This window comes from Nicotiana attenuata, unplaced genomic scaffold (assembly GCF_001879085.1).
Source record: "Nicotiana attenuata strain UT unplaced genomic scaffold, NIATTr2, whole genome shotgun sequence".
NCBI classification, from domain to species: Eukaryota; Viridiplantae; Streptophyta; class Magnoliopsida; order Solanales; family Solanaceae; genus Nicotiana; species Nicotiana attenuata.
The window spans coordinates 67115-134437 of NW_017670349.1; the positions used below are offsets into that span (position 1 = coordinate 67115).

The following is a 67323-nucleotide window of genomic DNA, read 5'->3' on the forward strand; positions in this document are numbered from 1 at the left end:
GAAGCACCCCACGGCGAAACACTAGGTCGAATAAACCCCTTATCAAGGAGTTCCTGATGCTAATCCTTCAACTCTACTGGTGCCATACGATACGGCGGAATTTAAATGGGCTGAGTTCCCGACACCAGATCAATACCAAAATGGATATCCATGTCCGGTGGCATGCCTGGCAAGTCTGCAGGAAACACATCGGGAAAATCCCTCACAACTAGAACAGAATCAATGCTGGGAGTCTCTGCACTGACATCCCTCACAAATGCTAAGTACGAAAGACAACCTTTCCCAACCATACGCTGGGCCTTCAAAAATGAAATTACCCTGCTGGGGACATAATCAGATAAACCTTGCCACTCAATCCGTGGTACACCCGGCATAGCTAACGTCACTATCTTGGCGTGACAATCCAAAATAGCCCGGCATGGGGACAACCAATCCATGCCCAATATCACATCGAAGTCCACCATGCAAAGTAACAGAACATCCACTCGGGTCTCAAGACCCCCAGTAGACACAACGCACGACCGATAAACACGGTCTACCACAACAGTATCACCCACCAGAGTAGAGACATGAATAGAAGAAATGAGGGACACGCAACTATCCAAATAATGGTCAAAATATGATGACACATAAGAGAAGGTAGAAGCAGGATCAAATAACACAGAGACATCCCTGTGGCAGACTGAGACAATACCTGTAATCACCGCATCTGAAGCAATGGCATTAGGTCTAGCTGGGAGTGCATAGAAACTGGCTTGACCACCACCTGATCAACCTCCTCCTCTTAGGCGACCCCTAGATGACTATCCTCCACCCCTAGATGGCTGGGTGGGTGGTGAAGTAATTGGTGCTGAAGTCGATGGCTGACTCCTCTGCTGAGATGAACCCCCAAAGCGACGAGGACACTACCTCCACATATGACCTAACTCCCCACTCATAACAACTCCCTGGTGCCGAAGACGGGGGCTGAAGGGGACCTCTAGCACCAGAATGACTAGCAGATGCACATGGCATAGAAGAGTCCTGAACTGATGGAGCACGGGACGAACCCCGGGCTGGAAGGGCATTGAGTGAGGAACGACCCTACTGCGAACTTGAGAGCCATGGCCCGATGATGCCCCACGATAACCTGGTCGAGCTGACTGAGCATGCCTGAATGGGCGGCCTCTGCCGTGCTAAAACTGACCTCTCGAAGGAGCACCCCCAAAACTACCAGATCCTCGAGGCCTCTTGGCCTCCCACTCCTCTCGCTCCTGGTGACGAACTGACTCAATCTCACGATCGATATCTACAACCTCGTCAAAAGTAGCTCCTAACACCCTCTCCCTGGTCATGAGAATCCGAAGCTGATATGTAAGGCCAACAACGAACCTCCTGATCCTCTCTCTATCCGTAGAAACCAACCAGATAGCATGACGAGCTAACTCTGAGAACCTCATCTCATACTATGTCATAGTCATATCTCCCTGTCGCATTTGCTCGAACTGCCTGCGCAGCTCCTCCCAATGGGACTATGGCACATACTTCTCCAAAAAGAGAGCGGAGAACTACTGCCAGGTAAGGGGCGCCGTACCAATAGGCCTACGCCTCTCATAAGCCTACCACCAAGTGAAGGCAGCTCTCGTAAACTGAAAAGTAGTGAATGCAACCCCGCTGGTCTCCAGAATACCCACGGTGTGAAGAATGCTCTGACACCTGTCCAAGAAACCCTGGGCATTATCGCCCTCTGCACCACTGAAAGTCGGAGGCTAGTGTTTACCCAACCTCTCCAATCTGCGCTGCTCGTCCTCTGGCATAACCAGAGCTATATAACCCTGAGCAGCTGCCACCGGCTGAGCTAGTGGCACCTCCGGTGTCTACAATCCCTGAATAACCTGATCGGGTGTCCGAGCAACGGGAGTCAGAAGTGGCTGCGGTAGTAGAAACTGTGACCGCCTGAGCAAGACTAGTACACACGGTCAAGATCTGAGCCAAGGTCTTCTGAAGACCCGGAATGACAATAGGCACAGCCGGTGCCTGAGCTGGTGCTGCTCGAGCATCCACAACTGGGACCTAATCCTGAATTGGGGCAGCTGGTGAATCTGCAAGTGCTGCCCTAGCTGCTGTGCGGGCTACACCCCTGCACCTACGATGGCCTCAACCGCATACTCGACCTCTCGTGGTCCCAATTGGTTGTACTGGTGGTCATCCATCTTGACCAGTACCGCGTGTCCTCACCATCTGTGAGAGAATAGAATAAACAGAAGTTTAGTAGTAGCATCAATAGATTCGCACGACAGGAATTTAAGAATGAGAAGTTTCCTAAAGGTTCTGTAGCCTCCCGAGGATAAATACAGACATCTCTGTACAGATCTGCGAGACTCTACTAAACCTGCTCATGACTCGTGAGACCTATGTTACCTAGGCTCTAATACCAACTTGTCACGACCCTAAATCGGACCCGGTCGTGATGGCTCCTATCGTGAAACAAGGCCAGCCGACACAAACCCCTAATCCAATTAGATAGTTATAATAATTCATATTTAAGTCATTAATAAGTGATAAATCCCAAAATAAAGAGTGAAATAGAACAATTGCGGAAAACAACACAGCCAAACATCGGGGTGTCACTAGTCATGAGCATCTAAAATCCGTCTAAAAGTATGAAAAGACAATATAGTCTAATACAAAGCTAGAACAAGTGAAATAAATATATGAAGGAGAAGCACTAGGCTGCGGACGTCGAGCAGCTACCTAGTCAACTCCGAACAAGCCTGCTGGAAAGCAAATCAGCCCTCGCTAGCGTGACCTGAGACTCCTGAATCTGCACACAGGGTGCAAGGAGTAATGTGAGTACGCCAACTTAGTAAGTAATAAAAGTAAAGGCAGCTGAGCGATAAGAAAACACGTAAAACACAGCATAATGCTACAGCAAAGCAGTATAAACCAAAACAATGCAATAAAATAGTAGAAACTCATAAAAACACCTTAGTTCAATGAAAACGTCTTTAAAACATCTTTCAGTATTTCAAACGAGTGAAATATGTAACACTGGAGTAATTAGATTGATCCACTGCTAACTTCATCGTTTATGTAACACTACCGCTAGGGCTCGCGTCTCATCGGGGAATCTGGAGTGATTAGATTGATCCACCTAGGGGTGATAATATACTTCCATAACCATACTTTATAGCATCCCAATGTGACTCGCCTTATATGGGTATTTTAGTCCCTTAAAATTCATGAAATCCTCTTCATGTCACTACTCAATTGAAGGCCCAAACGTCTTCACAGGGGTTAGGAGATAAAGGCCCAAACGTCTTCAAAGTGCTGTTGTGGGGGCAGTGCAGTTTGTTCTTCGCGTTCGCGAAGGTGGAGATGCGATCGCATAAGGTGGTGGAGTTGTTTATCGCGAACGCGTAGTGAGGGTCGCGTTCGCGTAGATTTAAGTGGACAGGGGTTTTGGCTTGGAGTTTGTTCTTTGCGAACGCGGTAGCCAGTCCACGATCGTGTAGGGTAAGATGCCTGAGCATCACGTTCGCGTGGGATTTTACGCATTCGCATAGGGTTAATTTTGGGAGCTGAGAATTTGTGCTTCGCGATCGCGAAGGATGTCCCGCGATCGCGATGAAGGAATTTAGGCCTGGGCAGAAGTTTTAAAAGGTCGTCTTGTCCGCGAATGTGGGGTTTATTTCTTCCATTGTTGGTCGTTTTTGGAGCTTTTTGAAGGAGATCAAAGAGGGATTCAAGGGGAATCACTTGGAGGTAAGAAGTTTGGACCTAAAACTCGATTTTATTATGAAGTCTACCTAGTAAATCATGGAATCTAGGCCTAAAATAGAAGAATTAGGGCTTGAGTTTAAGAGACTTTAAAATGAGAATTTGAGGGGCCATTTGGACTCCAATTTCAGTGTTCTTTGTATGTATGGACTCATTGAAAGATAAGGATTTCGTTGATGTGATTTTTATCGAGTTTCGAGACGTGAGCCTGAAGGGCGTTTTGGTCATTTTAACTAATTTCGCGTATTAGCTTAGAATTCAATTGTAGAATCAGTTACTTGAAGTGTTATTTACAATGTGCAATTTAATTGAATTGATTTGGGCCATTTGGAGTCGAGTACTCGTGGCAAAGACGTGGTTTCGGGTTGATTTTGAGCTGGTTCGAGGTAAGTGGCTTGTCTAACCTTGTGTGGGGGAAACTCTCCTTAGGGTTTGGTATTATTGATATTTGAAATGCCTTGTACGTGAGGTGACGAGTGCGTACTTGTGCTAATTGTTGAAAATCCGGTTTTCTTTAAGTAATTTTAATTGTGTTTCTTTTTCCTGTTTATACTACTTGCAATTTAAGCCTGTTGTTAGCTTAGGGATGCATGTCTAATTGACTTAACTGCTTTACTTGCCCAAACTGCCTTATTTGGATTATGTGCAACATGCTAGGCTAGGAGCACCTGTTTTACCTTAGTATGGAATTTGAATTGAATTGTGTATTTTCTTCGTGTTGTTGCTGTATGTTTACTTTGGGACTACAGGACGGTATCCCGGTAGATCCCCCTGCATATTTACTTTGGGACTACGGATCTGTATTCCGGTAGATCCCCCTGCATATTTATTTTGGGACTACGGATTTGTATTCCGGTAGATCCCCCTGCACATTTACTTTGGAACTATGGAACTGCACCCGGTAGATTCCCCCTGTACTGGATATTTACATTTGGGACTACGGATCGGATTTCCGATAGATCCCCGCGCATTATGAGTTGGACTACGGGACTGCACCGGGAGATCCACTGGATATTTATATGGGGACTACAGGACGGTATCCTAGGAGATCCCCGGTTGTTATCTTTGTGTTGAGTTGTACTCCTTTCCGTGATTATTTATCTCTGTTATAGTTGCCGTTGTTCTTTCTATTCTATGCTGTTCCTTACTGCTGCACTCATTTATATTGCTCTGTTTTACACTATCGAACTTATATTATATTTAATCTCAGTAGGGCCCTGACCTTCCTCGTCACTACCCGACCGAGGTTAGGCTTGGCACTTACTGAGTACTGCTGTGGTGTACTCATGCCCTTCCTGTGCATGTTTTTTCATGTGCAGATCCAGGTACCTCTACTCAGACTTACCATCCTTGAGGCGAGGCGATCTTTCGGAGACTTCGAGGTATATCTGCCGCGTCTGCAGACCGAAGAGTCTCTCTCTATTCTCTCTTGTAGTATTAGCCCTTCTGTATTTCTGTTCTTTGTTAGACATTCTGGAGTTAGTGCCATGAAGTATCCTTAGCTTGTGATTCGTGGGTTTTCGGGTCTTGGATATATGTATCAGTTTTGAGAGTTAAGTACTGTGTATGCCGAGCGGCACTTTGAAACGCTGTTTATTACTTTAATTCTGCTTTAAATTGTTTTACTTCGCAAATTTGGTTTTCCTTCCGCAATTTAGGCTTACCTAGTCGTACAGACTAGGTGCCGTCACGATGGTTCACGGAGGGCGAACTTGGATCGTGACATGTTGGTATCAGAGCTCTAGGTTCATAGGAGTCATGAATCACAAGCCAGTTTGTTAGAGTCTCGCTGATCGGTACGGAGACGTTTGTGCTTATCTACGAGAGGCTATGTAACAGTTAGGAAAATTCCACTTCATTGATTTCCCTGTCGTGTGAGATTTTTGACATCACAATCCTAAACCTCCGTCATCCATTCTCTCACTGATGGTGAGGACACGTGCTACCAGAGATGATCAGACACCCGCTCCCCCTGCGAGAACCATTAGAGGTCAGGGCCGGGGTAGAGGCCGAGGACGTGCACGCGGTGCAGCCAGAGCACCCGCGCGAGCTGCCACCGAGGAGCCACCACCAGTTCCAGCCAGAGCCCAAGCACCGGATACGCCTACTGCTGCCACTACTCCAGCACTTCAAGAGACATTAACATAGTTTCTGAGCATGTTTGGTACATTAGTTCAGGCGGGGTTGATTCAGGTTGTCCCAACTACTTCACAGATCAGGGGAGGGACCCAGACTCCTCCGCCCCCACTCCAGAGCAGCGAGTTTCCATTGGTCAGGTTCCAGGTATCATAGCGACACAGCCTGTAGCCCCAATTCAGCGGGTGGTGAGGACCTCTCGCCGAGTAGAGGACAGGTGGGTCCAGGAGAGAGAGGATAGACGAGGTCAGGAGAGAGAGTATAGGGAAGTGAGGAGACCTCGTAGACGGGAGAGACCCACTGGTCCTTATTTTGGAGGAAGAGTACGACATAGTAGAGGTTTTGTGGGTCAGCCAGCTCAGTTTGCGTCTCAGATTTCACATAGTGTTTTAGGTGTTCAGGGGTCTTGGAGTACCCGTACCGTATAATTCCCACTGCCACGTCGTCCCAGAGCTTGTTTTGAGTGTGGTGACACACGCCATGTGGTGAGAGATTGCCCTAGACTTGTGAGGAGTGCACCTCCATAGACTTCTCAGCCACAGCGCGCTCCGCAGAGTTCTCAGGCTATGATCGCAGCATCAGTTGCTACCCCACCTGCTCAGTCAGCTAGAGGGGAAGGACAAGCCAGATATTATGCCCTTCCTGCCCATACCGAGGCTGTTGCCTCCGATTCTGTCATCTCAGGTACTGTACTGGTTTGTCACAGGGGTGTATTGGTTCTATTCGATCCAAGCTCTACTTATTCTTATGTGTCTTCTTATTTTGCTCTGCATTTGGGTGTATCTCGGGATTCTTTGAGTTTCCCTGTTTATGTTTCTACTTCTGTGGGAGATTCTCATGTTGTGGATCGCGTTTATCGGTCGTGTTTGGTTGCTCTTAGTGGTTTTGAGACCAGAGCCGATTTATTGTTGCTCAGCATGGTTGATTTTGATATTATCTTGGGCATGGACTGGTTGTCGCCCCATTATTCTATTCTTGATTGTCACGCCAAGACCGTGACACTGGCTATACCAGGTGTACCGCGTGTTGAGTGGAGGGCTGCGTTAGGTCGCACTCCCAGTAGAGTTATTTCTTTCCTTAAGGCTAGCGTATGGTTGAGAAAGGTTGTGATGCGTATCTAGCTTATGTGAGATGTTAGTATGGATACTCCTTCTGTTGATTCAGTCCCAGTAGAACGGGAATTCTCTGAGATGTTTCCAGCTAATCTTCCGGGCATGCCGCCCGATGGAGACATTGATTTGGCATTGATCTGTTGTCGGGCACTCAGCCCATTTCTATTCCTCCATACCGTATGGCTCCTCTTGAGTTGAAGGAGTTGAAGGAGCAGTTGTAGGAATTACTTGATAAGGGTTTCATTCGGCCAGTGTATCACCTTGGGGTGGTCCTGTCTTATTTGTGAAGAAGAAGGATGGTTCTATGCGTATGTTCATTGATATTGCCAGTTGAACAAAGTTACAGTGAAGAACCGCTATCCTTTGCCTTGTATTTAGGATCTGTTTGACCAGTTACAGGGTGCACGAGTGTTTTCTAAGATTGACTTGCGCTCACGTTACCATCAGTTGTAGATTCGGGAGCCAGATATCCCAAAGACTGCTTTCAGGACTTGGTATAGTCATTACGAGTCCGTTGTTATGTCATTTGGGCTGACAATGCCCCAACAGCCATTATGCATTTGATGCATAGTGTGTTCCGGCCATATCTTCACTCGTTCGTCATTGTCTTTATTGATGATATTCTGGTGTATTCTCGGAGCTGGGAAGATCATGAGCAGCACCTGAGGACAGTGCTTCAGACCTTAAGAGAAAAGAGTTATATGCTAAGTTCTCGAAATGTGAGTTTTGGTTGGATTCTGTGGCATTCTTAGGCCACGTGGTGTCGAGTGAGGGTGTTCAGGTGGATCCGAAGAAGGTAGAGACAGTGCAGAGTTGGTCCAGACAGTTGAAGATACATGAGAAAAAATATCCTGTCCATGATCTTGAGTTAGCTGCCATTGTTCACGCCTTTAAGATCTGGCGTCATTATTTGTACGGCGTGCCTTGTGAGATATATACTGATCACGGGAGTTTGCAGCATCTTTTCAAACAGAAGGACCTTAATTTGCATCAGAGGAGATGGCTAGAGCTGCTGAAGGATTATGATATCACTATCTTGTATCACCCGGGTAAGGCTAATGTGGTGGCCGATGCTTTGAGCTGCCGAGCAGAGAGTGTGGGGAGTTCGGCTTATTTACCAGCAGCGGAGAGGCCTATGGCGATTGATGTTCATGCCTTAGCCAGCCAGTTTGTGAGATTGGATCTTTCGGAGCCCAGTCGGGTTCTAGCCTGTGTGGTCTCTCGGTCTTCCTTATTTGATCGTATCTGGGAGCGGCAGTTTGATGACCCTTATCTGCTTGTCCTCAAGGACAAAGTGTTGCATTGTGATGCTTGAGATGTGACTATTGGTGATGACGAAGTATTGAGGATGCAGGGTCTTTTTTGTGTACCCAATGTTGATGGGCTTCAGGAATTGATTCTAGAAGAGGCCCATAGTTCGCGGTATTCCATTCATCCGGGTGCCGCGAAGATGTATCAGGATTTGAGGCAGCGCTACTGGTGGAGGCGGATGAAGAATGATATAGTAGGGTTTGTACCTTGGTGCCTTAATTGTCAGCAGGTGAAGTATGAGCACCAGAGAGCAGGTGGATTGCTTCAGCAGATAGAGATTCCGGAGTGGAAATGGGAGCGGATCACCATGGACTTTGTATCTGGGCTCCCACGGACTTTGAGGAAGTTTGATGCCATTTGGGTTATTGTGGATCGACTGACCAAGTCTGCGCATTTCATCCCTGTGTGTACTACTATTCTTCGGAGCGATTGGCGGAGATTTATATCCGGGAGATTGTCCGTCTGCATGGTATTCAAATTTCCATCATTTCAGACAGAGGTACTCAGTTCACATCGTGATTCTGGAGGGCCATACAGCAGGAGCTGGGTACTCGGGTGGAGTTGAGCACAGCCTTTCACCCTCAGACGGACGGACAGTCTGAGCGCACTATTCAGATTCTTGAGGATATGCTCCGTGCGTGTGTGATCGAGTTTGGGGGGTCATGGGATCAGTTCTTGCCATTGGGGAAGTTTGCATACAACAACAGTTACCAGTCCAACATTCAGATGGCGCTATGTGAGGCTTTACATGGTAGGCGGAGTAGATCTCCGGTCGGTTGGTTTGAGCCGGGTGAGGCTGGATTTCTGGGCACAGACTTGGTTTAGGATGCTTTGGAGAAGGTTAAGGTGATTCAGGATAGACTCCGTACAGCCCAGTCGAGACAGAAGTGTTACGCGGACCGGAAGGTTCGTGATGTTTCCTATATGGTTGGAGAGCGGATTCTGCTTCGGATTTTGCCTATGAAGGGTGTTATGAGATTTGGGGAGAAGGAAAAGTTGAGTCCGAGGTTTATTGGGCCTTTTGAGATATTGAGGCGTGTTGGGGAGGTTTCTTATGAGCTTGCCTTACCTCCCAGCTTGGCAGGAGTTCATCCGGTATTTCATGTTTCGATGCTCCGGAGGTATCACGGTGATCCGTCGCACGTGTTGGATTTCAGTTTTGTGCAGTTGGACAAGGATCTATCTTATGTTGAGGAGCCAGTGGCAATATTGGACAGGCAGGTTAGGAAACTGAGGTCAAAGAACATTGCCTCAGTGAAGATTCATTGGCGGGGTCAGCCGGTCGAGGAGGCGACCTGGGAGACCGAGCAGGATATGCGCAGCCGTTACCCTCATCTTTTCACTACTTCAGGTATGTCACTATGCTCGTTCGAGGCGAATGAATGTTAAGTGTAGAGATGCGACGCCGGTCGTCGTACNAAAAAGTACTTTAAAAATTTAAGAAAAAAATAGTCAAAAGTTCTTTGGGCATACTTATATATAGCATGTACATGCTAGTTTTTGAGTAANAGTTTTTGAGTAGTAAAAAATATATAGGGAAAAATTGGGTATCAACAGGGACAAAGTGGTAGGGGCCGTCCTAGAGGTAGAGGCCAGACAGGGAGAGGTCAGCCAGCTACTGCTCAGTCGGGTGGAGGCCATCCAGCCGGCGCTCCAGCCAGATTCTATGCTCTTCCGGCCAGACCAGATGCATTAGCCTTAGATGCCGTTATCAAAGGTATTATTTCCGTCTGCGACAGAGATGCTTCGGTATTATTTGACCCAGGGTCCACCTATTCATATGTGTCATCTCTGTTTGCTCGTTTTCTGGTTATTGCTCCTGAGCCCTTGGGCACTCCTGTTCATGTGTCCACTCCTGTGGGCGATTCTATGGTTATGGATCGGATCTACCGGTCCTGTATGGTTACTCTCCGTGGTTTCGAGACTAGAGCCGATCTCCTGTTGCTTGATATGATTGATTTTGAGGTCATTCTAGGCATGGATTGGTTATCCCCATACCACGCCGTCCTTGATTGCCATGCCAAGACTGTTTAGCGATGCCAGGGTTGCCAGGGTTGGAGTGGAAGGGTTCCACAGTTGATACATCTAGTCGGGTTATCTCTTTCCTGAAGGCTCGGCATATGGTCGAGAAGGGGTGTTTGGCTTATCTAGCTTATGTTCGGAACACCACCGCAGAGTCTCCGACGACTGATTCGGTTCCAGTAGTCCGGGAGTTCGCCGATGTGTTTCCTTCTGATCTTCCTGGCATGCCACCGAATTGCGATATTGATTTCTGTGTTGATTTGGCTCCAGGCACCCAGCCTATATCTATTCCATCGTACCGTATGGCACCGAAAGAGCTGAAGGAGTTGAAGGAGCAGCTTGAGGAGTTGCTAGCAAAGGGGTTTGTTAGGCCCAGTGTATCACCTTGGGGTGCGCCAGTGTTATTTGTGAAGAAGAAGGATGGGACAATGCCGATGTGCATTGACTACCGCCAGTTGAACAAGGTTACCATCAAGAATAAGTACCCGTTGCCGCGCATTGATGATTTTTTCGACCAGTTGCAGGGTGATAGGGTGTTCTCTAAGATCGACTTGAGGTCATGGTACCATCAGTTGAAGATTCAGGACTCGGATGTTCCGAAGACTGCATTTCGGACGAGATATGGCCATTATGAGTTTCTGGTGATGTCCTTTGGCTTGACTAATGCCCCAGCAGCATTCATGGACTTGATGTACAGAGTGTTCTGGCCCTATATTGATTCCTTTGTCATCGTCTTCATTGACGACATCTTGATATACTCCCGTAGCCTGGGGGAGCACGAGCAGCATTTAAGAGTAGTGCTCCAAACCTTGCGAGAGCAGCTATATGCTAAGTTCTCCAAGTGTGAGTTCTGGTTAGAGTCAGTGGCATTCATGGGCCATATTGTGTCAGGAGAGGGTATTAAGGTGGATCCCAAGAAGATAGAGGCAGTTCAGAGTTGGTCACGTCCTACTTCAGTGACCGAGATCGGGAGTTTCCTGGGGTTAGCAGGTTATTACAGGCGATTCGTGCAGGGCTTTTCATCTATTGCATCACCTCTAACCAGATTGACCTAGAAGGGTACTCCTTTTCGTTGGTCCGATGATTGTGAGGCGAGCTTTCAGAAGCTCAAGACAGCTTTGACTACCGCACCAGTTCTTGTGTTGCCTTCCAGTTCAGGGATGTATACGGTATATTGCGACGCTTCACGCGTTGGCTTGGGTTGTGTATTGATGCAGGAGGGGCAAGTTATTGCCTATGCCTCCCGTCAGCTGAAGATTCATGAGAAAAGTTATCCTGTGCACGATCTGGAGTTGGCGGAGAATGTCCATGCTCATAAGATATGGAGGCATTATCTGTATGGGGCGTCATGTGAGGTTTATACTGATCATCGCAGCTTGCAGCATCTGTTCAAGCAGAGGGATCTCAATTTCAGGCAGCGTAGATGGCTTGAGTTACTTAAGGATTATGACATTACCATTGTTTATCATCAGGGCAAGGCAAATGTGGTCGCGGATGCCTTAAGCAGGAAAGCAGAGAGTATGGGTAGCTTGGCTTTCATTCCAGCGGCGGAGAGGCCACTAGCTTTGGACGTCCAGTCCTTGGCTAACCGACTTGTGAGGTAGGATATTTCAGAGCCCAGCCGTGTCCTTGCGTGTGTTATTGCCCAGTCTTCATTATTGGGGGAGATCAAGGCCCGGCAGTTCGATGATCCGCATTTGGCAGCTCTCAGAGAGAGGGTGCTATAGGGTAGTACCAAGGAGGTTTCTATTGGTGAGGATGGTGTCCTGCAACTCCAGGGTCGCCTATGTGTTCCTAATGTCGATGGCTTGAGGGAGAGGATTCTAGCGGAGGCTCATAGTTCGCGGTATTCTATACACCCAGGCGCTACGAAGATGTATCGTGACCTGAGGCAGCATTATTGGTGGCGATGGATGAAGAAGGACATAGTGGAGTATGTGGCAAAGTGTTTGAATTGCCAGCAAGTCAAGTATGAGCACCAGAGGCCAGGCGGCCTACTTCAGCAGATGCCCATTCCTGAGTGGAACTGGGAGCGCATCACAATGGACTTCGTAGTGGGATTGCCCCGGACCTTGCGGAAGTTTGATGCAGTGTGGGTCATTGTTAACAGGTTGACCAAGTCGGCACACTTTATTCCGATTGTGACTACTTACTCTTCAGAGAGGTTGGCTCAGATTTACATTCGGGAGATAGTCCGGTTGCACGGTGTACCTATTTCCATCATATCAGATAGGGGCCCTCAATTCACTTCCCATTTCTGTAGAGCCGTTCAGAGTGAGTTGGGGACCCGCGTGGAGCTCAGTACAACATTTCACCCTCAAACCGACGGGCAGTTAGAGAGGACAGTTCAGATTCTGGAGGACATGCTTAGGGCATGTGTGATTGACTTTGGAAGACAGTGCGATCAGTTCCTGCCTTTGGCCGAATTTGCTTACAACAATAGCTATCAGTCCAGCATTGAGATGGCCCCAAATGAGGCTTTATATGGTCGGCAAAGTCGTTCTCCGGTCGGGTGGTTTGAGCCCGGAGAGGCTAAGTTGTATGGTACAAATCTGGTTAAAGATACCCTGGAGAAGGTGAAGCTAATTCAGGAAAGACTTCGCACGGCACAGTCGAGACAGAAGAGTTACGCGGATCAGAAGGCGCGTGATCTATCATTCATGGTCAGCGAGAAGGTTCTCTTGAAAGTCTCGCCGATGAAGGGTGTCATGAGGTTCGGGATGAAGGGCAAGTTGAGCCCAAGGTTTATCGGCCTATTTGAGGTGTTGAAGCGAGTTGGGGAGGTGGCATATGAGCATGCTTTACCTCCCAGCTTATCGGGAGTCCATCCAGTTTTCCACGTGTCTATGCTTTGGAGGTATCATGCCGACTTGTCCCATGTGTTGGACTTCAGTACTATTTAGCTGGATGAGAGTTTGGGTTATGAAGAGGAGCCAGTTGCCATTGTTGATAGACAGGATCGCCAGTTAAGATCCAAGAAGATTTCACGGTGAAGGTCCAGTGGAGGGGCCAACCAGTCGAGGAGGCGACCTGGGAGTCCGAGGAGGACATGCGGAGCAAATATCCACAATTATTTGGCACCTCAGGTACTTTTCTATGTCCGTTCGAGGACGAACGTTTGTTTAAGAGGTGGAGAATGTAACGACCCGACCGGTCGTTTTATTTTTTTAGAACCCCGTTCCCCTAAATAAAACTTCTCGCTCTTGCTTTAGCTAATTTACGACTTGCGGGGGTGGTTGGTTCGGGATTTGGAAGGGTTTGGGTTGATATAAGCCCACTTGAATCCTTAAGATTTTTTTAAAAGGCCAAGTTTGACTTTGGTCAACATTTCTAGCAAACGGACCCGGATCTGTGTTTTGACGGTCCCGGAGGGTCCGTAGGAAAATATGGGACCTGGGCGTATGCCCGGAATCGAGTTCCGAGGTCCCTAGCCCGAGAAATAAATTTTTATTAGAAATTGTTAAAACTCAAATTTCAAGGATTTAAAGAAACTAAATAATGATTGATCACATTGGTATCGGGCTCGTATGTTGGTTTCGGAGCCCAGTACAGGTCCAATATAACATTTAAGACCTTCCCTCAAAATTTGGTGTCAATCCGAGCAGTCTAAGTATATTTCGGCTCGTTGGAAGTGAATTAAGAACTTGAAGTTCATAAGTTTAATTAAATTGGTTTTAGGGGGTGATTCTTAGATTTAGCGTTGTTTCGGGTGATTCGAAGGTTCGAGCAAGTCCGTTTCACGATTTCAGACTTGTCGGTATGCTCGAGCGGGACCCAGAAGCCCCGAGCGTCAATCGGACGAGGCTCGAGTGAAGTTGCAAAAATTGAGAAGTGCTGAAGCTTCAGTTGCTGTCATAAGCGCACCTGCGGTTGGTCAGCCGCAGGTGCGAGACCGCAGGTGCGGTCAACTCATCACAGAAACGGCCCAAGGCTGGCCAGGCCAAACCGCAGAAGCGGCTTCAAGACCACAGAAGCGGTCCCAGCCTGCTTGGCCAATTCCACTGATGCAACCTCCCTATCGCAGAAGCGGGACCGCAGATGCGGTCCCCTGACCGCAGATGCGGAAATCGCTGAAGCAGTGAGCTTCATTTAATACGGGCTCCAGCCATTTTCAACCATTTGGCACTCGTGTACTGAGTGATTTTGGAGCTCTTGAGGGGGGATTTCCACATTGCATCTTGAGGTAAGTTCATCCCCTTATTTCTAAGTTTTATACTCGAGTTTTGGGTAGATTAACACCTAAAGATTAGGAGAAATCAAGGGGTTAGAGCAAAACCTAGGGTTTTGATAAAACTTAGATTTTACCACGAAATTGGTTATGAAACGAAGTAACAACTTTCTTTGAAAAATGTCGGAATCCGGGCACGTGGGCTCGGGGTTGGATTTTAGGAAACTTGTGTCTAAGGTTGGGGAATTATTTTAATAGTTAAAATGCGATCTTGTGAGCTTGTATTGACTAGTTCCTACTTCATTTAACTAGTTTTGGATCGTTCAGCTCCAAATTGAGAGTTCGGGCTCGTTCTTGGTATTGGAAGTGCACTTTGGAGCGAGGTGAGTCTCCTATCTAACCTTGTAAGAGGGAATTATCCCCATAGGTATAATAGTTGAATAATTTGTCATTAAATGCGGGGGCTACGTACGCGCTTGGTGACGAGTGTCCGTGCGTAGCTACTATTATGCTTAAGTCCGGGTAGTTTAGGACCCTAAAAGCATGTTTTATGTGATGTTCTTGTTACTCTATGATTAATTCGAGACTTCCTAAATCTTGTTGAATATGTAAACGAATCTAATAAGTGGAACACTATATTTCTTGCCCTTTTAAGGGAGAGGTTGTCATGTTGTGAGTACTTACTCTCCTGGTGCCTGTCTTGTCTACTTGTTGATGTGTTTAAATACATTTGACCACGTCGCATGTATGATTCGCGAGCGGGGTAATAAATGCATCTATGGTTCGCGCCGTTCGACCCTCCGGCAGTGCACACTTTATTTTTATGTTGGATCGGGCCGTACGACCTCGGCACTACTTGCGTATGCTTGATGACTGGTATATTGCTGTGGATGGAACCTTGTTATATGCCTTGAAATGAAATTGGCTAACTATGATATCACCTAGTTAAGGACTTGTTGCTTCATGCTATAAATTGTTATTTATTGTGCTATCCATGTCTAGTGTATCACCTATCATGTTATTTGACCCTAGTAAGTGTCATGTCAACCTCTCGTCTCTACTTCTTCGAGATTAGTCGGGATACTTACTGGGTACATATTGTTTATGTACTCATACTACGCTTCTGTACTTAATTGTACAGGATCTGAGGCAGGTACATCTGACTACCAGGCTGGTGCATATCCGTGACCGCTCGAGATTCCACGGTGAGATGCTCCCTTCCTATGCTGCTCAGCAGCCCGATGGATTCTTTTCTTTACTTTTAGCTGTCTATTCTATTTCAGACAGTAGGGTAGTATTATTCTTTTGTATATTCTACTAGCTGCCCATGCACTTGTGACACCAGGTCTTGGCACACACATTAGTAGACTACTCTTTTGGGATGTATAACTATTTCTGAATGTTGATTACTATCGCATGCTTTAATTTCTGATTAAGAAAATGTCGTAACCGTTTTAGTAAGTAAAAATGAGAATTTATTAATGTTTCCGCGTTGGCTTTCAGAGACAACGGTGTTGGGCGCTATCACGACTTGAGGTGAAATTGGGTCGTGACATTTGATCTTCATTTCTTACCATACTCGACCCTTTTTTGGTACTGGCTATTCTCCTATAGTGCTTGCCTAAATAGGGCAAGTAGATCTCTTCAAAATCGGACCAAAACGGTTCAAATCTCTTATTTTTGAATGTTAATCCGTCTATATTCGTCCTATGCTACTGTGAGTCCGATTTGTTTATATTCTGTTGATATTTACTTTCCCTAAAATTAGGGTTTACATATCTCTTCAAAATCGAACCAAAATTGGTTCAAATCTCTGATTTTTGAGTGTTAATTTGTCTATATTCGTCATATTCTATTGTGAGTCCGATTTTTATTTATATTCTATTGATATTTACTTTCCCTTAAAAACTAGGGTTTACTAATCTCTTAAATTGATTTTTTAGACCTGTTTGTATATTATTTTCCTTGTTTGTTGCTTAAATTGCTCTGTTACCATTTGATTCTTACTAATATATAAACCCCTCCCCCATTCCCTTCTGGACAGGACTTCAATCGTTAATTTTTCACTGAAAAAAATTAAGGCTTTACTTTGTGTTCATCTGTTCTCTTGTTCTATTTTTTGCTCTTGGCCGGCTAAAAGCCAAGGCCATCGGATTTCCTACTTTACGATCTTCTTTGGGTGTGATCACTGCCCTGGGTTCTTTGAAACCCTTGGGAACTTGACGCATCTAGGATTCTGGGTCATATTGCTGTTCTTTTTCTTGTTTGCTGAGCAATAACTGGTTAGTTCTCAACCTTCACAATGTTTATTCCATTATGTGCTAATTAGCATTCCTATGTTCTCTGAAATTGCATGACTTAATATAATTCCTTAACTTTCTTCATGTGTAATTCTGCCTATAGCATGAACTTCTCCAGCATTGTTTCACGCCTAAACTGTTGGTCCTAAAAATGTGTTTGTACTTAACTTAGTTAATTTGGATAGTTCGAAGCATGCTTGGCTTAATGTATTGATAATTTGAGTGTTTGCATTGGCTATATGGCCTCATCCTGTTTCCTGCCTTGTTCTGAATTTCTATAGTGATTAATTTATGTCCTAATCTATATTGAGACCCTCACTCTAGTTATAATTTGTTCCTATGACTATGTTTATCACCTAGCATGGTCTTACCCTGCCAATTCTTTACCTCTAACAACTGGTCTTTCTTGACTGATGCCCTTTGTGACATTTGATTCTGTTTGCTTCATCAAGTACAAGTCACACTGTTTAACCCCTGTGTTTAGCAATTTGATCCTTTAGGTTTTAAATTTGTTGCATTAGTGACAACTATTTGTCTTACTAGCCTAATGCTCCTTGCCTATTAACTTGGTAATCCCATAAGCTTCATGCTCCTTGTTTCTTATCAATATGTCACCCTGCCCCACTGTGTTAAGTGAGAATTTGCAGTATCAATTTGTTTTTCATGAATTCATGCACCCTCTGTGTTGATATGTTCACTATGTGATCATTTTGTAGTATTTGCAAATGCTTTTCCAAACCTTATTACTTTACTACTATTTTCATTGGTTGTTTCTTGTTCTGAGTCTCTAATTCTTAGCCGGCTGAAAGCCAAGGCCCCCTCTAAAGCTTCCCTATTAACCTCCCTAGTGTGAGCACTTCTCGGGATCCACTCTGAGACCCCTGTGAACTCTAACACACTAGGTCCTAAGGTTCTTTGGCCACCTTGTCCTAATTACTCAGTTTTGTCCCCCTCTATGCCTACTGAATAAGCCAATTGGCTTGTGTAAATGGCTGTTTTCTGGATCCTTTGATCAACTATGGATATTGGGTTTGGTTCGAGTGCTCTTGAGGAATCTGGGTTGTGGTGAAACCTGTATGGATACGAAATTGAAGGCCTGGCTGGGCTGGGTATACTTGGGGCCTGTCTTAGGCCCACTATAGTTATTTCTATCACTTTGTAATTTATTTCATTACTGGGCCTGTAATAATTCTGTAATAACAATTGGGGTATTAGTAAAATTGGGAAAATGGGTCTATTATAATGTTTGCATAAAAATGGTAGAAATTCTGCGTATAGGATCTGAATGTTTAATTTGTTCAACATGCTATGCTTCTACGTGTTTTATTATATGACATGTTTATAGGATACAAATAACCTCACCTGTGTAGATGTTCATTTTCACACATTGTTAACTACCTACTAGACTATAATACAGTAATTATTTGTTCAAATTGCTCCATGTTAGATATCATTCCTATAGGATTACATTGAGTAACAAATACCTGCTCTTCACAATATTCGCGTAGATATCATGCCTATAGGACATAATCAAATTAGTTGCTATTTCGGTTATTCCCATCATACTGCCCGCCTAGAAAGCATGCCTATAGGAATAAAAAGATAAAGAACCAGTTTCAAGCTCTAATTATTAGAAATCCTGCCTATAGGACTCTATTGCTAGCCCAGAAAGTATGCTTACTAAACACTAGTAATTTTGAATTACCAAGTGTTTTACTGCCTTATTTCGCAAATGAATTAGAAAGCATGCCTATAGGGTTTGTAGTACTCGCAATCTGCCAAATTCATTGTTCCTAAAAGCAGCACTGCCTGCATGTTTAAAATTCAGAATCACATAGAAGTCATGCCTATAAGATTTAAGGACCCCATTTCGTATTAATTCTGGAACTTATCACCTGCTTAATATGTAAAACCTGACTGCGTGCATTTGTTGCTTATATGTGGAGGCCAACTTGAGCCATTTACTGCCCTTTTGTGTAGTCCTACATGTTTTTGAATGTCGATCGTTTTTTAGCAACCTAAGTTAAGTCTAGAACCACCCAAAATAGAGGTCCAAATGCCTCCTAGGCCATAGTCATGGGACGGGTAGTGCACGCATAGGGAACAGTTTAGAATCAACTAGTGCGCTTAGGTAAAAACTGAAAGATAGTAATCGGGTAGCAGGACTTGATAGTCTGTGCCTGCTGAATAATACGAGTAACTCTCCATCTGGAGAGAGTTACGAAGTATTATTTATATTACACGGGGTGATCCTTTATGCTAAAAAACTTAGGACCCCCCCCCCCCCCATCTTCTCTTTAGATCAATTATATGTATTTATTAAAAGTCTTTCAATAATGAATTTTCCCACACTTCTTGATTTCTTTGTCTTTGTTTGTCTGACTAATTCATATAATTGGAGTTCGGCCGGGACCCACAGTTGTGGACCTCGAGGAGTGCCTAACACCTTCTCTTCGAGGTAATTTGAGCCCTTACCCGATCTTTGGTGACGCAAATCGGTTAAACCAGAGTTATTTGCAAATACGTGCCCTAACGCACCTCAAACCCATTAGGTGGCGACTCTCTCTTTTAACACCTCCTTAAAAGAGTTGTCACATGTCGAAACCCGATTTCGCGAGAAAAAGGGGCGCGACAAATATCATAACAATAAACATAATATGTTGCGGCGCACAACCCGATCCCGCTATATAATATCAATTCACGTTTATTCCTCCTCAATATATCACCCTTATTCCTCTTGTTGCGGCGTGCAATCCGATTCCACCGTATATAATTTAAATCAACAACAACAAATCAACAACTCAATTACACGAATCTCTACCACCAAGAGTTAGAATCATGTAAAAATCAAAGGAATACAACAACCTTTACAAAAAAAATTAAGACATGTAAGGCACGTGATAACTACACAAGCAACCACAATAATTTGGACATGTAGCATATATGCACAAAGTCATAGAGGAACTCACAATTAAGAATTAACAAAACAATAAGGAAGGCAATCACTTCAATTAAGACAAATAAGGGCCAAATAACAAGTAAGAGGTAAAGAAGTGCTAACAACATCATATAGAGCATGTAGAGGTGAAACTAGCAAATAGGAAACTCGATCATATAAGAACAACTTCCTACTTAGTGAATATAAGGACCTAAGAACCCTAAAAGGCCAATTTTTCACAAATAAGTCCGAGCACGCACTCGTCACCTCGCGTACACAGGCTACAATTAGCATAGAAGACTCAAACCCTAAGGTAAAATCCCCCACACAAGGTTAGGCAAGATACTAACCTCAAAGAAGACAGACCAGTACTCTAAAATGAACTTCTCAGGTGAAATGACCTCCGGACGGCTCAAATCTAACCAATATAACTTCAAAGCACAAATAAAACTCATAAGAAACTATTCCGGATCATAAAGCCTCAATCTTTATCAAATTCTAAAAATTGATCCAAAAGTCGACCCCCGGGCCCGCACCTAGGAACTCAACAAATTTCACAAAATCCGAACTCCCATTCCAATATGGGTTCAACCATACAAAAATTATCAAATTCCGATACCATTTTGTCCCTCAAATCATGATTTTTTATTTTGAAAGTTTTCTTAAAAATCCCCATTTTTCCTCAACCTAAAACACTAATTAAATGATAAAAATAAAGACAAAATCATGGAATATAATAAATTCTAGGTGAGGAACACTTACCCAATCGTTTTGCTCGAAAAACCCACAAAGAATCGCCCGAAACCGAGCTCTAGAACTCCAAAAATGGTGAAAATGGCAAACCCTTGGAATAGATTACTATTTATTCTGCCCAGATCTTTAAGCATCGCGAACGCGTAAGGATGCACGCGTTCGCGAAGAAGAAAAATTAAAGCCGCCAGGATGACCCTATGCGAACGCGAGCAAAGGACCGCGAACGCGAAGAATATGAAGCAGGAACCTAAGCGAACGCGGAAAGAAGGACGCGAAGGCGAAGAGTAAACGACCACCAATGCCCAGTGCCTGGTTCCTACTATGAAAACGCGAGAAGGAAACTGCAAACGCGAAGAATAGAAATGCAAAAGTACGCGATCGCGGAACGAAGCTCGCGAACGTGAAGAACAAATGATTCCTCCTCCAAAATAACCCTACGCGAACGCAGAGGAAGTGACGCGAACACGATTAAGGAAACCGATGGCAGAAACCAGCAGTTCAAAAATAGAAGGAAATGGCCTGTGGCCCATCCGAAACACACCCAAGGCCCCCAGGACCCCGTCTAAACATACCAATAAGTTCTATAACCTAACACGGACTTGATCGAGGTCTCAATTTACATCAAACAACGCCGAAACGATGAATCGCACCAAGAATCGAACTTATGAACTTTCCAATCTTCCAACTTTTAAAACTCGTGCCGAATCCTATCAAACCAACCCGGAATGACGCCAAATTTTGCAGACAAGTCCCAAATGACAAGACGGAGCTGTTCCAACTCTCGAAATTGAATTCCGACCCCGATATCGCAAAAGTCAACTATGGGTCAAACTTCTCCATTTTCCAAAACTTCAAATTTCCAATTTTCGCCAAAATGCTTCAAATTACCCTACGGACCTCCAAATCCAATTCAGGACTTATGCCTAAGTCCAAATCACCACTCGAGCCTATCGGAACCATCAAAACCCCAATCTGAGGTCAAATACTCAAAAGTCAATTCTTGGTCAATTCTTTAACCTTCAAGCTTCTTAGATATCACTTCTAAAAATCCTTTCCTACCTTCTCAAAAACCTGAACCGATGATGCACGCAAGTCATAATACACTGTGTGAAGCTACTCGTGACCTCAAACTGCCGAACCAGATGCAATTGCTCAAAACGACCAGTCGGGTCGTTACATCCTCCCCCACTTAAACATACGTTCGTCCTCGAACGTGCTCGGAGTCGTTCCAAAGCCATCAAACCACTGCATAAGCTCACCGTACATACACCTGCTGGTGATTTCCCCATCACCCAAACCTATGTAGGACTAACAATTCAATTTAACTGAAGATCTCACTTCATCCTTAGTCGATAACCTTAAGACCGAACCCAAATCTCAACATCTGAAATTCATCATAGGAGTCGAATCTCACATCATCACACCGCATAAACCTGAACAAGCTGAATCGAGCCATAATTCCAACCCAGGGTACAATCACATGATGTTCCACACAACTCAAATGCCCGTAGTAATAACTTCTGACCACCATGACTGCCCAAATAACATTCTGGATGTCGGCAATACTTTTCACATTGAATAGAACCTTGTTCCAGACCTCCACAACGCTGCCCATGACAAAAAAACATGCGGGAACTCTTAACCGCCTATGAAGTCAACATGTCAAGAAGCTCTCTTGTCCGTCAAGGGGCATTGCCCAAATCTTAGCAGAAACAACCTCATACTTCCAAACACTCCTCACCTGTTACACCCCGTGTTATCGTATGTAAGAGTACGTCATAAGTCAATTAATGTAAGCTCAGAAATGGAATCATCTTTGAAAAGTTTACAAAGTTAGTTCATCATGTTAACGTGGAGATTACAAATATTTAAGATCATTAATACCAAGTAGCAAGAGGGTTTGAAGGCTTAGAAGCTAAATGAATTGAAGAAAATAAGTTTCGTCGAAAGTCGACAAGTTGGAATATTTTACCATGTACTTTTGGGGTGATACTAGGGTTATTAACATTATAACGAGATTATATTATGAGTTATTTTAGTCGTACGATAGTTGGTGTTATGTTTTGAAGTCAAGCGAGTTCTGGAACAAAAGTTGGAAAAGGTCATCACAAGTTCCATTTATAATTTGCTGACATTTAGGTCAAATGTAGATGCACTTTTCTCCCAATATACTTGGAATCAATGGATGATCTACATATCAAATTGAAGATCTACGAGTCTAGTTTCCAATGCATTAAACCGTTCTTCGATACGACATCAGGGTAGAGAGATATTTGCAGTTTTGCAAGACTGCACAGACTGTATAGTTGGCAAGTAGGTGTGTCACTAAAGCTTTTTGAGCAATACATTTCGTGTGTTATATGAGGTCTTTTTGGGACATATTATATATCAAATTGAAGGTCTTGGAATCTAGTTTCCAACACTCTTAACCGTTCGTTCATACGATATCCGGATAAAAAGATATAGGTATTTGAAAAAGGGCCAATGAGATGGTGCCAAGTAGCACCTTTTGACTTTTCAACCAAAATGGATATTTATCTTCCTATGTCGTCTCTTTCTTCATAATTCCAGAGAGCTCGACCAAATAAGACCCCTAACCTCACCCTTAAGCTGTCCACAAGGTTATCCAACAAGATTATCATCCGAGGCACAAAATCACGAAGCAATAACACTAGAACGATCCCCACGACGTGAGTATCGCTATATTGCCTCTCTTTTTCTTTGTAGTTGGAGTTTCGGAAGGTATTTAATAGTTAAGAAAATGCCTTATTTCTGTATTTAAGCTTTTAAATATGAAGGAATGTTGATAAATTCATTTCCTAATAGCTAGAACTCACGGGACGGTGATTGGAAGCCGTGAGTTCGAATTATTCGACTTGTTGTGCGCTGTTTTTGGGCTGTTTCGTGTTGGTATTGGGTTGTATCTTTTACTAATGTTTTGTGGAGTTTTGGAGGAGGAAGGATGTGGAAAAACACCATATAGATGTAGGGTTGTGGACTGGTAGTTCTTCGTAACATTTCCGGATCGTTTGACACGACTACGGTGGCCGTCGTATGTATGAAGTGATTAGGTTGTGCGTGGACTGTTTTGGGAGGCTCAATATGATTATTATTGATGTTGTTTGGGCTGTTTGGTGATTGTTGGAATTGTGTGAAGTCATATATATAGGGAGGTGCTGTCCGTTTCATCGTAAAATAGGTTGTGGTCGATACATAATAGTTATGACGCTTGAATGATAACTACGGTATCATTTCTCTTATTGTAGACTAAGGGGTCGTGAAAATTTCATAGCTTGAGATTGGGGCAGTATATACAAGGTATGTTAAGGCTCTTCCTTCATTCTTTTGGCATGATCTAAAGTGAAACGAACATAAACGATACGCTATTTCATAATGAATCTACTCCTAGCAACTAAGGTTGTCCATGTTATTCTTTCCTTACAAAGTTATTCCAAGAAAACATATATGATCCTTGAGTCCTAGTGAAGTTCATATTGATGGCATGATGTCCACAATGTTAATCGATGGTGCAATGACTTTATGTCACTCCAAAAGGTTTAGAACGTGACTCCATGAGTCCAGCATGCATTATATACGTATCTACTTTACTCTACCGAGCCGCGCTATAGTCGGCCGGGTATGGCACCTATTGTGCAACCACTGATCAGTTGGGTTTACCGAGCTCCACGTGGCCGGGTATGTTTTTACCGAGTCCTCTTTGAGGCCGGGTATGATATGATGATGATGATGCCCACAGAGGCGTATGTTTTTAAAAGTTTATGTATATATATGTATTATGCATTTCATGTCAGTAGCCCCCAGAGGCACTCAGATGTTACAGGTTGTATCTCCTCTATCTCTCTTTACGTTACTGATCTTGTTTATGCTTTCCTGCCTTACATACTCGGTACTTTATTCGTACTGACGTCCCTTTTGCCTGGGGACGCTGCGTTTCATGCCCGCAGGTCCCGATAGACAGGTTGACATTCCTCCTAGTAGGCTATCAGCTCAGCGAAGGTGTTGGTGCACTCCACTTGCTCCGGAGTTGCCTATTTGGTCAGTATGCTTTGGATATGTATTGATTGGTATAGCGGGGCCCTGTCCCGACCTTTCTAATTTTATGTACTCTTAGAGGCTTGTAGACAGATGTCAGGTGTGTGGATACTTGTATGGCCTTGTCGGCCTATGTTTTGAGTTTACAAATGGTCATGTCGGCCTTATAGGCCCGTATGTCACATGTATAAGTTTGTATATCATGCTGGGTCATCATAAGTTAAGTATTCCCTTATGTTTTATTCTTGTTATCTCATGAAGGGTTTTCTAGATCATTTACCCATGATAGTATAATAAGAAAGATATGTTACGTTGGTACTCGGTTGAGTAAGGCACCGGGTGCCCGTCGCGGCCCTTCGGTTTGGGTCATGACATCACCCCCCACTACGATAGTGCGAATCTTAGGTCTAATGTTGGCCCAAGTAAAGGTAAAATTTTGAAGACTGACAAAGGAACTCAGACATGGACTAGGTCCATCTTGTGAAGCACAGAGTTATAAACAACTCAAACATGTGAGATGCACGTGAAGGAGATAAACCTAACTTATCAGAAGTGATATCTCCTGATCATTATCGAAAAGGTTGCATATTGGATAACGAGAAAGACTCCTTACTCAAAGAGAACACGGGTTAGGAAAAGGATAGAGTTTGAGGATGAGACCAACTAGAACTCTTCCACCAAGGAAGAGTAGCTTCTGTATTCTAGTCAATCTCTTTTTACTAACTCCATAAATATCAGTGTTGTTCTCTTTTACAGGTAACGCACACAAGCAGAAGTTAAACGTTAATTGAGAGCAAAATAGCGAGGCAATTTTGCAAGCAATTCGTGTGTGATTCATGTGTGCAAACCTGAAGCTACTTGAACCATATTGAAGAACCAGTTCCTAGTGTCTATCTTTTATTCTAGTTTAATTGTAGTAGGTGATTTTACATTGTACCTTTCAGCTTATCTAGAAGCAATTGTATTAGGTACTTAGAGTTTTAAAGTTAGATTTAACTTGAAGTTGTCGCAATAGTTGAGGCTGTGTGCCACAACGAGATTAGAGTTAATCTTAGGTTTACAAAGGAGTTTTTGTAAATGCAGTTTTTGGCTCAGTGATTTTAGTGGAGAGTTTAAGGTAAATCCTACTAGAAGGTAGGTCATGGTTTTTTCACCTTTTGAGCCAGGTGTTTTCGATATAAAAATCTCTGTGTTCTTTATTTTCTGTATTTATTATTCCGCAACAGTGGTAGTTGGAACACATAGAAGAACCAGGTCCTTCAATAATCAAGTTAAGCGAAAATTGGGTACCACACAAATCACCCCTCCCCCCCTCTTGTGTGGTATTGAAGTATAAAACATCAATTGGTATCAGAGCAGGTTATCCTTGAAAAGGCTAACACCTTAGGAACAGATCAAGATGAGTGCACCACCTGGAAACTGGGAAGGACAATCCACTGCTAGGCCTCCACTCTTTAGTGGCCAGTACTACTCCTGGTGGAAGAACAGGATGAGAGACCACATCATAGGAGAAAACTATGAACATTGGGACATTGTTACTGATGGTCCCCTGGCTACTACAAAGAAGAATGCTGAAGGAGTGGATGTGCCAAAGACTAGAACTGACTATACTGCTGAAGATTTGAAGAAGTGGGAAAAGAATGCCAAGGCCAAGAAATGGCTTGTGTGTGGACTAGGTCCAGACGAGTACAGCAGAATTCAAAGTTGTACTACTGCTAAGGAGATCTGAGACACTCTACAAGTGGCCCATGAAGGAACTCCATAAGTAAAGAGATCAAGAGGAACACTGCTGTATTCTCAATATGAGAATTTCACCATGAAGGAAGGAGAAACCATCCAAGAAATGTACACAAGGTTCACAAAACTAACAAATGAACTTAAGTCTCTTGGAAGAATTATCCTTGAAGAAGACAAGGTTGAGAAAATCTTGACAAGGGTCTTGCCAGTAACTTGGGAAAGCAAAATCACTGCTATTCAGGAATCAAAGAACATTGCTACTCTCAAGTTGGATGAGCTGATTGGAAATCTCACTGCCTATGAACTGAGAAAGCAAACCATGATGATGGATGCACCCAAGAAAGAAAGAAGTCTGGCTCTCAGAATAGCTGAAGGTGCAGACTTAGAGGATGATGAAATGGCTATGATCACAAAGGATTTCAAGAAGTACCTAATGAGAGGAAACGGTTCTTCAAGAGGTGCAACCTTCAACAAACCAAGGGCCCCTAAAAAATAGACCAACGAGGGCTGCTACAAATATGGTAAGACTGACCACATGATCAAGAATTGTCCTCAGTGGGAAATTGAATGGAAGAAAGAAAGGGCTGAATGAAGAAACAAGAAGAAGGAACAGGTTCAACCCAAGAAGAACAAAGGATTAACAAAAGCTATGGTTGCTGCTTGGGGAGAAAGGTCATATGAGGATTCAGAAGATGAAGCTGGAGATGAACAAACACTTATGGCCATTGTAGAATTAGAGGATGAACAAGAGGTAAGTGTGATTCATCTCAAAGACAAGATTAATTTTTTGTTTAAAGAAAAGCTATCTGAATTACTGCTAGACTTCACTGATGAGTCTGGGGTCATCAAAAATGAGAAGGAGCAGCTGTCTAGGGAATGTGTGATCCTAAAAGCTAAGTGCAAAAATCTGGAACTCAGGGCTAGTGAAAGTGATAGTAAAATACTGAGTTGAAGAACCAGGTTCTTGAACTTGACACCACTGTCTTAGAACTTAGATCTGAAAATATAAAAATGAAATTAGGAACAGGTAAAAAGAAAGCTGATCACACACACCTCACCTTAGAAGAAAATCCAGGAAAAATGAAGGATGAGTTGTACAAGAGAGATGAGCAGATAAGAGTCCTAAAAGAAGATCTAGGCAAGGTGAATCATGAACTAGACAGAACTTGCAAATGGAATAAGTCCTCTGATGCACTATCCTGGCTACAAGAGCATCACAGTAGCAATAAAAGAGGACTTGGCTATGGGACACCAGCACCTAAGTGGGATCCCAAAAGCAAGTATATCACGCTTCCTGAGAACAAAATCTGCACACACTGCGGTAAGACCGGTCACATTAAAAGTGAATGTAGTGCAAAAGAAAAGGCCAGTCAAAAGAACAAAACCTTTGTTCAAGGGAAAAATAGGCTGCCAGGTTGGGCTAAAAAGAATTTAATTCACCCTTTTGCTTATAGAAAGGGACCCAAACTAGTTTGGGTTCCTAAGACTAACCCCTCATTTTCTTTTGTAGGTCAAAGTGAAGGGGAGCAGCCAAATATGGTACATGGATAGTGGCTGCTCAAAGCATATGACTGGTAGCAAGAACCAGTTCCTTTCACTTGAGGACCTCAAAGGAGGTAATGTCTCCTTTGGAAATTGTAAGAAAGGTGAGATCATTGGGGTTGGAAAAGTAGGTAAGACAGACTCACATTCCATTGAGAATGTCTACTTGATAGATGGCTTGAAATATAGCCTAATCAGTGTATCATAATTATGTGACAGCGGTAACTTGGTAGCATTCACCTCTACCAAATGTTTTGTGATAAACCTTACCACTGACATGATTGTTTTGCAGGGAAAAAGAGTAAACAATATATATATTGTAAATCTGTTCACTCTTTCAGAAAATGAACTCACTTGCTTAAGTGTGTTGGACAATGATCCCCTCCTTCTGCACAAAAGACTTGACATACAAGTCTAAGTCAACCCAATAAATTAGTCTCCAAGGACCTGTGATAGGGCTGCCTAACATCAAGTTTAAGGAAGACAAAGTTTGTGAGGCTTGTGCAAGGGGGAAGCAGGTAAGATCCTCTTTGAAAAGCAAGAAAGTGGTAAGCACGACCAGGTCGATGGAACTGGTTCATATGGATCTATGTGGTCCAATGAGAACATTAAGCAGAGGTGGTAAGAAATATGTGATGGTGCTTGTTGGTGATTACTCTAGGTTTACTTGGACATTGTCTTTAACATCTAAGGATGAAGCATTTGACATGTTTACTGCCTTTGTTAGAAAAACTCAGAAAAAACTAGGTAATCAACTTGCATCAATTAGGTCTGATCATGGAACTGAATTTGAAAATGCTAAGTTTGCTGAATTTTGTGATGAGCATGGTATAGATCATAATTTTTTCTGCCCCTAGGACTCCTTAACAAAATGTAGTAGTTGAATGAAAGAATAGGACTCTTGAAGATATGGCTAGGACTATGTTTCTTTCTAGTAAACTACCCCATAGCTTCTGGGTAGAGGCTGTAAATACTGCATGTTACATCATTAATAGATGCATGACTAGACCTCTTGTAGAGAAGACTCTCTATGAGTTACTTAAAGGGAGAAAACCAAATATATCTCATCTTAGGGCATTTGGATGCAAGTGCTTTGTGCACGATAATGGAAAGGACTCCCTAGGTAGTTTGATCCCAGAAGTGATGAGGGAGTATTCTTGGTATATTCTTCACATAGCAAAGCTTATAAAGTGTACAACAAAAGAACTATGTGTGTAGAAGAAAGTGTACATGTTGTTTTTGATGAAACTAACATTCTTTCTGAGAGACAGGAACATGAAGATGAAGCTATTAGGCTGGTAAAAGAATTGAGTGAAGTCACACCTCAAGCTGAAGCTGCACCAAAAGAAGGAACAGGTGATGGAACAGGTTCTTCCATCCAGGGCAACCTGACAGGGGAAACTAAACAAAGAAGTAGTGAATCTGATTCCCAAATGGAACCTGTCCATGAGCTTGTTCCTCAGCAACAGAACATGGGAGAAACTCCAAACAGAAATAAGTTGGTTGTGAAACCTTACAAGTACCAAAGTTATCATCCCATTGAGAACCTTCTTACTGACCCAACTTTTGGAGTTAAAACTAGATCTCAATTAAAGAATCTGTGTGCTTTTGATGCATTCTTATCTCTTATTGAACCTAAAAATATTGCTGAGGCTTTGCAGGATGCAGACTGGGTGAATGCAATGCAAGATGAACTCAATCAGTTTGAAAGAAGTCAAGTGTGGCATCTGGTCACAAGACCCAAGGACAGATTAGTAATTGGCACTAAATGGGTCTTCAGAAACAAACTTGATAAAGATGGAACGGTTACAAGGAACAAGGCAAGGTTGGTGGTCCAAGGTTATAGCCAAGAGGAGGGCATAGACTTTGATGAGACCTTTGCTCCAGTTGCAAGACTGGAGGCAATAAGAACCCTCATATCCTTTGCAGCACACATGGAATTTACCCTTCACCAAATGGATGTGAAGAGTGCTTCCTAAATGGCTACTTAAAGGAAGAAGTCATTGTCAAACAACCTCCAGGGTTTGAAAGTAAGGAGTGTCCAGATCATGTATACAAACTGGACAAGGCCCTATATGGACTTAAGCAGGCTCCTAGAGCATGGTATGAACGCTTATCCAAATTCGTGCTTGAACATGGATACAAAAGAGGTAAGATTGACAGCAATCTATTCTTGAGGGAAAAAGGTAAGGATCTACTAGTAGTACAAATATATGTTGATGACATAATTTTTGGGGCAACCACTGAAAAACTTACTAAGGAGTTTGCTAAATTAATGGGGAGTGAATTTGAAATGAGTATGATGGGTGAGCTTAACTTCTTTTTAGGCATACAGATCAAACAAAACCCAAATGGAACCATGATCCATCAGCAGAAATATGCATAAGAGTTGATTAAGAAGTTTAAAATGGATGAATCAAAGGAAATAGACACACCCATTGCAACAACTACTAAGTTAGACATAGATGAACCTGGTTCATCTGTTGATTAGAAGTTGTATAGGGGTATGATTGGTTCACTTTTGTATCTTACTGCTAGCAGACCTGGCATTGTCTTCAGTGTAGGGCTTTGTGCTCGTTTTAAAGCAAATCCTAAGGAATCCCACTTGACTTTTGTCAAGAGGATACTGAGATATTTGAAGGGAACTACTGACCTTTGCCTTTGGTACCCTAAAGGTAGTAACTTTAATCTAGTGGGATATGCTGATGCTGACTATGCATGTTTCCTTGTTAATAGGAAAAGCACCTCAGGTATGGATCATTTTCTTGGTTCATGTCTGGTATCATGGGCCACTAAAAAGCAGAATTCAGTGGCCTTATCCACTGCTGAGGCTGAGTATGTTGTTGCTGCCTCTTGTTATGCTCAACTGCTGTGGATCAAATAGCAGCTGATGGATTTTGGCATTGAAGTTGGTTGCATCCCTATTTTATGTGATAACACTAGTGCTATTAGTATGACTTAGAACCCAGTTCATCATAAGAGGACTAAGCACATAGATGTTAGACATCACTTTTTAAGGGACAACTATGAGAAAGGATTGATTACTATAGAATTTCGTGCTACTGATAAGCAGATTGCTGACATCTGTGCTAAAGCACTGAGTAGAGAAAGCTTTGAAAGGAACAGGTTAGAATTAGGGATGATTAAGATCACCGAATAGGACCAGCTCAGAATGCACAAAAAAAATGAAAAAAAAATTTGGCTAGAAAATCTGGAACTTATGTAAATATCTAGATTAATTTTTACTCAGTTTCATACTATAAATAGTATACTCCTGTGACATGTGTTGATATGACTCACTGATCTCTAACAAATTTCTCTATTTTTGTAAATAGAGGCATGATCAAGAGGATTCTAAATGAAGAACCTGGTTCATCAGTATTTATTCATCTGAATAACGGGGTATGTTTTCTATACTCTGCACAATTAGAAATATAAATATTTAAATCATGAGCAGAGTCCTACCTATGTGCAGAAACATCAAAAAATCCTATCCGTTTATTTTTTGAACCAGTTCCGTCTCTAATAGAATCCTCACCACATAAAACGCCTAGAATCTAGGGAAGCCTAAACGCTTTTTCAACCTGAAATTTCAGGTTGATTGAACTTCTAATTGACTCCAAAAAGCTGCCGTTAGTCATTAATTAGGCCTCTCTATTTAAAATCCCCTCATCACCTTCTGCCACCCTCATTATTCCAAAACCGTCAAAATTTCTTTCACTCTCAAGTGTTCTCTCTTCCAAAAAGCCAAACTCACAAATTATCTCACAAAATCAGTCACAATGTCGAACCCTCAAGATAACCCAGGCACTCCTCCACAACCTACCTCTTCTGATTCCTCCACACCTCCTCAACCCAGTACAACCCCCCAGCCTAGGAGGAGACGTGTTAAAATGCTCGCTCGTAAAATTGTGGCTACAGGTGCACTGTCAAAAAGATTGAACGCGCAATTAAAGGCTAGCGAAGCCCAAAAATCTGAACACTCAGACGATTCCTTCAAGTCTGCAAGTGAGGGGGAAGGAACTAGGTCTTCTGACTCTGAGAAGATTCAGAGTTCCCCTTCTGAGGTACATTCTGTTTTGGTTGAAAGTGTAGAAAATAGGTTTGTTCTTGTTGGGTCTATTAGAAATGTGGAAATGCCTGAGTAGAGAAGGAGAGGAGGTAAAAATAAAATGAAAAAGAAAAAGAGAGTGAGGGTGCAAGCTGTGATGTGAGGGGAACAGGGATAGAAGTGGTTGATTCGTCACCCACCTCTGAGATGGTTAGACAACCAATTTGTGGGACTGAGGATGAAATTGTAGGAGAAAGTGGCAAGAAAACAGGGGGAAGTGGATCAAGGGAGGTTGCTGAGGGCTTAGTAAATTTAAGCTAGCGTTTGGCCATAGATTCCAAATTTATTTTGAAAAATCTGATTTGGGTGAAGTTTGGTTTGAAGATGAAAATGTGTTTGGACATACGTTTTCAAAACATATTTTCCAACTTTATTTTGGAAAAACATGTATATAATTCCCAAGTTTTGGGATTTTGTCCCAAATTCAGCTCAATAGCTGATTTTGGGATTTGAAATTTGCGATTTGGGATTTGGCCAAAATATGGGCAAAATTTATGGCCAAACACGAGTTTTGAAAATAAATCTCAAATTTATTTTGGCAAAACTCATGGCCAAACGGGGCCTAAGTTCTCATGTGGATGAACCCGGTTCATCTATTGAAGAAACCCTAGCAGACCTTCTGAAGAAAGAAGGTGCCAGTTATAATCCCAATAAAAAGGAGAACAACGCACTACAAAGAATACCAAGAAAAGAAAGGCCGATTCCCCAACAACTACTGAAATTCCCTTGCCAAAGGGGAGAGCCACAAGAAGTATGGTGAAACAGAGCGAGAGTGAATTACAAAAGGCTTTGGCTGAAAGCAAGAAGAAGAGGATGGATAAAGGAAAAGCTAAGGTTGCAGAGCCTTCTGAGGCTGTTGATGTTGAGGAGATGGAACAGGTCCATCAGGAGGAACATACAACTGTGGAGGTTCAGACCCCCAAGCCTAAAAAGACCAAGACTTCTTCCAAGAAGTCTTCATCAGGGTCTAAGGCTGCTAAAGCTTCATTGGCCAAGAGGACAAGGTCTGCAGTGAAAAACAAACAAGTTAGAATTGTTGAGGATGAAGAATGGAGTGGTGAAGAAGAGAGTGCGTTTGATGGTGAACAAGACAAGCTGGCCAAGTTTGGAAAAAGAAAAATTCTGAAGGGTAGATTGCTGAAAGACTTGGTGGAACTAGGAATGGTTCGATTGGTTGATGCACTAGCTGTTCAGGGCTGGAAGGACATGGTCCTTCAGATGGATGGAAGGCTAGCTAGGAATGAAATCATTGAATTCATGGCCAATGCAGAGGTCAAGGATGGCAGAGTTACCAGCCAAGTGAAAGGGGTTCAAGTGACCTTTGATGCAGAGAAGCTGGGTGAGATTCTTGACATCCCTGCCGAGGGATATGGTGACTACACTAGGCAAAGATGGCCAAGTTTGGATTCCCTTCCTCCTGCCCTTGAAATCACTAGGAAATTATGTGATGTTAAAGAAGTGAATGAGGCCAAGTTTGTGCACACGAGTGAGATGAAGCCTTGCCACAAAGTCCTATTTGAATTTTTCAACAAGTGCCTACTGCCCAGGCAGGAAAGAAGGCACATTGCTAACTATATGGACTTAGTTCTGATGGAGTGTCTCGAAAGTGGAAGGCAAATCAACTGGCGCGCATTCATCATCAAGCTACTGGATAGGGTTATCAATGGCTCCAAGGCCCATGCCACCCCTTATGGATTTATTCTGACTACTGTTCTGGATCGTTGCAAGGTGCATCTAAAGAAGTGGGAAATGACCACAAGCAAGGACCATTTTGGCATTAATACTTTGATTGCTTGTGACTATCCAGTCAATGCCATTCCCAATGAACCTGGTTCATCCAAGAAGACACCTATCAATAGTAAAGTCAGGGTTCTAGTTCAGGAAAGTGGGGCCAAAGATGCTGAGGTAGCTAGGCTGAAGGCTCACTTAGAAGAGGTTGAATCTGAGAGGGATGCTCTCAGAATTGAGCTCACCAAGGAAAAGGAGAAGAATGATGGCATTCTTCAAAATATGCTGAACCTTCTCCAAGACCAAAACCAACCCTCTATCTCTCCCAGTCCTTAGGACTTCTAGCCTTCATCTCCTGATCTGGGTCACTGGTGGTACTAGACAGCTGAGTTCTGACAAGGCCTAAGTGAGTGAAAAGCACAGAGTTTGTCATCATCAAAAAGGGGGAATTTGTTGGCCCAAGTAAAGGTGAAGTTTTGAAGACTAACAAAGGAACTCAGACATGGACCAGGTCCATCTTGTGAAGCACAGAGTTATGATCAACTCAAACATGTGAGATGCACGTGAAGGAGATAAACCTAACTTATCAGAAGTGATATCTCCTGATCATGATCGAAAACGTTGCATATTGGATAAGGAGAAAGACTCCTTACTCAAAGAGAACACGGGTTAGGAAAAGGATAGAGTTAGAGGATGAGACCAACTAGAACTCTTCCACCCAGGTAGAGTAGCTTCTGTATTCTAGTCAATCTCTTTTTACTAACTCCATAAATATCAGTGTTGTTCTCTTTTACAGGTAACGCACACAAGCAGAAGTTAAACATGAATTGAGAGCAAAATAGCGAGGCAATTTTGCAAGCAATTCGTGTGTGATTCAAGCGTGCAAACCTGAAGCTACTTGAACCAGATTGAAGAACCAGTTCCTAGTGTCTATCTTTTATTCTAGTTCAATTGTAGTAGGTGATTTTACATTGTACCTTTCAGCTTATCTAGAAGCAATTGTATTAGGTACTTAGAGTTTTCAAGTTAGAGTTAACTTGAAGTTGTCGCAACAGTCGAGTCTGTGTGCCACAACGGGATTAGAGTTAATCTTAGGTTTACAAAAGAGTTTTTGTAAATGCAGTTTTTGGCTCAGTATTTTAGTGGAGAGTTTGGGAAAATCCTACTGGAAGGTAGGTCGTGGTTGTTTCACCTTTTAAGCCAGGTGTTTTCCACGTAAAAATCTCTGTGTTCTTTATTTTCTGTACTTATTATTCTGCAACAATAGTAGTTGGAACACATAGAAGAACCAGGTCCTTCTATAATCAAGTTAAGCAAAAATCGGGTACCACACAAATCACCCCCCCCCCCCTTCTTGTGTGGTATTGAAGTATAAAACATCATCTAAGAACCTCGTCTCAGCCAATAAAAGCAGCCCAACTAACAACTCATCTCGGAACCACACGGATTCTCACACCACACAGCTCGTACACCAACCCAGCAATAACTCAATTTATGTAGTACAAATAGAAGGAAAGAAAGGTATGAGGATTATCTAACAAGTACAACAGGCGTAACAACAAAAGTACAGTTTCATTAAATCATCCCACAGAGGGAAAACAAAACATCAAATGAACACAAGGAAAGGGTATCCCACATAACATCCACTGCGGCGTGCAGCCCCGCTCCCAAATACTCATCAAGCCAAAGTGCTCGGGTTCACTGATCACATGAATGTTGATATTAAGCACAGTAGAGTGCACAAGTATAACTGTGGGAGAATGAATAGAAATAAATAAATAAACATGGAAGAAAGCAAGCACAACTAAGGTGCAATGAGCAAATCAACACCATGAGGGCTATCTCGCCCACATCGCCATAAGGCCTGAACGGAATTACAACATGCGTGGAGAATAATCATAAAACCTCACAGCCCATCACAACATAAGAGAGTAGTACATAACATAGGCCAGGGACATAAATAATATCCATTCTACCCAGTAACATATCCGTGATAACAATCTCGCAAGACAACCCAAACTTGACCTGATATAAAATACATATTCTCGTTGAGCTTCCAAATAGCCCCCAACCAAATCCTGATCCTTCCCAATTAGGTAAATTTCATTCCAAAAGTCCGTAGTAGCCTATCGATAATGCATTCTATTAGTTATCCCATCCTCAACATTTCTTCACAATCCGTAAACAAGAAATAGTCCGCATACAAGAACATCCAACCCCAAAAATCTCATGAATAGCGGAATTTCCATACTCGAACTCAACTACGCTAATCGAATGGCTGATACATCATTCACACCCCAATATCTTACTGAAGCACCCATATAGATTTTCCGGCCGCGTAACAAAACCTGAAACTCAAAAGCCTCAAGACCCAGTAATCACCATGCCACTAGCCACGCACCTACAACCCAAAACTCAAGGTCCTTTCCAAAATGCACGCCGCTCTTCACATATGCTATCAAATAATGCCAACATTCTATTAAATTCTGATATCCATCCAGGAGAAAATCATAATGTACAACATTTTCCTTGTACCCATAGCAGACAACCGACTCAAGCCGTGGCCAACACCATCCAGAACTCTCCGAGATCCGCCCGCACGCAACTAAGCCATCAGGACTGCACCTCCCCACTCAACCGAGTCACACAAACCGTCCAATCCAAGAGTACTGCCACAAATTCCGGTAGAGAATCCCATTCAAAAAGACCAATTACCTCCATTGCTATGCTGACCCAACACCACAGAGCTGACCCATTTCTTCGGATACTCCTTGTTTTTCCGCTAGGGTAATACTTCTCCCCATGTGCAATGGTTCCAATCAAAGCCCAAGTGCAGATAATCCTAGCACAAACCACGTAGCCCAGAAGCTCATAAACCACCACATTTCCTTTGAAGCACCATGTTCTACTGCAACCACGATTGCTACACTGAATAGACCTTCTATGAATCTGAATTGTTTCTCCGACTCCCCTTGATACTGAAATGTAGATTCATTAATAACGCAGAAACACCATAAGCGCCAATATCATCCCATGCAAGATCTCAGACCTTAGTCATATAAAAATTTCGGAAACCTTCCAATACCACATATATACATACCTCAGGCCAAAACTGATGTAAATCTGACTCTGCAATCTGAATGCTGCTAGTGGACTCCCCCACTTATCGCGAAGCCATAGAAAACAACATCTGATGATCCGCAAAACGAACCTTCACAGCTCGCACAACACCAATCACAAGGTACTCCAAGTCATCTACTGAGCGCACGTTCATTCTCGTGTCAATCAAACTCGCTTCCTTCAATGCCTTGAATGATAACATGTACGTTTCACTGAGTAGAAATCCCATACAAACCACATAGTCTCCAATACCACGAACTATCCTCAATCAACATCCACCTCGTGACCCCCACCACAATCTCTACGACTAGTCAACCAATTAAACCTTCCCAAGCTCGTACTCATCCACTAGATGCCGGAACCCGCTGCACTCCATGTGAACAACTGAATAGTCTTTCAATACCTCTGTATCTTCAGTCTGGATGACACGTTGAGAGAATGGTTGAGCATCTCTAGCTCCCTTGTAGCCCATCTGTAGCATCACGAACCACTCGTGCATAGCGGACATTGAGAGCGCAATATCATACACGAGTGGATGTAAAGGAACATAAGATATATGCTTCGAGCTGAATCAATGTCGCACGATAAGGAATGAAAGAGGTGGAATTTCCTAATAGTTTCCGTAGCCTCTCCAAGATAAGTATAGACGTCTCCGTACCGATCCACAAGATTCTACTAAACCTGCTTATGACTCGTAGCACCTATGAACCTAGAGCTCTGATACCAACTTTTCATGACCCGAAATCCCTCCGAAGGAGTCGTGATGGCACCTAGTCTCTAAGACTAGGAACACCTAACATTAACAGAAATAACGACAATATTTACTAACTTTGAACAATTCCGAAATAGAAATCTCTGAATAATTTATAATCCTAATACCGGTAGTACAAGTCATAAGCCTTTCTAGGAGTAGTTGTACAAAATAAATACCACAACAACAAGTTTACCTTGAGTCTCCACAGCAATGATCCGCACAGCTACTAACGACCGGATGCCTGGATCTGTACAAAAATGTACAGAAGTGTAGTATGAGCACACCACAGCGGTGCCCAGTAAGTATCAAGACTAACATCGATGGAATAGTGACGAGGAACAGTCAAGTCACCTAGTGGTGTAATAAGCTGAACAGGATATGACATACAGCTAACAAGATAACGGTAACAAAGTAACGCCAATAGTAGGAAGAAATCAAATTACAAACAGTAGAGACGATAAGGGGAAAACACGGATGGTAACGAAAAGTAACCAAGTAAATTAACACCAACATAGCTGAGATACAGACAAGTAAAAATATGTGCTCAAATAAGGAAAACGATGTTAACTCAACCAATTGCATCATTCCTAATACACAATTCCGACCATCCCAATCCTCGAAGTCTCATAAAATCACAACTTCCAAACCTTTAACACACATGGCACCTTATGCCCACATATTTCCCTTTCACTTTATACGGCAAAATTCACGTGCTACTCAATACATCATATTCGTATCAACTACTAATTAAGATGTTCAAGAAGTTCCATCTATATTTCATATAGTAAATTCACGGTTTCTAGACCAAATAGGAAACCGGCGAGAAAGAGGAAGTTAATTTTTTTTTTTGAAATCATTTGAGTGAAGAAAATAAAATTTTCGAATAAAATTCAAAATCTAATAGCTATTGCATTTATTATTAATTAAGTTAAAACATAATAACATTCTTTTTTAAATAAAATAGAGGAAAACCTTAGGCAAGTGAAGAAGATTAAGCTGGGGAAGTAATTGAAAAAAAATATAATGACTATTAGAATTAGTAGATACTAAAATATACGGCGAGTTCTAACTTAAAGGCACACAAGGAAGCATGATATGAATTACTACATTTTAAATCACGATATTACGAACGACTCAACAGAACAGGAGGAAATGACTCGACGTAGCTTTGAAAATTAATTCCCTAGAATAATAGTATTAGGAAACGAACTCAGGAAATGACGGCAGGTCAATAAGTCAATGACAATAACTCAAGCCTCAAAACTCAGTGAAAACCAGAAATACAAATTATCAAAGTCTTGCACGAAGAAGCTAAAGTCAATACAGATTATCAAGGGATACCAAAATACAAGATATGTTGCGGTGCACAACCCGATCCCGCCGTAAAATATCAATTCTCTATTCCTCCTCAATATATCACCCTTATTCCTCCTGTTGCGGCGTGCAACCTGATCCCACCGTACAATATCAATTCACCCTTATTCCTCCTCAATATATCATCCTTATTCCTCCTGTTGCGGCGTGCAACTCGATCCCACCGTACCATATCAATATCATAACATTAAACATAATATGTTGCGGCGCGCAACCCGATCCCACCATATAATGTCAATTCACCCTTATTCCTCCTCAATGTATCACCCTTATTCCTCATGTTGCGGCGTGCAACCCGATCCCACCGTATATAATTTAAATCAACAACAACAAATTAACAACTAAATTACAGGAATCTCTACCACCAAGAGTATGAGTATACGGCAACAAGAGAATCACGTAAAAATCAATGAAATACAACAACCTTTACAAAAACAACAAGACATGTAAGGCACGTGATAACTACACAGGCAACCACAATAATTTGGACATGTAGCATACATGCACAAAGTCGTAGAGGAACTCACAATTAAGAAGTAAGAAAATAATAAGGAAGGCAATGACTTCAATTAAGGCAAATAAGGGCCAAATAACAGGTAAGAGGTAAAGAAGTGCTAACAACATCGTATAGAGCATGTAGAGGTGAAACTAGCAAATAGAAAACTCGATCATATAAGAACAACTTCCTACTTAGTGAATATAAGGATCTAAGAAACCTAAAAGACCAATTTTTCACAAATAAGACCGAGCACGCACCCGTCACCTCGCGTACACAGCCTACAATTAGCATAGAAGACTCAAATCCTAAGGAGAAATCCCCCACACAAGATTAGGCAAGATACTTACCTCAAAGAAGACAGACTGGTACTCTAAAATGAACTTCTCAGGTGAAATGACCTCCGGACGGCTCAAATCTAACCAAAATAACTTCAAAGCACAAATAAAACTCATAAGAAACTATTCCAGATCATAAAGCCTCAATCTTTATTAAATTCTAAAAATCGATCCAAAAGTTGACCCCCGGGCCCGCACCTCGGAACCCGACAAATTTCAAAAAATTCGAACACCCATTCCAATATGAGTTCAACCATACAAAATTTATCAAATTCCGATACCATTTCGTTCCTCTAATCATGATTTTTCATTTTGAAAGTTTTCTTAAAAATCCCCATTTTTCCTCAACCTAAAACACTAATTAAGTGATAAAAATAAAGACAAAATCATGGAATATAATAAATTCTAGGTGAAGAACACTTACCCAATTGTTTTGCTTGAAAAACCCACAAAGAATCACCCAAAACCGAGCTCTAGAACTCCAAAAATGGTGAAAATGGCAACCCTCGGAATAGAGTACTATTTATTATGCCCAAATCTTTAAGCATCGCGAACGCGGTAGGATGCACGCGTTTGCGAAGAAGAAAAATGAAGGCTGCCAGGATGACCCTACGCGAAAGCGAGCAAAGGGCCGTGAACGCGAAGAATAAGAAGCAGGAACCTACGCGAACGTGGAAAGAAGGACGCGAACGCGAAGAGTAAACGACCACCAGTGCCTAGTGCCCGGTTCCTACTACGCGAACGTGAAGAATAGAAGTGCAGAAGTACGCGATCGCGGAACGAAGCTCGCGAACGCGAAGAACAAATGATTCCTCCTCCGAAATAACCCAACGCGAATGCGGAGGAAGTGACGCGAACACGATAAGGAAACCCGATGGCAGAAACCAACAGTTTAAAAATAGAATGAAATGGCCCGTGGCCCATCCGAAATACACCCGAGGCCCCCGGAACCCCGTCTAAACATACCAACAAGTTCTATGACCTAACACGGACTCGCTCGAGGCCTTAAATCACATCAAACAATGCCGAAACGACGAATCGCACCAAGAATCAAACTTATGAACTTTCCAATCTTCCAACTTCTAAAACTCGTGCCGAAACATATCAAACCAACCCGGAATGACACAAAATTTTGTAGACAAGTCCCAAATGACAAGAAGAAGCTGTTCCAACTCTCAGAATTGCATTCCGACCCCGATAGCACAAAAGTCAACTATGGGTCAAACTTTTCCATTTTCCAAAACTTCAACTTTCCAATTTTCGCCAAAATGCTTCAAATTACCCTACGGACCTACAAATCCAAATTCGAACATACAACTAAGTCCAAAATCACCACCCAAACCTATCGGAACCATCGAAATCCCAATCCGAGGTCAAATACTCAAAAGTCAAATCTTGGTCAATTCTTTCAACTTCAAGCTTCTCAGATGAAAGTCAATTCTAAAAGTCCTTCCCCCACTTCTCAAAAACCCGAACCGATGATGCACGCAAGTCATAATACACTGTGTGAAGCTACTCTTGACCTCAAACTGCCAAACCGGATGCAATTGCGCAAAACGACCTATCGGGTCGTTACACTTCTTTCGGGATCCATCTTTGTGCGTTGTGGTGGCACAATTGGAACATATACCGCACATGAAAAAATTCTTAGATGGGAAATATTTGGCTCCTGACCAAAAGCCAACTTTAATGGGGAAACTTCATGATAACCGGTTGTCCTTATGTGCAAAAGTGCTACTGCATGCAAAATAGCATGTCCCCACACTAAAGGGGAAGTTCTATCCTCATTAGCAATGGTCTAGCTATTAATTGGAGGTGTTTAATCAATGATTCTGCTAGACCATTTTGAGTATGAACATGAGCAACCGGATGCTCAGCTTTTATTCCAGTGGCCATACAATAATCAGTAAAGGCTTGAGATGTAAATTCACCAGCATTATCAAGACGAATTTTCTTAATTGCATAATCTGGAAATTGTGCTCTTAAACTTATTATTTGGGCCAACAATCTCGCAAATGTCATATTACGAGTTGACAATAAGCACACATGTGACCATCTTGTAGATGCGCCTATCAAGACCATAAAATACTTGAATGGTCTACATGGAGGATGTATAGGCCCACATATATCACCCTGTATACGTTCCAGAAATTTAGGGGATTCAATACCAACTTTAGTTGTTGATGGCTTAATAACTAATTTTCTTTGAGAACAAACAGCACAAGAAAATTCCTTAAATTAAAGAATCTTCTTGTTTTTCAATGTGTGACCATTTGAATTCTCTATTATTCTGCGCATCATGTTAGAACCGGGATGGCCCAACCGGTCATGCCAAATGATAAAATCATTAGAAGTAGCAAAACCTTTTGTTTACTATGGCATGTGATTCAACCATACTAATATTTGTGTGGTACAACCCAGAAGACAATGCAGGTAATTTTTCATGCACACATTTTTCCCCCGCTTTTATTGTAGTAATATAAAGGTATTCAACCTTTTCTTCGTTAGAGGTCTCAACATGGTAGCCATTTTGGCGAATAGCTTTGAATCTCAACAAGTTTCTTTGAGACTTACTACAATACAATGCATTATTAATAGTTAATATCATTCCTCCATGTAGTAATAATACCGCTCTTCCAGAGCCCTCAATTAACTTTGTACTACTAGATATTGTATTAACATAGGCCTTTTTCATAACCAAATAAGAGAAAAATTTTATTTCTCTTAATATTGTGTGAGTTGTAGCACTATCCAAAAGGCATAAATCTTCATTACTCATCTTTGATTCAATTGAAGACTGGGGAATTTTATTTTCTTCATAAAAAAAATAAAAGTACATCATCACAAATACGCAAAAACTAACAACACCAACAACAACATAAGACAACTTAAGTACTACTTGAAATAAAAATAATTTTAGAACGAGGCAAAAAAAACACTGAAAATAAAAACAATAACATAATTGCATTCCCCAGTAAAATGATCAAAATTTAGTTTTGATCTCCAAAAAATTCTTCAACTTCCAAATGAGTAAGATCATCGAGGCCTTCAAAATCATCATCATCATTCAAAGCAAGATTTGCCTCGGCATTGTCATCATTTTTGTTTGAAGGCCCTGCCTCAAAATCATTTTTAAAGGCCAAGTGAGACTCCACTGGGGCATTAGCGGAAGATGCTCCAACATTATTTGCCTTTATTTTGATGGAGTTTTGATAAAGATTGGCAAAATGCTCAGGTGCACGACATTCAATTTTCCAATGACCTTTCATGCCACAGCGGTGGCAGTTACTGCTTTTGCCTCTTGAAGGATTGTTTTGAGAACCCATACTGTTCTCTCATTTGCCATGACCACCACGATGACATTATTATATCGTCTCTTGCCATTGCAATTCCCACGTATTCATATGACCATGATAATTATTCTGTCTTTTTTCAGACTTATCACGTCTCGCTACCATATTTGCTTCAGGAAGCGGAGCTGACCCTCACTACTGGAAAATGGCAGAATTCCGACCGTCAAAACGGTCGGAAATCGGTCGGAAATCACGAATTTCCGACTACTTTCCGATCGAAATTGGTCGGTCGGAAAACAGTTGGTCGGAAATCAATTTCCGACCGAATTTGTCGGTGATTTCCGACCAAAGTTGTCGGAACGTTCAAAAGGCCAGACGACCAAATATTCTCCAAATTCCGACCAAAAACCGACCGAATTAGTCGAAATAATATAAATAAAATAATTATTTATTTAAAATTAAATAATAAAAATATATAATTTCTGACCGAATCGGTCGAAAATTAATAATTAAAAAATAAATTTTATTTAATTTCCGACGGAATCCGTCGAAAACGGTTAAACATTAAATATTTTAAAAAAAAAATTGGGCAGTTATCCGACTGTTTTCATCGGAAATGAGTCGGAATTTTCTGTAAAACTGGCCAGAATTCTAACCAATTCTGAGCTACACTACCTGTCAAATTATTACAATACAATAACACCAACAATACCAACCATTAACACAATCTAAACCAACAATACCAACCATTAGCACAATCTAAACCAATAATACCAATTATTAACACACCTTAAACCAACAATACCAACTATAAAAATCTAACTATTTTGGGCATAAAAACATCCAAATAGTAGCCCACATTGAATTTTAAAAACAAAACATAAAGTTGTCTCTCACAATCAAGTTTACCAATCAACCAAAACATCACACCTAAACTACTACACATTAGATTCAGTTTATTCATCCTCATCATCAGATAGATCATGCCCATGTTTTCTCATGAATTTCACATCTTAACAAATGTTCCGAATTGGGAGTCCAATTGTTGCTTCAAATCACAAATTTTCTTTCTCATATCTTCCATATGTTCTTGATTTTGAGAATAAGAAGAATTGGCTAAGAGTGGGTTTGGATGACCTGTAGGTCAACGTACTCCAAGTCCGTAGATTCTGCCTTTGTTTGCTCAACCTGCTGCCTATGTCCACAATGAAGCTATATCATCAGATATTGGTTGAGTTGAAGGAGGCTGAGTTAGTTGCCATTCGTCTACCCTTTTATGATAATCTTCCTAAAATTAAAACATAACTATTATGTAAATAAATAAATAATAATAAATCATAAATAATTATGAAGTTAGTATTTTACATAGGTGTCTGATGCACGCGTCTCCACCCAGTGTTCACTTGTACCATCCTTCTTCTTTTTATTATGCGTCTCCTCGAAGACCTCAGCGTGACTCATATCTCGCCCTCTTTCCTTTTCCTTCATAATAAAAAGTATGAGTTAGACATTACAAACATAAAATTCATATGTAAAATCAAGAAAATTTTTATAAGTAATTACTAATCTTAGTTTATGGGCCGCAAAACTAATCGAACCTCGAAAATACTATTTATTTCATTTTGATGTTGAGGATGCCATGCACACTTTGTTTGCAATATAAAAAAGTAACATTAGATGAAAACGATAATTATTTAAATAAAGGTAATCAATTTTTAGCCTAAATGGATTCTACATTTGCTCTATGATATTGTACGTTATCTGTCCACAAGAATTCCACGGCTCGTGATAAAATAGCTTCTGTAAGGCCCCGTGAAAATTTCCACTCGAAACCCGAACCTCGTAAGTGCCTAGTTAGGGTCAGGTGATAGAAACTCACAAAAAAATTCTTCTATGCATTTAAAAACCGAGAATCAAAGTTTTCCAGAAAAGTACAAAAATGCGGTCTAGAATGCGGTCGCATACCAGGTATGCGGACCGCATTTCTGCCGCAGAGTGAGTCAGTGTGTTAGCTAATTTGAGGTTAAAAATGCGGTCCATTATGCGATCGCATAACCAATATGCGGACCGCATAATTGTCGCATAATTTCCTTGGGATCTTGTGAAGGTCAGTTCTGTGATGCATAATGCGACCGCAGAACGGGTATGCGGACCGCATTTCCGTCGCATACCTAAACAGAATGTTCAGATTTGGAGAGCCTTTTTGTGGTACACTCTGCGGCCCGCATTTTCACTTTTGCGATCGCAGATCCGACTCGGGGCTCCAATTTTCAAAATTTTAACCCGACGCCCCTAGCATTATATTCGGTATTATAGCTCATTTTGAGCATTCCTCTGGACATTTCTAGAGTGAGAGAGAGGGGTCTAAGTGAGAGAAAGTTCTCCCCATCAAATTTCTCCATGAAACCTTGTTAAATCCTTGAAGATAATCAAGCAAAGGCAACTAAACTCTCTATCTCAAGAAGGTAAGGCTTCATCACCTCAGTTATTATTTCCACACTTAGCTATATGGGGTCATTAGGGAAGCAATTCATGGATATAAAAATGAATCTCTTGCATGCATACCACACCATAGAATATTTGAGAGTAGTAAACTAAAAAGATGGAAATTGGGGTATAGAATGATAGAAATTCCTCTCAAAGGGGCCTAAGGTCACAATGCACCTCAAGTATTCGATATTATGCTTGAATCAAGTTAGAATCTCAACCTCGCCTCTAATTCCAGTTTAATTTGTAATTCTTGCATCATAGATCGAAGTGTTAAGAATTCCGGAAATTGTAAAGAGTGAGGAAAGCTATATTGAGGTATGTATGGCTAAAACCCCCTTTTATTAGAAATTGAGCTCCATGGGCGTTTACGAAAGTGTGGTAAGATTTGAATTGGTTAATGTATTGATTGTCATTGCGCGTTAATTGATTTGAAATTATCTACCCATATACGTGAAGAACGTGCCTCAATGTGATGTAATGTACCATTCTTGAAAATTTAGAGAAGTATGAAGAATACAATTATGTGTTGAAATGCTTAGGCTATAGGCCAAGATTTAAGCTGAGAATTATTCATGCTAGCTACGTGCTCACTTACCCGTGCTTGCAACTTAAATTACTCTTGTATATGTCTATGATCACAACTTACAAGAGGAATATTAAAAATGGAAAACGAGGTGATAATGGTGGCCCTAAGTGCCAAGGAATTGATATGATATATGTGAAATAAAGAATCATATGTGATGACTAATGAGAAAGGAACAACGCCTAAATAAGGCGGCCTAGCCGATCGGGTCGTGATCGGACACCATGCCGCACACATGGTGGTAATGTGCGGATATTGAACTCCGGATAAAGGAAATAAAATAGTGATTGAGATATATGTCTCAAATGAGGCAACCTAGCCGGTCGGGTCGTGATCGGACTCCGCTCAAGATGGCGGTGGTATTGAGAACAGTGATGGACGTATGAAAGAAATGCCCCAAACTAAGTTATGGGAATTATGTGAATGATTCTATGATTTGCATTTTTTATTCGCCTATGTGATTTACTTGTCATTGCTTGGTAGTTCTTTCTAGTAAAATGGTGTTTAGTTATACATACTAGTACTATTCCATGGTACTAACGCCCCTTTTGCCGGGGGCGTTATATTTTTAAATGAATGTAGGTGGCTCCATAGCGGATAGTGCCGATCGTGTGTAGCGGAGCATTCTCCTTCTCAAAGATCTTGGTGAGCCCCTTTCTCCTTCAAGGGGCTATATTGCACGTCTTCTTATTTTGGACTTTCACTTTTGAGGTATAGCCGGGGCCTTGTTGCCGGCGTTGTCACATTTATTTTTGTATCCTTAGAGGCTCCTTAGACATATATGTGGGTCATGTGTGGGGATTGAATGGGCGTGCTATCCATGTTGTAATTCTAAACTTACGTTGCCTACGAGTTGTAACTCTAAGGGAACCTTGGAAACTAACTTATCTACAGTTAATTATTGTGGTCTAAAATGAACTAAAAATGTTGAATATGCTACCCTCCTTTGTTGAATAAATGAAAGCATGGTCCCCCTATTCGTATGGAGTTGGGTAGGTAGTGTTTGATAAGGCTTGCTTAGTTGGGGTCACTCGATTAAGCGCCGGTCGCGCCTTCCGAGGTTGGGGGCGTGACAGCTTCATAGAATCCACAACCAAATGTTTAGACTGAAAGGATGGCAAAAACCTGCATTAAAGTTAACATATATATAATTAATAAACATCAAATAAATTCAAATATTTAGGATCTACAATAAAATTATGCAAAAACAAAATCAATTAATCTACAACAACAATTTAATAATTTAATGGATGAAATTGATAATAGATTTCAGTTAAGCTTAATTCCATGAAAGTCAAAAGATATTAAAAAAGTTAGGAGTAAGACATACTGTCAAAAGTAGTCAACTAGCACTAAGAGTTTTAAAACATTCTTCATACTTTCTCCTCTTAAAATTAGTACCCTCCCTAATATAATCAAATGAGATGAATTGCTATATATGTAACAACTTTACAAATTAGTTAGCAAAATTATTTAGTAAAATTATCCCCAACTTAGTAATGTTATCCCCAAATTAGTATGTAATTTACCAACATATAAATTTAATTTAGCAATATATGACTCTAAGTTACCAACATATAATTTTAACATATAAGTTTAACATATAACCCTAAATTACCAACATATAACTTTACCATATAACTATAAATTACCAACAAAGAACTTTAATTTAACTACTAACAATAGTCATAGATTTACTTTAGCTAACACCAATCAATTTTTTCAAACCAAACTAGGAGCAATTAAACAAAATCAGTGTATTTCTTAAAAAAAATAAGAAAGGAGGATGGGGGAAACTTACCTGGCAGTGGAGGGTCATCGACGGACCTGCAGCTGGGCGGCGGCGCCGGCGAGTCCTCCTAGTTGATGGCTGCGGCGGATTTGGGTGGGGGGAAGTTTGAGTGAGAGAGAGAGAGAAGAGAGAAGGAAGAAAAGAGGGGAAGGAAAAGAATGGGGTCGCTGGAGGGTATTTAAAAAAAACTTTCTGACCGATTCGGTCGGAAATTTGGTCAAAGTAGTCAACCCTCGTTTTACTAAAAAATTCCGACCGAATCGGTCTCTACTTATTATTATTTTTAAAATTTTTTTTAATTATTTTCGACCGAATTGGTCGCTAACAGTGACGCGAAATTCTCCGCCAAAATTTACGATGGATATAGACGGGATATTAGTCGTAACTATTATTAAAAATTAAAAAATATATTTTTATGCATTTTCCGACCGATTCCGTCGGAAATTTCCGACTACTTTTTTTCGTCGGAATATTTCGGTCGGAAATGAGCCGTTTTTTAGTAGTGCCTGTGGGACGGACTTCATGATTTTTCAGCAAAAGGGTATTATGTTGCTCAGCCACCAGAAGACATGATATCAATTCAGAATACTATTTAAAACCCCTTTCACGGTATTGCTGCTGTAATACCATATTGAGGCATGAAAAGTCGTAAGAGTCTTTTTCAACAAATCCTCATCATTCATAACATCCCCACATAATTTCAATTAGGAATTTATTCGAAATACAATAGAGTTATACTAACTTACGGTTTTAAAATCTTGCAACCGTAAGTGCATCCACTCATATCGAGCCCTTGGCAATACCGTAGCCTTAAGGTGATCATACCTTTCCTTCAGGCCAGTCCACAATTCAAGTGGATCTTTCACTGTCAAATATTCAACCTTCAAACCTTCATCCAAATGATGACGAAGGAAAACCATGACCTTCGCTTTGTCCTGTCTTGATGCCTCATTACCCCGAGTAATGGTGTCACCAAGGTTAGCGGCTAGTGAATCTCAGCATCGAGAACCCATGATAGGTAATTCTTTCCAGAAATATCAAGTGCCAAGAACTCAAGCTTTGACAAATTCGACATAGTAAAAACTATCAAAGAAGATAAATAATTAGAAATAATTAGGATAATAGCGTAAAGAATCTTAAAAATTGACATAATATCAAATTTGTGATCTATATACATTAAAGTGATAATTCCATAGAAAAGAATACTATTTTTTTCTCCAAATTATTAGTATATCTTTGATGTTAACTAGAACAAAAATATCTTCTAACTTTAACACAATTTCAAATGTCAAACAACATAAAACAAGTATTCTTCTCTCAATTAATTCTATTAACATGAACTTTCACATGACAACCATGCAAATAACTTAAAATAAAGAAACAAAAAATTCTTTATTTTTACACATACCCGGAGATGTGAGAAATTATAGAACTGCATATTAAAGACACTAATCATGAAATCGAAATATACAACGAAGAAAACAGAACAAACAAATATACCTGAACAACCAAAAGAGCACAACTTCGTGTTGATAATGTATTAAAAAATGTACCTCAAGTAAAAATATAAAACATGAAGATAAGTAGAAGAAGAGAAGAAGAGATAAATTTTTTATTTCATCAAGTATTCAAGTGTCGCATATCACATTTCATGCCTCTATTTATACTATTACATAGAAGGTTACAAAAGGATTGTCTTAAACATGACATTAACAATTGAGATCATGGGGAAGATCATGGGAGGGGTTACGGAGGTGTGAGAGTTACAATCATAATAATGATGAGTAGTGAAAAGTTATTTACATCATAGGTGAAAGTAGTTGGAGTAGTGGACATTCACAATTACTATAGGTTTTACAACATTATTTTGTATATCCCACATTTTAAAAATAATTTACACACACTTTATACCTATTTAAAGAAAAGCCAAAACTTAAAGGGCCAGATATTAATATGTATTTCAAGACGTGCATATATTTATTTTGCCCTTGCCTATGTAAAAAAGTAATTTCTCTAATTTTAAGTACGTACTGACAAACAAACATACAGTAAAGTCCTAATATTCAATTTTTTCTTCAAGCACAATATGTAAAAAGTAAATTCTCTAATTATAAGGCACGCACATCTTATAACTACGTGTAAGACACGACACATTTAACATCCTACTTATTCTACAAAAAGTGAAATAGGTTTAACAAGTCATAAAGTTTCAAAAATAATGCTAAATCAATATTTTCAACAATATTTTAAATATCAAAATCAATCAAAGGGTTTGAAGTGTTATATGTAAATTAGGAATGAAGGGTGTCAAGGGTTATATTAACAAAAATTAAGCGGATCTTAACATAATTCCTCTTTATCACTTGGCACCATGTGTGCATATGCAAAAGAGTACAATAACAATAATGAAAACTACGTACCGCGATATGCAATGATGAGAAATTAATAACTTTAGTTGTCCGATTTATATGGCACACTTTTCTTTTTAATTTGTTCTAGAAATATTGTAATCTTTCTATATTTAAAATAATTTTATTGTAAAAATTTTATTTATCCGTAATGAGATGATTTATACCTACAGAAATGTCTAAGATTTGTTTTAGTATTCTTTTTTAAAATTCATGCCAAGTCAAATGGCCACATAAATTGAGACGATGAGAGTAGAATAAATTGAGACTAATTGTTAAAGTAATTTTCAATATAGAAGAGAATCTTTCTCTTTTGATATTGTAATACTCCATATTGTTTTAGTATTTGACAAAAAGAAATGTAAATGGGCAAAAGTAAATGAGAGGGGTGAAGTGTCAAAAGACCTAAACTACAAGGTGTTTGGGGTAAATTCAAGCTAATCATTGGACACCGCATATATACAATATACATGTACATATATATAGGATATAGGAGTACAAGTACAACAAGTCAACAACAGAGAGAAACTGACTCATCCAAAGAGATGGATAGTGAGATACACGCGCCTTAAAAGTACGTCACCTCGTAAAAGGCGGGGAGCAACCTCCGTCTTCTACAAATTTAAAAAACAAGAAACAGAATACACAGACACCTCTTTGTCTAGTTAGTTGCCACCACAAAAAACATACAACTATATTATAGTCACTAGCAAGCAGCTGATTCATTTCTTGTTTAAACAATATTAGTACAACAAGAGAGAAAGAAAATTAAGAGAGAGAAAGAAAATTAAGAGAGTTTTCATAAAACTGAATGTTGTTCGATTTTCATATTTTAGATGGAAAAAAGAGTACTATGAATCTAACCCGAAAAATTAGACATATAATTATAAAAGGAAGGATTTGGAGAAATGTGATGAGGGGTTGTTTATAAAATATTGAAAGGAACAAACATAAGAAAATAAGTAGACTTACAAAACGCACATGGCTTCTTGAGTTTGGTCTCCACATATTTTTTGTTTTTTAAAATATTTTTTTGGTTTTTAGAGGTTTTTTCTCTTTGCATTCACATGGTCTCCTTTAACATTCTTCATAAAGGTCCAAAGGCTGGGAGTATTATTTTTATCATTGACTGAGCACTTTCAAGAGATTCTTTCAGATCTACAGTGAAAGTAAAAGGTTGGGAGCTCAGAAAATTTTCAACCAACTTTCTTCTTCTTCTTCTTCTTCTTCTTCTGGTTCAATAGAAAGTTTCAAGAATTCTTGAAAACAAAGAAAGGTGACAACTTTTAAGTCATTTAGTTGACTTTGGTATCTGTGTTACGTGAAATTTGATCTCAGTTTGCATTTTGAGTTGCTCATTGTATTATGAGTTAATTAGTTGATGAATCCAAGTTGGCTAATTTTTCTCTTCTGAATTATTAATCTTTGAGGCATGAAGTATATATATGTCCCACCTCAATTATGTTCTTGAATTGTAGTATTCTTTATATTCTTGTTGGAGGTTGCAATAAAGGGTTGATTTAATTTTTTTCTTCTTTTGCCACCCCATATCATTTGCTCATGTTGATGCATAACTTAAGTTTGTTGATAGTTTCTTCAACAATTAACATTAGCTTTTGATTGCAGAAGATTTTTTTGGCTTCAAGTCAATGATACACCAAAAATTTTACTAGCTTCTATTGTAAAAACAAAAAATTTGACAAGTTGAAGTTTTTCATTGGTGACTTGTGATGAAGCAAACTGGAAAAAATTCTTGTTGATGATTCTGTCACTTTTCACTTCCTATATTTGGATCTTAAAAGATGAAGCCTTCTTAATGCTTGTGGAAATTTCTCAGAGAGATTCAGCTTTTAGTTGTTCTATTGAAGAAAGGTGTAGTGGCTTTTGGCCAGCAATTTGGTTTTATTTGTTGTATGTATCCTATTGATTATGTGTATATTCATTTATTTGCTCTTTGTTGCACTTGTCTCTCAACTGATACATTAGTCTCACATTGGTTTTACCAATTATGAATGAATACACTCATCTTTCTTATCCATTTTGTATGCAGCCCTTTTAAGCAGTTCAGCAAAAGGATCTCGAATAGAACAATTTCTCATTCTCTTTATAGCTCTCCGTGTTGAGGATCTTAATTGAAAATTCAGTTAAGTTAAGCTCAGATGCGAGAATTGTATTCTCAGAGTAAAGTTTAGCAGTAGTTTGACTTTCTGGTTGTAACATAGAATAAGTCTAAAATGGTTTGCGAGATGGAAAGTGATCAAGCAGAGGACATAGACATGGAAGTGGAAATGCTTTCGTCGATGTGGCCTGAAGATATGAATGAAGCTGGAAAACGATTCAATATAGATAATCCAGGATTAGATCAAGATATGTTGGAGGAGGTTACTATCAATGAGGATTCCACAATAGTTGATTTCATGCGCCTTTCGGAACTTACTAATTATAGCGAAAAAGGGTCATCTCAGCTGGCCTACTTGGTAAAGAACTGGGAATATAAACAGGAAAATGCCGTAAGGCTACTCAGAGAAGAGCTTGATAGTCTTAGCAAGCAACAACAAGAATCAGAGCTCAAGAAATTGGAGATATTGGAGAAGTATCAATTCGAGGAGGAAACATATGGCGGTGATAAGCGTCCAATCTCTATATTGGATGAAGAATTGAAGAGATACATATTCCATGAGGTTCCTAGGAAAAGGAATGATGTGAGAGTTCAAGACAAACTAGAAATAGATGCTGAGTATGACAGCATAAAGTACTGGAAGCAGAGAGCTGAACATTTGGGGAAGTTGTTGGAAGCGAGCGTTCAAAGGGAGCAGACACTACTTGAGAAATTGCAGGAAAGCATAGAAAAACTTGAAAGGCAGTCCTCTCCAGTGGAAGAATTATCTCAGGTTCTAAAAAGAGCAGATAATTTCTTACACTTTGTCCTCCAGAATGCACCGGTTGTCATAGGCCACCAGGTCAGTTTTCTCTAAGAATGATTGGCTTACCAATTTCTTGTTATATGTTCTGTAGATGTTACCTTGTTGCATCCTTTTATTTTTACAAACTTCGAACCGGTTTATTTTCTCTTCTTAATATTGTTTCTCCAGTCTAGTTCTTTCCATTTTTTTTTTCGTATGTGAATTTTTATACCTTTTCTACTTGTAGTAGTTAAAGCTACTCAACAAAAATGGATGTTTTTCTTCGGACGAGGAGAATGGACACTTAAATTTGACTGCTCGAACATTATCATGTATGTTATTAGAGTTCTCTGAGTTAATGGGACATCAGCTTCATTTGCTCTTGCCTAGTATTAACTTTACACATGTTGTATCTTCCTCAATGATTTTCATAATCAAATCATGATATGATGTTTTCGTAAGTCATGCTCTGTGAATAAATTTGATATTTTCTTCCCCACCATTATAAGCAACTCAATTAATTAATTAATCTACAAGCCTAGGTAAACAGTTGAGAGAAAACAGGTTGGAGAGTAAATGAGTTGCGCAAATCATTTGAACGGCAGGTGCGAAAGTCTAGTAACATACTTTTTAGAACTGTCATTTCTAAAGCTGTGCCTGAGCCTTAGATACTAGTCGAACAATGGCTAAGTCAAGTATAGGAGCTGCAGTCCACTTATGTGGTTAAATGGTTACTAAGTCTGCAAACACATATGCTACACTACTAACAACTACCATCTGTCATCCCGGGGAGATAAGAAGCTCTCACATTGTCCTAATGATTTAAATACCAGTTACCTTATTTACTAAAACCATGCATTTCCAACTATCATCAGAAATAGGTAAAGAAGTTTTAACAATTGATGCTTGTGTAATAGACTTCTTCAAAATGGCCTTTCTGATTAAACTTAAGCCAGATAATGGAGGAATTACTTCTTCATATATTTTTTAAATGGAAATTATTCTTTCTTGTTAGCTATGAAAAATCCTACTCAAAATGTCTTTAATTGTTTGTTTGCATCATTCGCAAGTGTGAGAAAGTCCTTGCTTCAAGCATAGTCCAATTGGCTGTACTTGAAACTGAAGCTACACATAGTTAGCATCGAAACAGTTTAACTGCCTTTCCTCAATCGTTACAAGAAACAAAGTTTAATTGGATATCTCTGCATACTTCAATGATCTGATCAGTTTTTATGCTAGGATGTTAGATGTAATTGGGTGGTGAATTTTTCTTCTACTCGTTCTCCCAATCGCCGTTTCCTAGATAATTGTCCTTATTTGTTACCAGTAGTTGGACCATTTCCAAATCTTCTTTAACCTCTTTATCATTTTCCTTCTACTATTTAAAAGGCATATTAATTTTTGACATCATATGTTTGGAAGAAACTAAGTGCTCCAATATTCTTTGGTGCAGGATAAAGAGTTGCGTTATCGTTTTATCTACAATCATTTCCCAAGTTTGCGCGAAGAGGTATTTCACCCTAAATAATACTGTATGCTTTAGAACTTCTCCTTAAAAAATGTAAGGTTGCTCATTCTGCGGAATTAGTATCTTCTTATAACTCATCAGTTCACCTTGATGAAATTTCTTTGGCATTTATTACAATATAATCTGTTGTATGCTCTCCTGAATCATACTTATCTTTCAGGACATCATAGGGAAAACAGATGTAGAGATTTTTACTGGTGCTGGTGTAAAGGAATCTCAAGACTTCAAAAGAGAGGTTTTGGAGCGAGGAATACCGGCAAAGAGGGAAATTACATTCGATACGGGACTATTTGGGTCAAAGACCTTTCTAATATATGTTGAACCTGTGTTCAGTAAGGCAGGAGAGACCATTGGTGTAAATTATATGGGAATGGAGATAACTGATCAAGTGAGTTAAATTTTCTTTACCAGTAGCTCTTGTTGGTATCGGCTATAATGTTTCCGAGGAAATTTTGAATTCTTTTGTTCAAAACTTCAGCTTTATCATCAAAATCCAATGGTCTGCACTTCTTACTTAGTAACTCTTGTTGGTAATCCTGCTTTTCTATCAAAATCCAAGTCTGTTCCATATAAGACTCTCTACATCTCTTTGCTAACTCTTTGAGCTTTATCATCAATGTATTTATGGCGAATGATTTATGAAAGCTCAGTAGCAATGTTAATGATCAAATTGCAGGTAAGGAAAAGAGAAAGAATGGCAAAGCTACGAGAAGAGATAGCTGTACGGAAGGCCAAGGAGACAGAACTTAACAAAACTATTCACATAACAGGTTCATTTACATATTATATGCTTTTACGTATATGTGGACTCAGATGCCGGAAGAATAATCATCGCCAATGTTATCTTCTTTATTTGTTGTAGAGGAGACGATGCGAGCAAAACAAATGCTTGCAACCATGTCTCATGAGATTAGATCTCCTTTGTCAGGAGTAGTCAGCATGACCGAGATTCTTTCTAACACAAAACTGGACAAAGAACAACGTCAGCTTGTGAATGTAATGTTATCTTCAGGAGACTTGGTTCTTCAACTAATAAATGATATCCTTGATCTTTCCAAAGTTGAATCAGGTTCAATTTCATTTCCTCTTATCTTTTATGTTGCAGTAATTGCTAAAGTATTTGATGCTATCTCCTAGATAAAAGCTTAAGAATATAGTTCAATCGCAAAATGACCTTGCTAAAAGCATATTGTATTTTCTCTGTGTAAGTATTTGGATAACACAAGTGTCTGAGTGATATGCTAATTAACTTTGGAATTATCCGTGAACAACATTTGTCAGTGTCTGAGTGATTTTGTATCAGAAATGACTATATATACTTGAGTAACTTGATCATACTGAAAGCAAGTTATTGTCTAATTCTTCTTCAGGAGTAATGAAGTTGGAAGCCACAAAATTCCGACCAAGGGAGGTTGTAAAGCATGTCTTGCAAACTGCAGCAGCATCACTACAGAAAATGCTAACTTTGGAAGGACATGTCTCTGAAGATGTTCCTATTGAGGTAAGAGCTCTACCATGAATTATTTACATTGATGGTAACTTCTCCCAATTGTTCGGTCCCAGTTATAAGACGTGACAGCAAAAATTCTCAGAAAAGATATCCGTTGACAAATTACTTATTGCTTTACATAAAGTAGGAAATACCTTCACCTGCAATCTACTACGTATATACAAACATGAATATGAGCTTTCAAGTTTTGAGCAATATGTAGAAGATTATGACAAGCAGGCGTGCTTAATATTCCAAAACAAAATTTGACAGAGGCATCCTATGTGTTCTTTTTTGCCCATACCAGACAAACCTTACTGTCATTTACTGATGAGCATCCAATTGAAGGGAAACCTTACTTTCATTCAATGATGAGCTTCCAGTTGACGGAATAACTTTTTAATAACCCTCTACTGTTCTATAAATTATTTGGGTGAGATAAGTTCTACGGAAGCAGTTGAGAGTTTTGGAAATTTAGAAATTTGACCTACTAAAATCATGTCCAACAACTTGTTTCTTTTCCCCCCTATTCAATATCTCTCTAGTTTATTTTTATTTGCTTCCTACTGAAGAGTTCTCCTTAAATCAGGTTATCGGGGATGTACTAAGAATTCGCCAGATTCTCACGAACTTGATCAGGTATGAAGTTCTGTCAGTGGCTGAAGCCTCCACAGTGCTATACCATTCATGCTGCTCGTCAGTACAAACATCTGCTGCATTTTTGGTTTCTCTTTTAGTCTTTCTCTTCCATTTTCTGAAAAGGGGAGACATCTACGCAGTGGAAAGGAATGAAATGTGTACACCCTTCTGCTACTCTTCTTTTTCTTTTTTCATGACCCTTCTGTTTCTTGAACATGCCAAAATTTGGTGCAAGCAGAAATTCTTTTCTGTTCATAAACACTTGATATTTTTCTTCTCTTTATATCATTATAGTTTTTAGCTAAGTGCCACCTTTGCTTCATTCATCCGATTCATCCTCTTGGAACTCCTTTTTTTGCAAGGAGACACAACCACTGGATGTTGATATGTGCTTTACAATGCATTATGCCAAGTCCTTTCAGTTATCTTTGGTGCACTAAAATAGTTTTTTATATTATGCAGCAACGCTATAAAATTTACTCATGAAGGGAAGGTTGGTATAAAGTTGTATGTGGTTGCCGAGCCATCTCCTCTTGTGAAACAAGGATCCCATAAGAGGATGGCTTCTGATAATTCAAAGGTTTCAGCAAAGATATGGAAGGAGGATAACTGTACATCGCCATCTCACAACGCCCTTGTTCGGAAAGGCTCTGGTGGATGCAAAGATGCTGATGGTGCGAATGAAAGTCGGATGCTCAATGGGGGGTGCAATTATTCAGAACAAAATGGAGCTCCAACTGAAGATGAAGTGGTTGATTCTGACCAGCAGGAAACAACTGTGTGGATACGTTGTGATGTTTACGACACTGGGATTGGAATACCAGGTACTTATAAACTCTGCATTTCTCACTTAAGTCCATTGGCATATTCATGATGCCATAACTTGGCTCTTTATTTTATTTAATTTTAAAAATTATGGTTCTATTGTTGCTAAGCCAGTTTTACCTTGATTAACAGAAAATGCAATACCCACTCTATTCAAGAAATATATGCAAGTTGGAGCAGATACTGCTCGGAAGTATGGTGGGACAGGACTAGGATTGGCAATATGCAAACAACTGGTAATTGAAGTGTTTACTCAATAATATGAAAAAATTACTAAAGAATGAGCCTATTGATAGACAAATCAACTATTATTCAAGTCGATATTCTTTGATAATTTAGCTTTCTTGTATTTTGAGTCATAACATTATCTATGATAATATCCTTGAACTTTCCTTTCACTACTATATTTCTTCTTCTTTAATGCTGTGATTTTGCTTGCCTTGAGCGTAGGGTCTATCGTAGACAGCCTCTCTACCCGTACAAGGTAGGAGTAAGGTTTACCTACATAGTGCCCTCCCCAGATCCCGCTTGTGGGATTCCATTGGGTATGTTGTTGTTGTTGTTGTAATATCCTTAAACTTCCTGATATAGTGGAAAATTGTGAAGTTGCATCCCTCACATTGAGACATGGGGCGTTTTATATTACAATGCCTAACCCTTTATGTTTTGTTGGTTCATCTGGATTAATAAAGTTGCTTTTTCTTAGCAAGCATCATTTTATGATCCCGTAAATATGGCTACATTTTAGTGCATTAAATTTGGGCATAACAATTTTCACTTATGGTGACATGACTTTAGCAGAAGTGTCTATGATATTAGTACTTACCATGACCGCTCATGTTTTAATTGAACAGGCTGAGCTTATGGGAGGTCATATGACTGTATCCAGCAAAGAGCACCATGGATCTACCTTTACATTTATTTTACCTTACAAGGTTTCGCCTGTGTGTGATAATTTGGATGACAATGAAGAACTCTCTGAAATAGACAATCATGATACTGCTTCCGAAGAAAATGATGATGATATAAATTCTGGCTTTTTCCAATTCCAACCGCGCACTTTAGGCTCTTTGTTTTCTTCCCACAGTTCTGGAAGAGGCACAAAACTATCAGCAAACGGTTTTGGGTTTAACACTTCGAATAAGAGTAACGGGTTGCCAGTGAACTCCTATTCTTTCCCTTCCAATAGCAATACATCAAAAGAGACAGGTTCAGTAGAAGATGCATGTTCAGTAGCTGATGCTGTTGAGACATCTTCCGAGCCTGAGTCTTCGTTGAGACATACCCGAAATTCTGGCAACCCAAGCACGTCCGGTAGAGAGCAAACGAGTAATGGTGTTGTAGATCATCACTTCCATACCCCTTGTTTAACGTCCACTGGTGCAAACGGAGATCAAGGTGAAATTACAGAGAAAATAGAAAAAAGTCAGCTGCAGGAACAACCTGATAGAAGTTCTGAGTGCTCTTCTAGCAATGCTGCAAAGACTTTAAAAACCTCAGCAAAACCCAAGATCCTCCTTGTAGAAGACAACAAAATACTTGTGATGGTAACACGGTCGATGATGAAGCAGTTGGGTCATGACATAGATATAGTGAATAATGGAGTAGAAGCTGTGCGTGCTGTTCAACGCGACAGCTATGACCTCATTCTAATGGTATGTTGTTTGATTCTTTTTTGGCGAAGCTTTAGTATGTATCACCGTGGCTTATACCTCACTTAATGTCCTACACATGCATGTTTCTTGGTCATGTTACTATCCAATCTATTGCACAGTTAAAATGAGCGTCCTTGAACATCTAAATAAGAAAAGCTTCAGATTTGGGACTTGCACATTCTCAGTCCATAAGTATATATAGGTTAGATCTTAATCAATCCAGTATCCAGATAAGAAATGTAGCACCACATGACAATGTGCTGTCTTGTCCAATGTTTGCAGCAGATGACGTAGCTATAAACAGAAACTTTCTTGTTCTCTACATGTATTAACAGCTTAAATTTGGTAACAAACATTATCCAGGGACTCGAATAATGCTAACTTGCATTGGTAAATTTTTTATTTTGTGCAGGATGTGTGCATGCCAGTCATGGATGGTCTTCAAGCCACAAGATTGATACGATCATTTGAGGAATCTGGTAGCTGGGATGCAGCAAAGGATGCTGGCATTGATGAAGAGGTGTCTCCTTCACAAGGAAGTGATGAATCCTCCAGGAAGCGGATTCCTGTCATTGCAGTAAGAGTCTAAACACTAAATGCATAGCTGTTTATGCAAATGAAAAAAAATATCAGGCTATTCCTAAGATATTGAAGCTTCCAAATACTAGGACATTTATGTGGCTAGCCTCCTTGTTTTTTCGTCGTTTCATGCAATCCTTTCTTTGCTGCTTACTGATGAAACTCGTTTACGTACGTTATTGCAGATGACAGCCAATGCATTATCAGAAAGTGCAGAAGAGTGTTATGCAAATGGTATGGACTCTTTTGTATCAAAGCCAGTTACATTCCAAAAGTTAAAAGAGTGTCTTCAAGAGTATCTGCCATGACATCTTTCCTCCTTGTAAATGTATGCAAACTGTACAGGAAAAGAACAAAAAAGAAAAAAAAAATGAATGTGTTAGGAAATTTTGTAAAAGTTGCTGTGCAACTAGTTATCTTGTTCAGAATGATCAATGTACATTAATAGTCGGCCTTTTGTTCCTCTACTAGTCCTCATAGCGGCCATCTGATGTGGACTTTAACAAAAATGGGAAGGTTTTTTATGAATTCCATTGAAGAGGGAATAAATGATGTATCATTACACTGACAGTGTATATTACACCCCACCAGGATCTGCAATAGTATACTAACTGATGTTGTTTCCAATTTGTTACTTCTGTTCGCGTTGATAGTAAAGAATAAACTTCAATCGATCTCCCTAACCGTTTCCCAGTTGGACAAACAAGAACCCTTTCACTTTTTGAAACATTTTAGAGTAATGTAATGTAAATTCACCTAAAAGGCAAAAGCTAGCTAGTGCAATGTTACCACTCATCTTTTTCTTTTCAAAGTATATAGTAGTAGTAAATATTGATGGAATATATTTGAATAATTAGATTAAATATATGGAAAATATATGAAAATCACATAAAAGATCATCTTTTACAAATTTGATAAAGTAGAAAATTATAATTATAATTAGACAAATAACAACAACTCAAAAAGGAGAGCACTTGAACTTACATTATTTCGTCGTTACTCGAACAGATTCATGTTCAGTCAAAACTTACACCAAATCATACTAGTACAATTAGTGCTACTCGTGCCTCGTGTGGATTCCTTTTCCCTGTTAGTGCATATATAAAAGTTTTATTCCTTGCTCCTTGTATATATCTAACACATAAAATATTCGTCTTTCTTTCAACTCGAGACTCGTCAGCTTCACACCACATTCTCCAATCTCTAATACAACCGGTATCGTACGTCGTTTGCACGTTGAAAATCTTGATTTTTGTACATATCGATCTAATGCCTTTTTTGTTCCGGTAGCCATATAGGTTTTTTGGTTAACTTATTGAAGTATTATACATGAATTATATTTAATCCCTAACTCTAATTTAAGCTGTTGAATGTGCAGCTATTTAGGTTAATTCTTTATATATATATATATATATATATATATATATATATATATATATATATATATATATATATATATATATATCGAAAGCCAATACTTATTGGTTGATCCAATTATTATTATACTTTGACTTAATGTTGTCTCAACAGAACTTTAATCCGATGCATTTGAAGTCCTCTCAGGAAAACAGCTATGCGTACACCGGTACAAGGCATACACATCTCGCTATAATTTTCTAGAGTTAGATTGTTTAGATGGTCAATTAATATTGGATAATTGGTCATTAAAGTCATCAATTATTTTTGTCTTTTAAAAATCACTTTACTTTATCTAATTACCTTTAATGGTCTTCTTTACCAAATTTTATATTTTTCGGTGAGATTTAATGATGTAGCAAGTTTTATTTAAAGAAATCTGCAATATTTAAAAATGTATTTATAAAATTTTGCAAGTTTTTTTTTTGGAAATTTTTTTAAAACGAGTTTTTCAAAAGACCACTTTTTCAAAATGTTACCTTTTTTCCCAGCTAACAAATCTGCAATATTTTTTTTCAAGTGAAAAGCATGTCCAAACATAATTTCAAATGTCAAATACCATTTTTCAACTTAACTCCAAATACTAATTCTTTTCAAAAATTATAATTTTTATGTCCAAAATCCTACTAATTAAGAACCTGGAAAAAGTTAGAATCCAATTTACCCAACCCTAAATCGACCCACCATACCTGACCGTATTTATTCCTCTAAAAAAACCTAAACAGTCATATTTTTGTTCAATGTCGCCTTCACATTTCGTTCACTGGTTTACAACATTTCATATATTGAATGTTGTTTTGAACTTTTGATCAATACTAAGTGAATCAATGTAATGTTGTTTTTTAGGGGTGAGGCGGTTTGGGAAAAGAGGCAAGTTGAGCCCCAGGTTTATAGGACCGTATGAGATATTGGACTGAGTGGGAGCGGTGGCTTATCGTTTGGCACTTCTCCTGGGTTGTCCTTTATTTATCCAGTGTTTCACGTCTCAATGCTAAGAAAATCTATATCAGACTCATCTCAGGTGATTGAAGCACCGACTATACCACTCGATGAGAAGTTGTCTTACGAGGAGGAGACAATGGCTATTGTTGATAGACAAATAAGAAAACTACGGTCAAAAGAAATCGTGTTCATGAAAGTCTTATGGAGAAATCATACAGTTGAAGAAGCTACTTGGGAAATAGAAGATACTATGCGAGTCAAGTACCCCCATTTGTTTCAGTCTACAGGTACGTACTTGATTTAAATTCGGGGACCGAATTTCATAAGATGGGGAGGATGTAATACCCTATATTTTTTAAATAAGGGTGTATTGGTCATAATAATAATAACAATAACAATAATAATAATAATAATAATAATAATAATAATAATAATAATAAGAAAGTAACTAAAAAAAAAAAACAAGCAAACAATGAAACAAAATAAACAAAGCAAAAAGGAGATAGAATAAAAGTGGGCTTAGCCCATGTCATGACCAAAAAAAAAAAAGAGAAGAATAAGGATTAAAAGGGCACAAAGCTCATTCTCCGGAAAACGTTAGAAACAAACTAAAAGGGGGAAAGCAGCAAGCTGCGCAAAAGAGAACAAAGCAGCGGGTTTCAGAGGAAAAAAAGGGGAGAAGAAGAAGAAGAAGAAGAAGAAGAAGAAGAAGAAGAAGAAGAAGAAGAAGAAGAAGAAGAAAGCTTTGGGCAAAGGTNGAGTAGATGCGTTCTCCTATCGAATGGTTTGAAGATGGTGAGACTAACTTATTGGGACCCGACTTAGTACAAGTAGCTATGGACAAAGTCTAGTTGATCAGACAGAGATTGCTTATAGCTCAAAGTAGACAAAAGTCTTATGCTGATAAGAGAAGAAGAGATTTAGTGTTCACAATTGGAGACAAAGTGTTCTTACGAGTCTCTCCCATGAAAGGTGTGATGCGATTTGGGAAAAGAGGCAAGCTGAGCCCCAGGTTTATAGGACCGTATAAGATACTAGACCGAGTGAGAGTTGTGGCTTATCGTTTGGCACTTCCTCCTGAGTTGTCCTTTATTCATCCAGTTTTTCATGTCTCAATCCTAAGGAAATTTATATCAGACTCATCTCAGATAATTGAAGCCCTTGCTATACCGCTTGATGAGAAGTTGTCTTACGAGGAAGAGCCGATGGCAATTGTTGATAGGCAAGTAAGAAAGCTACGGTCAAAAGAAATTGAGTTTGTTAAAGTCTTATAGAGAAATCATACCGTTGAAGAAGCTACTTGGGAAGCAAAAAAAGATATGCAAGCGAAGTATCCCTATTTGTCTAAATCTACAGGTACGTACTTAAGTTAAATTCGGGGACCGAGTTTCATAAGGTCGGGTGGATGTAATACCCTACATTTGTAAAAAAAAGGGTGTATTGGCCATTATAATAATATTAATAATAAGTATAAGAAACTAACTATGAAAAAAAATAAAATGACACAAAACGAAACAAAACAGAAAAGGAAAAATAAAAGAGAACAAGAACAAAGGAAAGTGGAAAGGAGAAGTACGCCGACTCTAGTGTTCTATCTTAATTAGGATTAGGATGGTAATTATGGAAGCTACATATGACTTCCATGTCTGCTATGAAAACCGAAGAGACCCAATTTGAATAGGAATCAAATGCCTAGGTTTTTTCTTTTTACATGTATAAATAGTAGCTTGGTATCGGCATACCGCATAGTCTTCCTCTCGCAGCAAATAATTTTTGGAGAAGGGTTTTAGGTTTCAAAAGCATTTCGTTATTTTGAAGCCAACACTTGAAATCTTACTTCCGATTGATTGGAGGAATTTGTACGAATTGCTCGAGGTGAAGTATTTGGCATTTCGGCACGAGTACTGTGAGTAGTAATCTTACCACAATTTGTGTTTTCATAACCTGCATGGTTTATATATGATTTTGAAAATAAATGTGTTAACGATGCTTTGAAATTGCATGTGGGACAAGTCCTTTACTTGATATGGTACCGAACAGTTTACTTGAGTTTTTTACCAGTTAATCTAAACGTTCTTACCGTTACTGGATATGTTTTACCGTTACTTGAGATGTTACAGTTATTTGAATTATTCTCACTGTTACTAGACATGTTTTACTGTTACTTGAGACATGATTACCGTTACCGAAATAAAATTACAAGATTTGATAAGAAACGATATGCCCTTTATTATTTTGAAAATGCTTTTGTACGAGTATCTACTGTTTACAAGAAAGAGTATAAATGGGAGGAGACTTTGAAGGATCCCGTAGCTAACGCCGGGTTCGTTAGACCTGGTACACCTTGTATTTACCGATTACAGAGTACAGTTATAGCCCTCGCTAGTGGGAAGGTAGAACTAGCATACCGTTATCGATTTCCCTCGAGTAGGGACTACCGTTATATTTGACTTCTTGCGAAGAAGTCCACAGTTATACCGATTACATGATCCGTTCATTGAAACCTCCCAAATGTGAATATTGATATTAGAAACAGTGGTTACCGAGCTTATTACCGAACTGTTAATTGTATTATACTTCAAGAAAAGCATGACGAGACTGAAAATTATTCATTGTTTCTGAAAGGGCATTTTTATGTTATTTTCTGTTTGATATACTAGCATGTTTTCTGACTTATCCCCAATAAAAACGGTTGTGGTTAAGTGTTATTACTCACTGAGCTAGCGACTCATTCCCCGCTAATTTTTTTTTACAGAGACAGGAGTTGACGCAGGCGAGGATTTTGTTAATTAGAGCGCACAGGTTGATATTTCTCGATGAGCCTCGCACTTGTTCGTGTGGGCAGAGATTTTATTTATTGTTATGGTCTTTTCATTGAACTCTTAGAGTCGCTCCATAGTCATTATTTTAGTGTCGTGAGTATTCTTTTGTTATTATAGTCTTATGTTGACTATCAATCTCATTTATCAAAGTTGGAGATAAATTAGTATTTCTAGTGGTTAGTTGGTGGTTTAGTTATGGTGGAGACTTGTATTGGTTAATTGACAAGTTGTCAATTATTTGGTATGATATTAGGATGTTTGGTTGTTGATTTGAGACAGGAAAAATTTTGGGATGGTCCAAAAACAAAGGAAACTCTGTCCGATTTTCTGTAAAATTACCGATGAGGCTTACTTGGGAGCACTTGTTCCTAAGCGCCGGTCACAATACTAAATTGGGTCGTGACAAAGTTGGTATCAGAGCCCTAGGTTATTCCTATGACTAATGGAGCACACGTTAATAGTAGAATCTCAATTATGGTTATGTAGCCGGCCATTCCCATAATCGTGATTCTGCGAGGGCGTGATAGGATGTGTCTTGTCTTTCTTACTTATTCTTCCGTACGTGTGTGGCGATTAGGGTCAAATAACTGAATCTGCCATCGTTATCCTTTTCCTGTATTACTCAGAACAATCACCCGGTAATAGAATTTGGCTAGAGGTTCAAAGACATCAAATGTTGCCACTAGATAGGCAATCGTCTCCTAACAACGAAAAGTGACAGAAGTAATAGACAAGGCCAATGAAAGGCCTATTTTTCCATAATGAGAGTGTTACCGCTAAGATGTGTAATAGAGTCTATTCTTGAAATTTGTATGAGTTCACCACTATAGAACCAGGAGAGCGTCATTACAAAAAGTACTTACCTTTATGCAAGGTAAATTGCGGTCTCGATGGATATATTGGATAGACAAGAGAAGAATGCTCAACCACAAAGGGCTCTATAAGCCTCAGGCATTTATACTAAGTTAGGAACCAAGATGATTCTCTAATAGAGTTCCTAAAATTGAAGCAACTATGTTTACCATTTTCTGTTAATGTAGAGGCTCCTCGGAGGTTCTTGATGAAATACTTAAAGCATTATGAGCTCTATAATGTTCTAGCGAGAGGCTTGTTGATCTAGCAACTTATCAAATAGAGTATATGACAAATATATGGAACGAATCCATATTGTTAGAGACGCAGTTAGGAGTGACAAAAACAACTTAGAAGTAAGTTTAGTAAAAATTTTATGAATCGTTTCCTTCTCGATAGTCAAATGCGCAAACCTGAAAGGTACTTATGAAATTAATTCAGACGATGGATGTACTGACATGTAACACCAGTCTTTATCAACTGGCTAGGTACATGATGCCTTAGGTTTAAAGGCTTGTCTAATGGTTGGTTAACCGTTTAAACAAGGCAATACTCTCACATACGAAGACTCTGACCTATTATGTGGAAGTTGAACTTACTAGAAAAAAATAATTTAAGAACTGGATGCGACTGTCATGCAACTAAGAATTCATTTAAGAAGGTAGAGACTAGAAAATCTCGTTGTATGAATTTATTTTCTTATATGGGGCGAAGAGTTGGATAAATAACATCTTGAGATATTATGAGATTCTTTAATAGTTGCCACTTTTAGGAAGAATCTCGTACAGTTGAAACTTTGTATTAAGCTTATCAGATTCAAGTTGAGAGAGAGAATACCCTATCTTGCTAAATTTTACTTGACCTTGTTAATTTTGACGTGGTTATATGTGTGATTGGTTATTATCTTATTACATTCCCTTTTATTACCATGCGAAGGTAGTTAGATTGACATATCTAGCAAACATAAATATGAAAAAAAAAATTATATCCCAGTGATAGTCGAGGTTATGTCATTTAAGAAGGCTCTACAATTATTGAATGAGATTGGTTAAGGTCTCGTAACTTCCATAGAGAGATCCAAGATATGTGAAACTTAGTTTGAAAAAAATAAAAGTATCATACCGAGAGATTCTCCAATGTATTCCTAAGGATTTACCAGGACTACCTCCAATATGAGAAATAGATTTCGGTATTGATTTGACACCTGACACATAAACCATATCATAAGGAACCAATGAAGTTGAGAGAGCTAATGAAAAATTGTGAGACCTACTGGACACAGTTTTTACAATATCGAGTGTTGCGCCATTGGGTGCACCAATATTGTTTGAAAAAAAGGGGGGATAAGTCCTTAA

The 67323-nt window shown here is 39.9% G+C and overlaps 1 protein-coding gene across 2 annotated transcripts; it reads left to right on the top strand.

Moving 5' to 3' along the window:
- The first annotated feature begins 51196 nt into the window (after positions 1 to 51196).
- Positions 51197 to 60523, top strand: LOC109238205 (histidine kinase 5). 2 transcript variants are annotated; one of them, XM_019404631.1, is made up of 13 exons: positions 51197 to 51594; positions 52369 to 53278; positions 54675 to 54731; positions 54910 to 55137; positions 55426 to 55519; positions 55612 to 55818; positions 56120 to 56250; positions 56828 to 56877; positions 57340 to 57701; positions 57835 to 57938; positions 58557 to 59357; positions 59770 to 59934; positions 60122 to 60523. In XM_019404631.1, the coding sequence occupies exons 2-13, from the start codon at positions 52553 to 52555 to the stop codon at positions 60242 to 60244; spliced, it is 3048 nt and encodes a 1015-aa protein (XP_019260176.1). In that variant the 5' UTR covers positions 51197 to 51594; positions 52369 to 52552; the 3' UTR covers positions 60245 to 60523. The 2 variants fall into 2 exon arrangements, with proteins under 2 accessions (XP_019260176.1, XP_019260177.1); XM_019404632.1 differs by having other exon boundaries at positions 51197 to 51494.
- Positions 60524 to 67323: the final 6800 nt, after the last annotated feature.

Coding starts and splice junctions, on each gene's coding strand:
- LOC109238205 (XM_019404631.1), top strand. CDS start 52,553: ATGGTTTGCGAGATGGAAAGTGATCAAGCAGAGGACATAGACATGGAA. Junction 54,732..54,909: donor TCCCAAGTTTGCGCGAAGAG/GTATTTCACCCT, acceptor CTTATCTTTCAG/GACATCATAGGGAAAACAGA. Junction 57,939..58,556: donor TGGCAATATGCAAACAACTG/GTAATTGAAGTG, acceptor TTAATTGAACAG/GCTGAGCTTATGGGAGGTCA.